The sequence below is a fragment of the Nannobrachium achirus genome (assembly GCF_963921795.1).
Source record: "Nannobrachium achirus genome assembly, chromosome: 21".
NCBI lineage: Eukaryota > Metazoa > Chordata > Actinopteri > Myctophiformes > Myctophidae > Nannobrachium > Nannobrachium achirus.
The window spans coordinates 21,534,049-21,606,137 of record NC_137828.1 but is presented as its reverse complement, the minus strand read 5'-3'; the positions used below and the strand labels follow the sequence as shown (position 1 = coordinate 21,606,137).

Genomic DNA, 72,089 nt, shown 5'->3' with positions numbered 1-72,089 from the left:
CCTTTATAGGAATATCTCTGGACTCGGCCACCATGTCCGCTCGCCTCTCCCCGGAGAGGGTGGACAGGTTTCTGGCTTGTCTCGGCTCCTTCCGACTGAACCAGGTGGTCAGGTACAAGGAGTGCATGAAGTTGACTGGGCTGATGGCTTCAGCAGTGCAACTTCTGCGTCTGGGCAGGTTTCATATGAGACCTTTCCAGCGGTGGTCACTGGCGCTCAGGATTCCTTCCCTGCAAGGGTACAGGAAGGTGACAGTCAGCCAGGTCTGCATGGACGCTCTGGTCCCATGGAGGGACCAGGCGTTGTTGACAAGTGGGGTCTCCATGGGCGAAGTGGTGTCACGCAAGGTGATCACCACAGACGCCAGCCGCTCGGGGTGGGGCGCCACCCACGAGGGGCGCTCAGCCAGGGGTCTTTGGACCCAGGCCATGTTGGAGTACCACATCAACTATCTGGAATTAATGGCGATCTACTTGGCGCTCAAGCATTTCGAACCATTTCTCCGGGGTTGCCATGTCCTGGTCAGGACGGACAACACGGCGGCCCTGTATTATCTCAACAAACAGGGCGGCCTCTCCTCGCGGACGCTGGATCAGCTGGCGCGCGAGATGACCCTCTGGTGCTTGCCTCGGTTGAGGTCCATCAGAGCCTCCCATGTCCCGGGCCTTCAGAACGGCGGCGCCGATCTGTTGTCCAGGGGGGAGCCTCGTTACGAGGATTGGTCTCTCCACCCTGCGGTGGTGAGGCAGATTTTCTCCAGGTTCGGTCGACCGCGAGTCGATCTCTTTGCCTCCCAGGAGAACGCGAAGTGCCCCCTTTACTTTTCAGTGAGGGGACCTTCTCCTCTGGGGATGGACGCGTTTGCTTACGAATGGCCACAAGGTCTTCTCTACGCGTTTCCACCCCTGGAACTGATTCTTCCCACTCTGGAGAGGATCAGATGTTCCGACCAGGAGGTTCTTCTGGTGACACCATCCAGGGGAGTGTGGAGGTCTCTGATCACCCCACTGCTCTCTCAACCCCCTTGGCGGCTTCCCTTGCTCAGGGATCTGCTGCGCCAGGCAGGGGACGAGATCTTCCATCCAGACCCACGGGGCCTAGACCTGTGGGTTTGGCCCGTGAGAGGGAGAACCTGCTTGCAGCAGGCTTCTCACCGATGGTTGTAGCCACTATTCAGAGTGCTAGAGCCCCCTCTACTAGGGCTGTGTATGATGGAAGGTGGAATGCCTTTTTGGACTGGTGTGAGCTACAGGAGCCACCTGTGGTGGCTCATATAGCTTCGGCCCAGAAGGTGTTAGATTTCCTGCAGGACCGCCTGGACCTTGGTCTGGCGTTCTCTACACTGAGGGGTTATTTAGCGGCTATTGATGCCTGCCACCTGGGGGTGGCAGGCAAAGGCCTTTCTAAAATCCCTGAGGTGGTCCAGTTCATGCATGGTGTGGACCATTTGAGACCTGTGACCAGAGCCTTGTTTCCTGTTTGGGATCTACAAGTGGTTCTTGAGGGCCTTTGCAAGGCACCCTTTGAACCGATTGGGAGGACCTCTTTGAAACATTTAAGTTTCAAAACAGCTCTTTTGCTTGCCTTGTCTACGGCTAAGCGTGTGAGCGACCTTCATGCGCTCTCTGTGAGCCCTGATTGTATGAGGTTTCTCAATAATGACTCCAAGGTTCTTCTTAAACCTCATTTGAGTTTTATTCCTAAGAACCGAGTGGTCCCGAAGGAACCTGTTGTTTTGACGGCTTTCCATCCTCCTCCGTTTGCATCAGAGGAGGATAGGCGTCTTCATTGTCTTTGTCCAGTTAGGGCCCTGAAGGCCTACTGTGATAGGACGGTGGACAGCAGGTCTACTTCTCAGCTTTTCGTGGTCATGAATGCCCGTCAACGGAAAGCGGTGTCCAAACCCACTCTGTCGAGATGGCTTGTGGATGCTATTAGGTTGGCTTACACCCGGTCTGGGTCTGAAGTGCCGGAAGCACTTAAGGCCCACAGTACTAGGGGTGTGTCTACCTCTTGGGCTTTGTCCAAAGGTGTCTCCATTGAGGAGATTTGTGCAGCGGCGAATTGGTCTTCGCCGTCCACCTTTGCGACCTACTATCACTTGGACGTTGCGCCTTCTGCTATGGCGCATACGGTTCTGGGTGCTGCTGCCCTTCCTACTATGTAGTGGGGCGGCTCTATCCCCTTCCTGAGATAGCATGCTGCTGTCTCTAGGATACGTGGGGGGACCCTGAGTTTTTCCCTTATATTATTGCAATTTTATAAGGTGGACCTGTGTCTGCCCTTAGTGCATAAGGCAGGCCTCGGTCTGTCAGGGTCTTTTTCTGTCTGAACACGCCCAGGCCCTGTGGGTCTGGGTCGGATCAGTCCTGAAAGGGGTCACGTCGGTTGACAGGACCTCCTTTCCGGGTGTGGTCGGTGTGCACGACAGTCTTGTCGGTTCATGACTTCTCGGGGAGTATATGAGTCCCATAGGGGGACCTTGTCTGGAGGTATGACAATAAACGTATAGGTTCCGAACGGAACCATGTTTATTTAATACCGGAGGACAAGGTCCCCCGAATAAAGCCCCTCGGTTCGCTAGTTGCGGGCGCAGAGGTGCGGCTTTAGAGGAAGTTATGATAGCCCGCAGGGCTTTTATACACTCGGGGGCGGCGCCCTCGTTTGTGATTGACAGCCCTACCGACAAATGATATTTCTCGTACGGGAGCTTATGAGTTTTACTCTGTTGCAGCGCCAGATGGCGCTGGTTGTCCCATATAGTGTGGTATGCTATGTCCAAAATACAGCTCCTGTAGGATTTTTGTGCCAAAATTGATTTTTCTGCAGATTTTGGTTCTATAGGGTCCAAACTATCAGAAAATGACGGGGGTCAAATTTTCCGACCCCTCCCTCATTTCCTGGGGGCGGGTCACTGCAGTTTTGGCCCTATTCGGCTATGTATTCCCAATTTCCCATAGTATTTTTTGCTAAAATTGATTTGTTTGCTGTTTTGGCTTCTATAGGGACCAAACTATCAGAAAATGATGGGGGTCACATTTTCAGACCCCTCCCTCATTTCCTGGGGGCGGGTCACTTCAGTTTTGGCCCTATTCGGCTATGTATTCCCAATTTCCCATAGTATTTTTTGCTAAAATTGATTTGTTTGCTGTTTTGGCTTCTATAGGGACCAAACTATCAGAAAATTACGGGGGTCACATTTTCAGACCCCTCCCTCATTTCCTGGGGCCGGGTCACTTCAGTTTTGGCCCTATTCAGCTATGCATTCCCAATTTCCCATAGGATTTTTTTGCAAAAATTGTTTTGTTTGCTGTTTTGGCTTCCATAGGGAACAAACTATCAGAAAATAACGGGGTTGACATTTTCAGACCCCGCCCTCATTTCCTGGGGGCGGGTCACAGTTTTGGCCCTATTCAGCTATGCATTCCAATTTCCCATAGGATTTGTTTTTGCTAAAATTGTTTTGTTTGCTGTTTAGGCTTCTATGGGGACCAAACTATCAGAAAATGACAGGGTTCAAATTTTCATACCCCTCCCCCATTTCCTGAGGCGGGGAGGGGGGGTTTCAGTTTTGGCCCTATTCGGCTCTATATTCCCATATATTTTTTTTTCTTCTTTTCTGTTTTGGCTTCTTTAGGGACCAAACTGTCAGAAAATGAGGGGGTCCACATTTTGCATGCAATTGAAGATGCCAGGGCAGAGCCCCTGTAGGAAGATCTTCCATGTGTCCCATAGCATGATCTGACGGAGGACGATTATTCTATCAAAGTTCTTATTGTTGATGCCATGGGTTTGCTTCAGAACATGAAAAAGACAAAAAGCTGTCAGATCTTCAGGATGCATTCAACAAACGCATCATAACGATGATGGCTGGCTATGTTGAGGGTCAAGTTGTCTTTGATAGGTAATATTAGGTATATGGATCAGTCGAAAAACACAAAGTCTTCATCCAGGGATGAAGCTCAATCAAGGAACTCCTGACTGTGTGATCAACCAAGGAGAAGTTGACATGTGTTAGGCCAGGGACTGCTTGAGTATTTCTCAAGGGACAGTTCTTTCAAGCTCGTTGTCATATATGATACCTTCATCAAGGGACATGATTTTGAGGAGGTGCACACATTGAAGAGGCTGCTGACACCAATCTCCAATTGCCCTGAGCTTCCACCAATTGAAGAGAATTGGTGGAATTCAGAGAGTGGAGGGTATGTTCCAGTCAGGTGTCTTGCCCTCCCTGCTCCAAAGGCAATACTTGAGCTCATCACATGTAATGTGGGTGCAAAGCAGGTTGCAAGGGACAGTCAGTCTCTGCAAGTGCTATGGCACTGGACTGGAGACTTTGCCAACAGTATAAAGGCCCATTCTCACTGGGCCAGATTAACAGATAAATAAATATCTTTCTCCATTCAAGTGGATGGTAAGACACAGATAAAAAAAAACATCTGTGACATATATTTTCTTTTATCTGTATCTTACCATCCACTTGAATGGAGAAAGATATTTTTGTATCTGTTTATCTGGCCCAGTGGGAATGAGCCTTAAGGGAGGACATAGATAACAGTGATCATGAATAGATCCTGTATTTGACTAGAATAATAACCGGTCAGAAGTATAAATGCTACCCCTCCTCACTTGGACTGTTCCTACCTAAACTATTGAATATCCTCAGAATATACTGTGAAGTTGTGTATAAAGTACTGTAAAGTACTCCCCCCAGGATATGAGGGAGGGGTCTGAAAATTGAAACCCTGTCATTTTGTGATAGTTTGGTCCCTATAGAAGCCACATAGGTGAATAGGGAAGTGACCCCCCCCCCCCCCCTAGGAAATGAGGGAGGGGTCTGAAAATGTCTACCCCGTCATTTTCTGATAGTTTGGTCCCTATAGAAGCCAAAACAACAAAAGATAAAATATGTTTTAGCAAAACAATCCTATGGGAGATTGGGAAAACATAGCCGAATAGGGCCAAAACTGAAGTGACCCGCCCCCAGGAAATGAGGGAGGGGTCTGAAAATTTGACCCCCATTATTTTCTGATAGTTTGGTCCCTATAGAAGCCAAAACAGCAAACAAATCATTTTTTTGCAGAAAACTCCTCTGGGAAATTGGGAAAACATAGCTGAATAGGGCCAAAACTGAAGTGACCCTCCTCCATGAAATGAGGGAGGGGTCTGAAAATTTAACCCCCATCATTTTCTGATAGTTTGGTCCCTATAGAAGCCAAAACAGCAAAAGAAATCTATTTGGCAAAAGAATCCTTTGGGAAATTGGGGAAACAAGGCCGAATAGGGCCAAAACTGAAGTGACCCGCCCCCAAGGAAATGAGGGAGGGGTCTGAAAATTTTACCCCCGTCATTTTCTGATAGTTTGGTCCCTATAGAAGCCAAAACAGCAAAAAAAGCCATTTGGGCAAAAAAATCCTATGGGAAATTGGGAAAACAAGGCCGAAAAGGGCCAAAACTGAAGTGACCCGCCCCCAGGAAATGAGGGAGGGGTCTGAAAATTTGACCCCCGTCATTTTCTGATAGTTTGGTCCCTATAGAAGCCAAAACAGCAAAAAAATCAATTTTGGCAAAAAATTCCTACAGGAATACATAGCATACCGCACTAATAGGGGGACCTTGTCCTCCGGTATTAAATAAACATGGTTCCGTTCGGAACCTATACGTTTACTGATGAAAAGTGATGAGTCATCACTTTTCACCGTTTTGTGGGAATTTCTTGGGCCATTTATAGCCCAAGGATTTTTTTTGTGCAAAACAAATGCTTGCAATGGATTCAGCATCATGACAAACCCCTAGTTAGACCCCTCACATCCTACTTAAAGCAGATTCTTTTTCTGGGTATTTCCCTCCTGTATATAAAGTCGATGGGAGCCCAACTTGATTTGGCCGCTGTGGCGACCCCAAAGGTCGCCGACTCGGGCGCCCTAGCTAAATCATTAGAGCATGCCCTGGGCTACATCTGTGCAAAATGTGGCACTTTTAGACTAATATAGCGCAAAATATCCCTAACACCCCCGACTAAAAGGAAACAAAGGAAGGAACCAAAGAAGGCAGCCACTGCATACTCAAAGCTGTGCAATAATCAGATCTGTATTGCATTGCAAGCTTTCGGTCATAGACCTTCTTCAGGCATAAAGCAAACAGTGAGTGTGACACTATTTGAGGGTTCAGGATAACAAATTAAAAATCAGATTAGTGCACAGCTTTTAGTGTGTGGGGGCTGCCTTTCATTGTTTATTAGGTCAGGAGGTAAGCGAATGGAAAAACAACATCATTTGGTGGCCTGTAGTTTCAGGGGTGTCGCACCAAATTCTGGGCCCTGGGTACAAGGATTCACTCACATGTTGTGCTTTAACTATTGGTTTTTTTTAAAAAACCTGTGTTTCTATAGGTGCTTTTCCACTGCAAGGTGGAACCAGAACTTTCAGGAACCAGAACCTATTTTTTTGGTTCTGGTTTTGTTTCCATTGCGAACGGCCCGGTTCCAGACGAGGTTCCTGGAACCTCCTGGAACCTTTTTTCGGTCCTGCTCCTGAGGTAGAACTAAACTTGAGTTCTGGGAACCTATGGGCGGGGCTAGCAGCGCTCCTGCTCTTGATTGGTTGAGCCGAGCCGCTCGAGCGGAGACTACACAACACAGAGGAGAACTGGGAGAAATCCCAAATCTCTCACAACACAACACCGTCATTTTTAAAATCCTATTCCGAGTCCGACAGACAGAAACACACAAACAGTATGGACGCGACGCCAGTCTACACTTCTACATTCATTCGCACGACTCGCAAGGCAGCCCGCAGACGAGCTCAGGACATGACTGTTTCCTTGTGTCACTACACAGTGTGTGTGCGCGCGCGCGTGCGAGAGAGAGACGCTGTTTGCATTGCATCACATTGCATTAATTATTTAATAATCTTTACGAGTGTGATATGCGCTCACTCCGTTCAATGAAAATAGTACTAAAATAAAGGGATTGCAAAGCTCAACGTGGACCACGCGGTGGAAACAGCGGCTCGCGCTGTCGTGTACACACACTGTGGACACACACGCACGCACACACCGGTGCTTCTCCCTAGAGCACAGGCAGCGTACCGAGCAACCCCTCAGTACAGTTATAATAGCAGCTTGTTTGAACGTTCTATTGTTATATATTTTTTTATCCAGACGTATTTCTTACTACAGCTGAGCTGTAATTTTAGACTTTAGATTCCCGAATGTGCTGCTGTTCAAATGACCAGCTGTTTTGTCTCAGCCAAATCAGGCTACCAGTGGGGCTTCCCAGTTGGGTCTGGTTATATGGAAACAAAAGCAGAACTTGGTTCTGGAACTTCACAGGTTCTTGAAAGTTCTTGGTTCTGGAAAGTTCTGGTTCTGGTTCTGGCTTGGCCCTGCAGTGGAAATGCGCCTTAGTGAGTGGTGCTCAAACCTTTTCATGTTAAGTATTTGGCAAATGTATTATTTGGCCATGGACTCCCATCTCAAAATATTTAGTTCCAGGGACCCCCCAGAAGCAAAATTGTAGCAATCTGAGTTCCCAGAAGTTCTTTTTCTCGCCACTAAAATTGTAGTTACAAATATTCGCTTAAAAAATACATATATTCAAAGATTTGCACACATTTTCTCGACTTTTCAAAAAGAGATCTACAAGCTCATAGTGTGAGCTTGTATATCTGCTATTTTTCAATAGCTAAAGTATAAAATAATTAAGGCCCCCTCCACCTTGGGCCCTGGTAACTCAGTCCCACTTTCCCCCCCTTGTGACGCCCCTGTGTAGTTTCATGACTCATGATGCTATAAAGCAGTGGGTCTGAAAATGGATTTCAGGGACTCTGCGTTCCTTTTATTTATTGCTATCTCTGACAGCATACAAATGGACCCTAACTGTCGGGTATGGCAGTGGTTTGAGAAGCACAGCCATAAAGCATGTTGGTTCAGAGGAACACGTCGTGGAAGAAGGGAGGAACAGTGGTTGGACTTCAAAGGGAGGCCAAAATGCAGATCAGTGCCCACAAGGAGGGTGCCGGTCTCTGGAGTCTCTCGCACATGGCATGTTTCCTGCGGGCCAAACAGCTGTCAGTGTCATTGTGACCACTGTCCAGGGAGACATGTGATGACAATGTTTTTTTGGGGGGGGACCATGATTCATTATTTCCACCGGGAGGGGACTTACATTGAACCAGAACAACAAGATGGCGCAGAGACAAGGCAACTTGTTTTGGTCCCCTCACAAACATTGTCGTTTTTTTTTTTTACTTACTACTATAAAGGACCACAATGGAAAGAAGCTCTCAAGCGTCATCGGATTGTATCCTTTTGAAGGACTTGTAGGCCTACTAGTCAATGTGACTATTGACTATGTCAATAAAGATGTCAATCTTTACATCTTTAGTCTTTTGTTTTTTCAATCTATAGTAGTCACAGATCACTCACCAAAGGAGTATATCAAAGAAAGCTATTGTAATTGTTCACAATGAGACATATTCTCTGACATATTTTGATCAACAAGATTACTAATCCATGCTGCAAACTGGTTTAAAATGTTGCTGTCAATTATCATCAATTTATTTTCATATGTTTGGTTAGTGTGTGTGTGTTTGTGTGTTTATGCCTGTGTGTCTGTGTTTATGCCCGTAACGAATCAGAGAGGGTCCGTTTATGCCCGTAGGCAATCAGAGAGGGGGAACAGGTGGTGTCTCCATGATTGGTCAAGCCTCACATGACATCACGTGATAATAATGCATCATACTATCAAGGTATATTATTTGCCTATAGGCCTGTATAGCCTTATATATGATATATAAGGCTACTTACAGGTATTTATCCAGTTTATAAATAGGTGATCTCTAGACATATCCCTTAGGATAGCATGCCCATATTCATACAGTAGGCCTATATTCATTCATTCAAGATGTATTTATTTTCGAAATATAGTCGAGTATAGTAGAATACAAAAGCACTTTAACATCAACAACATCACTGTTGAAAAACAAACAAAACAAAAACTTGACATCTTGGAATTGAGAAATAGTAAAAGGCATACATGTGGCATATAGAAGTTATAATAGAAACTAAAAACAATTACATATTGTGGTGACAGGTTTGGTCACCAGAGATCTAAAAGGATATAAAATAAAATAAAGACATCAAAATCAGACATTGCTATTGCTCTCATGGATTATCATATTTAGGAAAAAAGGTTTCATTCTCAATACTTGTGAATCAATCACTTGTTTCACTACCTGTGAAAAGCTGTTAAAATGATTGGAACTCACTGAATGAGGCACAGCATGCATGCTGTTTCTTATTGATTTAGGGTGGAGACCACAATCCACAATGATTAAAATCCACAGCAAATTGAGCCTAAATCCTTCCAGAACATCAACAAATGCTCAACAAAGCTCAGCAGTGATGAATCATTATGTGGTTCTCCACAGCATAGGATAAAGCTCCGTTTCTGGATGAAGGAATCTCCCCAAATGTGTTGCTTTATAAATCTAAGGCCTTGGAGTCGTTGGGGTAAATCACAGCTGGAATAATTAGTTACATTCATAGCCAGAGCGACACACTATCAAAAAGGGATAGTCACTTTGCAAAAACAACAATGGGGCTGAATGGGGCTACATAAGTTGGCCTCCTGGTGGCGCTATAAAAGGCAAATGTGAAAAATGCAGGGCAAAGGATTTTCGTTAGCCTCTAGGGAGTGTGCATACAACGTTTTCCTCTGATCGGTGGAGTTAATGGTAAAAATACAAATTGGACACACGGACGGATGGACAGGGGCGAAAACATACTCACCTAGCGGAGACAAATGGTGAAAATAGCCGGGGAAAAAACAGCTCACAATTCATAGCATCGCGGCACATTGTGAGCTTACAGATCTGCTATTTTCACTACTTTAGTGCAACACTGATGTATGATGAAGTAGCCTTGGCACCAGGCATTCATTCAAGAAAATATTAAATAATGCTATACAAGGTTTCTGCCCGACAACAATGATAATCAATGAGGACCAAATCTATAGAAAATGATTCACCAGGTGAAACCAGCTTATCTATTTTAAATGGGTTCGGACTTGTAACCCAAGGGTGCAAAATGAGAGAAGGAGGTCTTTCCCAGTACGTCACAGCTAGGGTTTCAGTGAGTTCTCAACAATAAAGGACGTTAGATGGGGTGTTCCACAACAATCATCCAAACCTTATAGCACTTTCCCTACAATTAAAATCAACACATAGGCCTAAGATTATTATATATTGTGGTGGACTAATTTCTTGATGGTGGAGGCACGTGGGTTAAATGAATGATGCCACAACAAGGATTTGTCCAGAACTCTGTTTACGTGGCGAAACAACGTAAACAGAGTGAATGTTAACTATTGAAAAATAGTAGATATACAAGCTCACAGCACGGCACCGAGTGCCGCGCTGCAAGCTTGTAGATCTGCTATTTTTGTGAAATTGTGAAATTGTGAAAATGTGTGCAAGAAACCCATGTTTCCATGTCAGTGATGCTCAAACCTTTTCATGTGAAGGACCCCCAAAATGATATGAATTTGGCCACGGACCCCCATCTCAAAATATTTAGTTCCAGGGACCCCCCAAGAAGCAAGATTTGAGTAACAAATGTTCGCTTAAAAAATACATATTCAAAGATTTGCACATATTTTCACGACTTTTCAAAAATAGCAGATCTACAAGCTCGCAGCGCGGCACTCGGTGCCGCGCTGTGAGCTTGTATATCTGCTATTTTTCAATAGCTAAAGTTACTAGGGCCCCTCCACCTTGGGCCCTAGTAACTCAGTCCCACTTTCCTACCCCTTGTGACGCCCCTGCACCCCGCCACTCCGACATGTCTCCTTTCCGCCATGTCTCCATTCCGACACTAACCCTATCTCTAACCCTTACCCTAAACCAGGGGTGTCCAACTCATTTTGGGGTGAGGGCCGGATTGGATGAAAGGCGACTTGATGAGGGCCGCAACCAGTCGCGGATCGGATGGCAACACATGTTCGCTCTGTTTTTTTCTTCCTGTCGTCTCAGCCACTGCTATAGCTAGCAGTATAGCAGCATATCATTTTACAAATTGTGTTCATTATTAAGTAAAATAGCTACTTTCGTTATTGGTATTACAGTTGCAGTTAGGTACGAGAGATGCTATTTGTTTAAAGGAGTAGTTCATCCCCAAAATGACTTTTTTTGTCTTTGATTACTCACGCCATGGAGACTTGAGTTCAATAATATATTTTTATTTTATTTGTCGCATTACTAAGACAAAAATGTGATAATAGTACACTTCCCCCCATTGATTCCGGATGGGGACCCAAATGCATTTGGGTCCCCATCCGGAATCAATAGGCATGCATTTATTGTAATCAAATTTCTGTTTTAGGAATGAGTCTACATTGGCTCCATGGCATTTTGGGGGTGAACTACTCCTTTAAGAAGTGCCAATAAGAATAAACCATTTGATAATAGAATAATTCAATTCCTGATAGTCTCTGCTATAATTTGTAAATGGCTAAAAATATATATTATTGATGCAGGACAATAATTATTTTTATTGTATTTTATAATAAAAAGAATAAAAGTAATGAACAATAATGGCATATTCAGAAAATATCTGAATAATAAAACTTTTACATTTTATTATTATTATATTTTTTAAATAAGTTATTTTCTTAACAACATTAATTTCCATGTCTAATATGTGTAATCTTTGAGTACAGTTCGAATATTGTAGGTATGTTCAGGTATTATTCATAACCAGACCCCCCACCCCATTCCTAGCAATGCTGTCATCTTCAGAGAGAGAGAGAGCTGGTCACTTAACATTCCAATCAATCAACTCAATCACTGCCAGCTGGTGGGAGAAACAGGAATGGGCTAGAGACTTACTTTTTTTCCTAAATGCTCAGAAATCAAATGTATGCTCTACAAGCCTGGGCCGGATTGAATCACCTCCGGGCCGTATGTTTGACATCCCTGCCCTAAACTTAACCTCTATGGAAGTGTCGCCACTCCGACAATAAGAAGTCAATTTCGGAGTGGCGACATGTCGGAATGGAGAGCGACACCCACCTGAGAGCCAATACGAACGCATTAGCTGAGTAATCACACCATAGGCTCATTATAGTGTCGGGGAAATAAACTGGGTGACACTTTCTTCCCGCATTACAATATATAAAATACCGAGCCAACTCAGTTCCAGCTTTCTAAGTATAGAGGTTTTAATGGTTACATCTTCATCTTTGCTATGTTTTAGTGTAGCCCTGTTCCTAAGTAAAGACTAAAATGGGAATCACGAAATGTGTGCCGCTGCCTTGATTTATGTGCATCAGATGATGAATACCACTTCATGAATCTATCATGTGTGAATAATTTGCATAGCATTTGTTTAACACCATAAAAGATGTGAACTGAAGGTCATTGTGCAAGTGCAACAAGAAGGGGGAAGCATTATTCTTGTAAAAATTGTAAAAAAAAATGAGCAGACCTACAAGCTGACAATGCTTGTAGATCTGATATATTTGGCAACGGTAATCATGCGAGTGAGCGAGTGCCAGGAACAGAGACGATTAAACTGTCCTAGTTAAATGTTGTGTTCTAAGTTTTCGTTAAACATCCCAGGTCCTCTGGGAGGGCATTTCAGCGGTTGGCGCCGTAGTGTTGAAATGAGCATATGTTTCAGTTCTAGTTGTTGTTTCTGCCAAAGTACCACCTGGAGAGCAATCACACACAGTGAAGGCCCTGTCTAATCCATGTCATATTAGGGTTAGATACTGTAATAAAAAGATGAAACGCCTTGTTTGTCTTTAACTTATCTTTCAGGGGAATTTCAGTTAAAAACCTTCCTTTGAACGCACCCACGATCTTTGGCTCAGCTTATGCATCCAATAGTTTTTAACAGCAGCCATTTTGACAGGTAGAAACGGCTGACAAGTAATGTTAATAATAGCACTTGTGTTTCATTTAGGTGTCTCTAATGGACAGCTTGCTAAGCTCAGTCCCGCATGGGTTGTGGTCTTTATGGACGTATAATGTATAGGGCTAGCCCTGGATCTCGTCTGATGGGCCTGGATCCGCCTGGATCTCAAAAAAGCAGGGGAACGTCGCTATGGGGGAAGGGGGGGGCTTAGCAAACGGTTCATAGACAGGGGCGTCACAAGGGGGGGAAAAGTGGGACTGAGTAACTATAGGGCCCAATACTTTAGCTATTGAAAAATAGCAGATATACAAGCTCACAGCGCGGCACCGACAGCTGCGCTGCGAGCTTGTAGATCTGCTATTTTTGAAAAGTCATGAAAATGTGTGCAAATCTTTTTTAAGAAAAACATTTGTAACTCAAATTTTGCTTCTGGGGAGATCCCTGGAATTAAATATTTTGAGATGGGGGTCCATGGCCAAATAAATACATAATCATTTTGGGTGTCCTTGACATGAAAAAGTTTGAGCACCGCTGACATTGAAACATATAGATTTTTCAAAAAAACCTTAAAGGATTTGAAGTATTCAAAGACTTGCACAAATGTTCACAATTCTTCAATAGTTAAAGCACAAAATAATGCTAATAATGTATTCCCAGTTCCCCCTATGAAGAACATTCATGCAGTGAATCCTTGTACCCAGGGCCCAGAATTTGGTGCGACACCCCTGGTAGTTGGGGGTCCCAGGGATATTTTGGTTCAGATTCTCGCAAATTCGCCAAATTTGGCACAGATGTTGTCCATAACATACTTAATCATTTTAAGATGGGTGCCAAGATGGGCACCCCATGGTACTGCCGTATTGCGCAATCCAATTGGGCTCCCATTCCCATTGTGAATTTTGCACAGATGTAGCTCAGGGCATGCTCTAATGATTTAGCTAGGGCGCCCGAGTCTGCGACATTCGGGGTCGCCACAGCGGCCAAATCAAGTTGGGCTCCCATCGACTTTAGTGATGAAAAGTGATGAGTCATCACTTTTCAGAGTTTTTTGGGTGCTGTGGCGACCCCGAATGTCGCAGACTCGGGCGCCCTAGCTAAATCATTAGAGCATGCCCTGAGCTACATCTGTGCAAAATTTTGAACTTTTAGACTGATTAGCACGAGAAAAAAAAACCCTAAGGCCTCCGACTAACATGAATACTCACCCATACGTGTATTGTTTTCTGAGATCATTTCTAGCCCACGGAAAGTTTTTGGTGCAAAACAAATGCCTGCAATGGATTCAGCATCATGACAAACCCCTAGTTAGACCCCTCAGATCCTCCTTAAATACCCAGAAAAAAAATCTTTTTCTGGGTATTTTCCTCCTGTATAGAAAGTCAATGGGAGCCCAATTGGATTGCGCAATACGGCAGTACCATGGGGTGCCCATCTTGGCACCCATCTTAAAATGATTAAGTATGTTATGGACAACATCTGTGCCAAATTTGGCGAATTTGCGAGAATCTGAACCAAAAGGTCCTTTTATTTCCCTGGGCTCCCCGACTATGGGTAGTTGTTGTTTCTGCCAAGTACCACCTGGAGAGCAATCACACACAGTGAACGGTTTATAGCATCCTCATTTCCTTCTCTTCCTTCTCCCTCCTTTTTCTTTTGTCTCCTTTACGTAGATCCTGGTGCCGAGGACGCATGGAGGTGGAGCGATGCAAGGGTTAGGGAGAGGAGACGTCCATTCCTCTGAAGTGTCACGTGAAGCCATGTCTGTTTTTTAATTGTGTATCGGCAGCCAGTGTATATCGTGAGTGTTCTATTCAAATCAGTGCCAACAGTAGACCCCACCCAAAACACATCACATATTCCTGATGCGAGTAGATCCAACACACACACACACACACACACACACACACACACACACACACACACACACACACACACACACACACACACACACACACACACACACACACACACACACACTTCAATTCTTGGCCAGTGATGTATATCGGACCAGTTACCCATTATATGGAGACCCCTGCATGATAGTCAACAATGTTATGTCAAAACATGCCCATATATGGGCATTACCAAATATGGGCATTCCCAGATATGTCCTTAATATTGATGACATTGGGACAGGGATCTCTATATATGGGCGTAAAACGTATGTTAATTAGTAAAGCCAAGCAGGGCTTTGGCGAGTTAGGGCCTGGGTTTGATGCCTGGGGATCTCCATGTATGGGAATAAGGGGGTACCGATATATTTTATGCCCATACATGGAGATCCCTATCTGAAGCAGCCACACAGATATGGGCCATGTCTTGGCCATCTGGCCAGTGATATATATATCGATGACATCAGGAATCTTCATATATGGGCATAAAAGGGATTCTGGGGAATACCCATGTATGGACTTTTACATAGGTGATGTCACCTGTGATGTGTCAAGGGAACCAACCCATAGACTGTAAAAATGTGTACACACAGACAAGCTGTGACATTTTCATGGTAAACTGCAACAAACAATAAAAAAAAATATATGTATATACACACACACACACACACACACACACACACACACACACACACACACACACACACACACACACACACACACACACACACACACACACACACACGATTGATTGATGTACAGTAGATATATGGATTACTATTGCAAGGAGGAGGGATAAGTGGAGGGAAATAATTAGTTTTTACAATGTGTTTGTGTGAGAGGAGGGTCCGGTCTAGACTCCAGATCCTTGCTCCAGGGAAGTCGAGTGAGAAGAACACGATTGTTTTGTTTTCCTTGGGATTAGGCTATTAGTTCAACATGCACTGTCAGACCTGAAAGGCTGTTAAAGTGCACCGATAAAGGTGAAGTGAGATACTGACTGAAGAGAAGAGAGAGTCTACAGAAAGATTACATAATATTGACAGATTTCAATCTGGTCACAAGCTGTTAAGTCAAGTTTCCACGTGTTTCAACCAAACTACTTCATTTATATGTGGTCGAATAGGTGGGAGGTAAGGGGGGGCGGATACCCTTCTTCCTCTTAAGTTTGTGTTGGCGGAGAATAAGAAGAGGACAGGTTCTTGGAGGAAAAACTGACAGAAGACAACATGCAGATCACGGCTGTGCTTTTTTTCACTCTCCAAGTGGCTCTTGTCAATTCAGTCCTAAATCCAACCACACAAGACAGACCTGCAGGTGAGTGTTTGTTTATTATTATTAGGCTATACATTAGCTTACTGATGTCATTTGATCAGTTTAAAGGGATAGTTCGCCCCAAGAAAGACTTTTTTTCTATCGATTACTCACTCTCTCACTGGAGTTTTTGTCGCATTCCTAAGCCAATAATCTGGTGACCAGCAGTGGTCAGACATAAAGTGTGTTCCCTATGGAGACACAAAGAGTCTCCTTGAATTATTATCTTAGGAATGCGACAAAAAATGTAAATATATATACTTTAATTCAAGTCTCCATATAGGGTGAGTAATCAATATTAAAAAAAAGTCATTTTGGAGGTGAGCTATCCCTTTAAGTCATAATTTCATTTCAGTTATTTTATTTGAGTTTTCTTTTTCCAAGCTTATAAGGCGAGATCTGTCAGTAAAGTAGACCTTTTGTTTGTGTAAAGAAGGGGGGGGGGCTTTTATTGATTATATCATGAAGCAATCATGAACACCTCTGCTGAGCAGAGGTGGAAGGGTTTTAGCCGTTGATGTATGTTTTGTAATAATAATCTAAATCTACAAAGTAACTAGTAACTACATTTTTCAAATAAATGTAGTGGAGTAAAAGTGCATAGTTTGGATCCGAGATGTAGTGGAGTAGAAGTAAAAGTATTAGAAATTGGAAATACTCAAGTACAATCAATCAATCAATCATCAATCAACTTTATTTAGAAGACACAGGGTCCATTAAAAACGAGACACATAAAAACACATAAAATAAAATAAAAATAAAAACTGTACAGAATCATAAATAAAACATCATCTATACACAAGACAATCATACCAGTGTTCCCAGAAAGGAGACTGGTACCTGGTAGTACTGAGGCAGGGGTTGATCAACAACCCAATAATAGAGTTTTGCGACTCATTCAAACGACACATAAATCTATACATTAAATTCCTCCGAAGAGCTTGAAAAGTGCTTATACCCAGGTTACAGAACAGCTCACTAGCACTGCTCCACCTAGGTTTTCTCAGAAGTATACGTAAACAGTCATTATAGGCAACCTGAAGTTTATGCATGCTTGTCTTCTTGAACTTAACCCACAGGGGGGCGGTATACAAAGGAGTACAATATGCTCTAAAGAGGTTAGCTTTCACATTAACAGAGCAGAAATGAAATTTCCTCCCCAACATGTTAGCTTGAGCATATAATGCTCGTCGCTGCCTATACAGATCATCATCATCCGTCAACTGGTCATTTATGACATGTCCCAAATACTTGGCTTTGCTACATACAGGTAACACTTGGCCTGCCAGGTAGAAAGATGGAAAGGAAAGATTTTTATCATCCCTCGTCCTACAGGTCATGACAACACTCTTCTTAGCGTTATATTTGACATCAAAAGATAAACCATACGCTGTACAAACATCGAGCAACTGTTGAAACCCAGCACTACTGGGAGATATTACTGCCAGGTCATCCGCGTACATAAAATGATTAATTAGGGTGTCCCCAATCTTACAACCTGTTTTACACTTATTTAAAGACACAGAGAGATCGTTCATATATAAATTGAACAGGGCTGGCGAAATTAATCCCCCCTGGCGGACGCCATTGCTAACAGAGAAGGGAGCAGAGACCCCACTACCCCATCTGACCTGCATACTCTGGTTAGCATACCAGTATGACAAGATGCGAATTATGCTATCAGGAACACCCTTTTCTTTAAGCTTTAAAAACAGTTTATGATGATTGACTCTGTCAAAGGCCCGAGACGCGTCAACCAACCCCACTAGAACAGAGGAATTCTGACTTTTATATTTTTCAATGACTTCTTTCAGAGCATACACACAGAGATCAGTACCATGTTTTGCCTTAAACCCATACTGATTGTCAGTAGTATCAAAAAAAGAAGAAAGTCGATCTAATAAAACTCTTTCAAGGACCTTGGACATTACACTAGCAAGAGCAATTAATCATGTGCTTAGCAAACAATGAGTGTTTATCAGCAAGGTCAGCGTTCATGTCACCCACTACATAGACACTGGTATTTTGATTATCCAAGATAAAAGAGTTAATAAAAGCTAACCTATTAAGGTATTCATCCTCATTCTGTAGACTTTCATAAGGTGTATAGACATTAAGAATAGTGAACACTTTGTTGTTGACTCTACACTCAACTGCTATACACCAGTCTGTGTCAAGTCTAATGACCTTAATCATAGAGTCCATCTTTTTGTGCCACATTATAGCTACCCCTCCGGGTATCCTACCCCTCACAATACCCATAGTGAGGTCAGTAGTGGACTCCCCAGCACCATGAAACTCATCATTAAAACAGTTTAACTGCCCCAAGTCCTGTTTAGGAAGGAACGTTTCCTGAAGACAGAGAATGTCACAGACTTGCAGCAGTTTGTCCACTGGTGCGCGCCTGGCTACGTCTCCTGCACTGTTCCCAATTACCTCAAAATTGTACTTAAGTACAGTACCTAAGTAAATATACTTAATTACTTTACACCACTGCTGCTGAGCAACAGCAGAGTGCAGGATTTCTGTGCACAAAGTTTTGTTCGTGGTTGCTTCATTTGTCACTGTCCAACACACCTGCATCTGAACAAAGTGGGTGTACAAATATTTTCTTTGCATTGATTATATCACTGATTCCCAAAAGTTTTCATGTCAAGGACTTCCAAATTAACACTTATTAGCCTGCGGAACCCCATTTAAAAATATATGTCCTCATATTAGAGAAGATCTTAATTTCAAGGACCCCCAGTTTGACATGCATTAGGCTATGGACCCCCATTTAATGGCATTTCTATCTCTGAGACCCTATAACTTATGTTGTAAAATCAACCAAATGGACTCTAAACAGGTCCATTTGGTTTCATTTGTACACTCTCTGTAGTCTGTGGCCCCAGGGGAATAAAAGGACCGTTTGGTTCAGATTCTCGCAAATTCGCCAAATTTGGCACAGATGTTGTCCATAACATACTTAATCATTTTAAGATGGGTGCCAAGATGGGCACCCCATGGTACTGCCATAATTGAGCAATGCAATTGGTGTCCCATTAACTTTACATTACAGGGAAAAAAAGCAAAAAAAGAATCTGCTTTAAGTAGCATATAACTGGTCAAACTAGGGGGTTTTCATGATTCTGAATCCATTGCAAACATCCGTTTTGCATAAAAAAACATTCATTGGGCTAAAACGGCCACCACGAAAGTGTTAAAAGTGATTACTAGTCACTTTTCATCACTAAACCATAGTCTTGTAGGGCAGTTTTTTTAGTCCAAGGAATGTTTTTTGTGCAAAACGGATGCTTGCAATGGATTCAGAATCATGAAAACCACCTAGTTTGACCAGTTATATGCTACTTAAAGCAGATTATTTTTTTGCTTTTTTTTCCCTGTAATGTAAAGTTAATGGGACACCAATTGCATTGCTCAATTATGGCAGTACCATGGGGTGCCCATCTTGGCACCCATCTTAAAATGATTAAGTATGTTATGGACAACATCTGTGCCAAATTCGGTGAATTTGCGAGAATCTGAACCAAAATATCCCTGTGGCCACAGACTACTGAGTTACATACACATAACGTCCATGTAGACCAGGTGGAAATGATATGTGCCAGATGTCTTGGATTCTTAAAAAAAAGCCAGGCCACAGGGCAATTCTAGAAAGGTCATTTACAGGGAGCAGCCCAGTCTCCTTTCACAGTTTTTACAAGGTGTCAGAGTATCTGACACCTTGTAAAAACGGTTTGCTCCAAATTGTCTTAACTTCTTACACATCGTGTTTTATAGCGATATTCAGAGGCATGTGTTTGAGGTCAGATGTCGCACCAAATTGAAAGCAGACATGATCTTCTCAAGCTTTGGTCCTCCAAAGAGATGATTAATCAAAATGTATTTCTTCAAATTTAGACTTACTAAAGAAAACAAATCACTCTAATTTTCCTTGAACCTCTTGGTTTGAGAGCTTGACCAAGCTTCTGTAAGTCAAGTTACACTCAGCACAGAATAGACTAATTAGAGTAATAGCAGGTTTGGTCTCAAGAGAGGGGGGTTAGTTGACTCCTAATTTGAGGATATTCAAACATTTTCCTTAAAAAGGTTCCAGGGTAATACTGTAGGAAGTATATTTGAATTGTATCATTGTATTCCTCTTGGTAAGGGTTGTTTTGTTTTTATTTGTTTCAAGTGTAATGTTTACATTATTTTTGATGTATTGTACATGACTGCCACACATGTGTTCTCACTGTTCTGACATGTTCTAAATATATGAGAAATACAATGGAAGTCAGATATCAATATAAATAGCAATGCCACAATGTAGAAATACTATTGTTACAAGTAAAGTCTTGGGATCAAAATATACTTACTCAAAGTAAAAGTACAAGAACTAGCTTTAGTGTTAAAGAAAGAAGATAAGCTTTGGGTTTTACCAAAGATGCCAAACATTAAAATGATCCATTTAATAGCAATACCTCCCTTTTAAAATATATATTATCAGACTATAAATCATATTCATGACGTCATGGCGGGCAAACAAAGTTTACATACATTATGTCCAACTGTTCAGACTGACACATCGATGCATCTTCAGAAATCACATTGAATCACATTTGAAACCACCTAGCAATGTGGTTGAAATATGATTCACAAACATCAGTTCTCAATGTTCAAAAATAGGGCTTAACATCAAACTTTTACTTCCCATATCCTTACAGACTCCACATTGTTCCCCACAGAGCCTGTGCTGCAAGGGAGACAACGAACACAGCTATTCGCTAGAAGAAAAGTGCATGGGATTACGAGGCAACATGTGACTGTAAGTTGCGCAAGCACGCAAGTATGCCCAATTTGCCCATTTCCTTTTTGAGCCCAGTAACTATAGCGAGTGCTATAGCTACCAACTGAGTTACCCGGACACTTCACATTTATCCCTTCCCTGTAGAAATAGAGACCACATTGGCAGGGGCGTCACAAGGGGGGGAAAGTGGGACTGAGTTACTAGGGCCCAAGGTGGAGGGGCCTGGAATTATTTTAGACTTTAGCTATTGAAAAATAGCAGATATGAGCTTGTAGATCTGCTATTTTTGAAAAGTCGTGAATATGTGTGCAACATATTTGAATATATGTATTTTTTAACATTTATAACTCAAATTATGCTTCTGGGCGGTCCCTGGAACTAAATATTTTGAGATGGGGGTCCCTGACCAAATACATCTTTTGGGGGTCTTTCACATGAAAAGGTTTGAGCACTACTAGCCTCGGAAACCTAGGCTTCTTTTGGCGATCGGAAGAAAAAGAAGCCTGGGCGATCGCGTTATGATCACTGTTGGAGGAAGTGTAGAATTGTCCTAACCAATCAGAGTGCAGAGAGCGTCGCACCGAATGTGTTGACGTCATGACGCAGCAGCGTTCTCTGCGCTGAGCAGAGGAGCAGAGGGGGGTGGGGGGAGGAGAACACATGCTATTTATTGGCCAGAGACTCGTGGAGAGATTCGCCGCACCCGCCCATCTGCCTACACAAACTGGTCCGCGTTAGGTTAGAGTGGAGCACCACTGACATAGAAACAGAAGGATTTGAAATATTCAAAGACGTTTCGTGATTTTTCAAAAATAGCAGATCTACAAGCTCGCAGCGCGGCACTCGGTGCTTTAACTATTTTTCAATAGTTAAAGCACAAAATAATGCGTAAAAGCGTTCCCAGTCTAAATGGGTTCTCCCCCTATGAAGAACATTCATGGGGGGCCCGCTGTGACTCCTTGTACCCAGGGCCCAGAATTTGGTGTGACACCCCTGCACATTGGAAGCAAGCCACATCTATTATTACATTCCTCCTATTGCCGCATCCCACTTCCAAGCCCGTTCACGCCCCCTTTACATCCACTCCAACTCATAGGTAGGGCGTAGGGCAGGGCTACTCAACTTAGGAAGGCTCAGGGGCCACTCAGCAAAATACCAAGAGTCCAAAGGGCCAACCTAAAAATGACGGTCCTATTTTGGACGTTTACAATGATTTTGTAACAGGCTTCATGACAAGCTTAATAATTAAGTAAACACACAGAAAACAGCCACATTTCCATCTATATAAGCCAGTCCAAACCTCATGGAATGAAGACATTATCGAATTTGATCAAATTAGGCTTTATTCACAAAATGTGAAGTAAAAATTAACAGAACTGGTTCAATCGTTTTGTAACCGCCCCTGTGTCTGGGTATGCAAGGCTAGTGAACTTTGGCAATGTAAAGGTATGTTTTTCACTCAAACCCCAGCATCCCTATTCTTGGGGGACATTCACCAAAAATAGCCGATCTACAAGCTCACCACAAGATGCATTGGAGCTTGTAGATCGGCTAGTTTTGGTCAATCTCCTTCAATGAGCAGTTAGTTGTGTTTAAATTACAAAGCACAAAGCATCAAACTGTTTTACAAGTACAGTACAACTGGCTGAGTTGAACTTTACTTGAGTTATTTTTCCATAAAACAACAACTCTTAACCAAAAATAGCCGATCTACAAGCTCACAATGCATCTTGTGGTGAGCTTGTAGATCGGCTATTTTTGGTGAATGTCCCCCAAGAATAGGGATGCTGGGGTTTGAGTGATCATTGAATAATAAGTATAAACGTCTATTTATTTTAAATCCGTCCTATTAATGAAAAGGAGCGTTATTGGCATGAGAAAACTTCCCCATTTGGGGTACAAGCATAGTTCCCTGGCTGCTACGATCTGTTGGAATGTGTGTGCACTGTATGTCGGTGCTGACTGGCGGAGCCGCGGAGGCAGAGACAAGCACAAGCACAGACAAGGACTACGTCTTCACTAGCCTAAAACATGACGGTCGCGAGCGTTCATATCGCACGACCGTCATGCGTCTCCACTCCAGTGAGCCCGACTGTGGTTGTCTGCTGCAAAATATCCGCAGATTTGTCTGTCTGACCGTCTCGTTGTACAAATAGATCTAGTGTAGCCGCCGCGTAGCCGCCAGCATCTCCGCACTACTGTGTTCAGGCTGTGTTCTGTGCATTGACTGCAATCGCTTCCTGACTACGGAGTCCACCGAGGCTCAAACATCACCGCATTTTGCGTTGCGCGTTAACTTTGACAGGCTTAGAAAAATCATATTTTTATTGGTATTGCCATGACGGGCCGCACAGACAGGCCGCGGGTTGAGTAGCGCTGGCGTAGGGAATAAATAAAACCGCCCATAACTCTATCATTGGCCCCACGTTGCCATGGTGACCGGTGATTGGCTCGTATTCCCAGCTATGGGACCGGCGGATCCAATTTCAACCGAGGGGGGCGTAGCCAGAACACACACACACACACACACACACACACACACACACACACACACACACACACAAATAGCTAATAGTTAGCTCACAACTTTCCACTTTTCTCTTTCACCTCAATCGCAGTAACATCCGTATACACCACGTCATCGCATCACCAATACGTTTTATTTTTTATTTTTTTCAAAACTTTTTTTTTTCCAAATTTTTTTTTCTCAAAAAAAATTTTTTCTCAAATTTTTTTTTTCTCAAATTTTTTTTTTCTCAAAAGATTTTTTTTTCTCAAATTTTTTTTTTCTCAAAACATTTTTTTTTCTCAATTTTTTTTTTCTCAAAAATTTTTTTTTTCTCAAAAATCTTTTTTTTTCTCAAAAATCTTTTTTTCTCAATTTTTTTTTCTCAACATTTTTTTTTCTCAAATTTTTTTTTTCTCAAACATTTTTTTTTTCTCAAAAAAAATTTTTTTCCTCAAAAAAAAATTTTCTTCTAAAAAAAACACCGATAGATGCAACGCGGCGACCTAGAGGGGAGGCCGGCGTAGCCGGCCGACCTTCTAGTGATTGTAAATCGTTGGAGCAGGTTTGACTCTTGGAACGTATCCAAAGCATTGTAAACATCTGATTCCGTAGCTCACTAAATCTGTCTCTCAGACGTCAGAAAGATGATGAGGTGTTTTGTTTTTGTTCGACATCACAAATCACTGTTGATATCGTCTCACTTTGTCTCATGTTGCCTCCTTCTCCGTCTCTTTTCTCTTTAGAAGCCCAAAGCGGCCCCTGAACCCCCAAAGTTGCCCCCTCCCAAGGTGATGCCCATCAGTCTGAGATGCTCCATGCTCGGGGACAGCTGTGTGCACCACAACCGTTGCTGTGGCCCATGTCAGACCTGCCACTGTCGCTTCTTCAACGCCATCTGCTACTGCCGGAAAACAAACTCGAAATGCAGGAAGAAAACATAAAGAATACATAAACACACCCGACCATACCCGAACCCAACCGACATTAGGGTAGGGTAGGGCCTAAAATGTATGCTAATTAGTCGGGCCGGGTAGGGCCTCGAGCTCAATGAAAAAAGAAAATATATTTTTTTATTATTGTATTACTTTTACTCTGTGACAGAGTTCTCAAATTCTTCCCAAACCCGACCATACCCAACCCGACCCAACGTTTTCGGGCCGGTTAGGGCCTAAAATGTATGCTTACTAGTAGGGCTGGGCTGGGCCTTGGGCTGGCCCAGGTAGGACCCAGTTAGGGCCGGGCCTTCATTTTCATGCCCGTTGAGAACTCTAGCAAAGTTACACAGGATACACAAGACACCTTTTTGCAGCTGGTTTCAACATGCATTTATTATCCAGATAGTGCAGGTGCAATTCAGATGGATTATATTACATCTAGCCTAATTTTGTGTGTGTAGCCTACAGTCTTACTTCTGATTACTTGGTGTCCTATGTTTCAACCATACTCTTTATCCATGTTTTGTTACAGATTTGTATGATTAAAGAAATACATTGTTAATAGTACAGTAAATTCAGTGTAAACACTGAAATCAGATGTGTTTTATGTTTTCTTCATGTCCTTTACATCCCCCAGGAAAATGTTGACTGCCCAGTAATCTGTAATGCTCTTATTGCGACCATATAGGTCGCATGTTTAGCATAAAAACCTGCATGTCCGTCTGTCAGATCGCTGATGTCATCAATTCACGTCCTTGTCCCTTTTATGCACATATATGGAGTTCTCTGATGTCATCGATAAGCCAATACTTCCTTGTTGGATTTGCATGCACAACTGTTTGGGAGAAGGGAGTAGTACTGTAGTAGACCAGTCAATGGTTCTCAAAGTGGGGTCCTTGAAGGGGTCCCCAGCTAAGTGATTTGTGTACAAATGTACATTTTGTACACTCTCTGAGTTATTGGGGTCCATAGCCTAATGCTTAGCACACTGGGGGTCCTTCAAATGAAAACTCTTTGAGAACAACTGTAGTAGACAACCCTGTCTCTTCTCTGATACACTAGACCAGGGGTCTTCAACATTTTTCAGGCCAAGGACCCCTTAGCTGAGAGAGCGATGAGACTTCATAGACTTCATGTTTACAGCACTATCATCAGCGTTGTCATTAATGTTTTTTGTTCATGTTTGTTTACACATTATCTTTATATTAGCTAATATATCTTGGATTAATGTAAATGCATATTTTTCAGACAATTACACTGTCAATAATATATAGTAAACTTTACCTTTGACTCTGTACTCTTCTTCCCCTCTACACCAAACCTCTTTGTCGAAAATAGCTCCCACGAGTGTTTAATGTAAAAAAGAAAAAGTAGTAACTCTGAGGACCCCCTGTTGGAGACCCCTGCACTAGACTCTTACAGCTTGGTCTGTTCAGCGGGGAGCGGAACTTGGAGTGATAGCGCGTGTCTCTGCATAATGTTACTGGCTGGCGAATCCATACTGTATGTATTGGAGGAGACATTGTGGTTGTCGCTAGCTGTCTACACCCACCCCAGGAGGGGAGGACAGAGGAGGTTAGCAGGGACTGAGCTACAATTTATTGTTTCGAGTGGAAATTTCATAATGATTCAAGTGGGGAGAACATTTTAAAATAACAAAGAAATAAAATAAAGGAAAACATGACAAAAACAAAGTATTTGGATTTGATTTACCTGATGTATCCGTGCAAATGAACAAAATACAATGACATTAAATGGACACTTCCTGGTTATTTAAGATTTATGTTGCATATAGCAGTGCACTGAAATCATGACGAATTACAATAGTAGGCCTACATAATTATCAACCAGAATGCGCACAATCCACAACTCTCTACTGGGTACTTTGTGGCACAGCCACATGATTTCACCTCGGTCTGGTAGTCATTTGGATGGCTGTTGTTGAATTAAAGTATGGTATGATCGTAATTTGAATTACCTCTTTACCTACCAGTATATAATTACTATAATCAATTATAACTTTAAAGCCCACTGACATTGATATTTCTGATTTATGAATGAATTATCAATTTTAGTTTGAAAGAATGATCAAGAGTTTTGTTTTATCTTTGTTTTTGTGTGTTATTTTTCTGTTGTCTATATGATGTTTTTGTCTCCACCAGAACGACGGCATGGGCGAGACTATGTGTCTGTCTGTCCGTCCGTCTGTGAACAGCTAATCTTCAGCACCGGCGTGAAACTGCACGCAAACTCTCTGGAAGCCAGAGTAGAACCAGTTGCCCAAATCTTTTACTTTAGCCTGATTTTTCATATTGGCTGAGATTGGCTTCCAAAGTTTTCTGGAGTGGTCCGTTTTGAACAAAATGCCTCAAATCATGAACACAGCGTGCGATTGCCATGAAACTGTGAATATAAATAATATTTGAGACCCGAGCAGCGAAAAACAAAATAGCCACCAGAATTGTCCCCCAGAAAGGGCGATTAGGAAAGAGCTATTGTATGTTGGTTATAGCACTGAATTACTATCACATTATACTAAGATCCCCAGACCGATCAACCATGGGAACTCCAGTCCATTGTCTGTTTTGCAATTCAAAAAGGGATAAACCACTCAAATTCCTCATCTTTCTTTTGAGCGGTGCAAATCGCTCCTACATTTCACTTTGTGTGTATTAGCACTCATACACATAAAGTAGCCTAACTGACATGACATCGCGGACAGAACGGCCCATACAAGGAGATATGCACGTGTGTCGCGAAGTGAGCACCGCTCACAGTCACTTCGCACAGGTGCGATTTCATTTCCGTTCATCCATCCATCTTCAACCGCTTATCCGGAATTGGGTCGCGGGGGTAACAGTTCCAACTGAGTTTCCAGATAGAGTTCCCTATCCTGAGCAACTTCCTCAACTCCCTCCAGGAGCATACCGAGGTGTTCCCAGGCCAGTGTGGAAAGCACCCATATTCCTTGTTTTCTTGTTGTTTAGGAAAACAAAAATGTTCTTCCGGGGCTGTCAGGCATTGTGAGTTTTCAGCCGACAGGACACAAGAATGCTGTGGGGAGAAATAGCATTTGTATATGACACACTTTTGGGCATGGCTTCAGCCCGATCCGACCTCATTGACTTTCATTATTTTCTGGTATCTATCAATTATCTAGGAACAAGGTGTGTGTTTTTCTCAATTGCGTTTGCTGATTGGTTGAAACACATAAGGAAATCCCCAAACTCTCCAACGCTGGTAGACTTGGTACATCATAGATGACTCGTCGTTGACTTCAATACAATAAGTTAAAAAAAAGAAAGGTCTAGGGGTCTTCTACTTCTTCTTTCGAGTTCAACAGGGGGTCCGGGACCTCTAGGGGGTCCTCCAAATCTTTGTGTGATAGAAACTTTTTTTCTTCTTTTTGTATATTAACCACTTGAACCCTAGTGTCCTTATTCTGAGAACTTTAGCCAAAAATAGCCGATCTACAAGCGCACACCGTCTCGCGCTGCGAGCTATGGTGTAGAGGGGAAAAGGAGCAGACTAAGTACAGAGTGAAAGGTCAAGGGTTGCAGGGTTAAGTATTGATGGTTCAAGTGATTAGATATCTGAAAACAAAAACTGACATATCCAAAATACACTGATGATTGTGCTGTCAAACAATGAAACTATAAGATTGTGGGCGTCCCTGCTTCATCTCTTCCTCAACTACAGGGGTCCTTGGCCTGAAAACGTTGAAGACCCCTGGTCTACTTACCTGACTTTCGCCAGATGGTGGCAGCATTGCGTTGCATTGCTTTACCATCTGGGCTCGGTCCGCCAGCGTTGATAACACTCGTAAAGTCCCGGGCCGGACCAATCAGCGGCAGCTATGGGCGGGCTCTGAGCGGCTCAGAGCCAATAGAGTGACGTTGCCTGAGTGCATGACGTTGCCTGTCTGCAACGTCATGCAGACAGGCCAATATGAGTGGTTGGAGTTGGCACTCCCAGACTGTGATAGAAACGGCCACATCCAATCACCTGCTACAGAAATTCAAAAAATGGCCCGCCCCTTACATAGAGTCTGGCCGAGAGATCCCAGATGTAAGGCAGAGCGTTACGCACTGCTGCAACTATCTGGCGAAAGTCAGGTTATGGTCTACTGGGTTGCACAGGACATGTGGTGCTGATCAGTGCAGCAGTTTGTGACACACAGCTTCCTATCTCCTTGTGGTTCCTCCAAACCCTGATGCAGTGCGTGTCCCTGAGCTGTTGTTGTTGGAGGGCTGATCAGCGGGTACGGGTCCAGGTCTGCCCTCTGTGACGTGGTTGTCGCCGTGGGGTTGTTGTCTCCTGTGGCTTCCAAACAGGTATCCAAGTATCCCTCCTGTCCCCAGGCCTGTCCAGAAGCTCCCTCCTCCTCCTCCTGTTCCGGTGGAAGCACAGCCTCCTGGGTAATGTTGTTGGTTGCTGTAGTAGTCATTGTGGAAGCCATAGCCTGGATTTCCACCATGGCCTGGATTGTATGGAGGAGGGCGAGGAGGGCGAGTGGGCTCTCCAATGAGGAAGATCTGATAGATGGCACAGGCTATGATGAGCAGCAGCACAGCCATTCCTAGCAGACTGACTAGTGACTGAAAGGCCGGGGCCCCTTGGGCCGCCCTGCGGTGGCCCTCCTCCGTCAGCTCCAGCTTGTACTCCAACCCACAGGAACCCGTCAGGACGTAGGGGTCCTTGGGATGGCTGTAGCCCTCGCAGCTCACCTCTATTTGACCAAAGCGGTACCGATTGTCCATGTCTGCCTTACATTGCCACTGGACGTCGACTCCGTCCCACCCTTTGTTAGTGCACTGGACCACTTGGAGGACAAAGGCCCCGCAGCCTGCGGAGCCGCCGACACATCTGAGCTGGGGAACGGGGCTGGAACGGCGGCCTGTGGTCCAGCGATCCTTGTAAAGTGTCAAGGCGCTGACATCGCGCAGCAACACACTGGCTCCTGGAGATTCATTCCCACCCTTTGAGGCAACAGTTGAAACCACAAAGAGAAGCTGAACAAGCAATATGATAAATCTCTTCATTTCTAGTGAATTATTATCCCTTTACAAACAACATTCACCACTGACAAGATGAACGCAAGACTTCAGAAGTTAAAGGACAATTATATAGTTGGGGTGATGTTGTCGTGATGTCATTCCATGCATGATGTCACCTGTGTGTGTGTCCCTTCATGGCTGTATATGGAGATCCCTGACGTCATAAATATAGTATCATGATGTCATAGTGCTGGTGTCATAGACTGGCCTCAAAGTATTCAATATACAATATGATTTGCTCAACCCCCCCCCTTAAAAAAAGATACATCATAGATGACTGATGTCATAGAGTGGCCACATGAGGTTTATTCACATGGGAACCAGACTATAGTACTTCTTGCAGCGGAATACCTCCCACAATTTTGGTGGCACACACTTGGGCCATACAGTATGTCAAACACGCATGCGTGCTATTTTGCTAAGAGATAATAAGTTATAATAGTATATAACGTATATATACACCTATAATTGATATACATTTATTCGTGAATTAATTGTCTCCATTGACTTTAATTAAAAATAGATAGATCCATATGGATTTGATGTCTGACATCATAGACCACATGAGACTGACAGAGTATGTCCATATATAGACCACATGAGAATGTCCATATATGAGCATTTCAAGATATGGGCTTGGTGACATCAGGGGCCTCCATATATGGGCCTTCAAATATTAGTGGATTCATTTCCCCCATTGACTTGAAAAGGGACCACGGCAACCACACTCTTTCTAGTTAGTGTGGTTGCTGTAGGCAACCAGAACGATTCGATACCGATCACCACATTTTAAAACGATACGATACAAAGCCAAAACGGTACGATATTTTGCTTTTGCAAAGGATATAGTAGATCATTGTTGTTTTCAGTTAACCCTTTTTGTTCACCTAAAGTAAACCTGTTTTAAGTTTTATACTTTTTTTGTAATCCCAAAAGTACACAGGTGCAATGCATTATCGTTAATTGTGGCACATTTACTAACATGCCAAGTTTAGCTGCACTTGAACAACCGTTCCAGGCTGCCATATCCATGCAGCCCAAGAAACCGTAGAAACTCAGGTTTTTCGTGCACACCCTGAGGACTCCCATCTTTGCCATACCCTAACTGTTGCTGAACTGACGGCACTGCCCTTTCTGATTTTCAGGATTGGTCATGCTGTCATGATGTCACGATGTCACTTGACATCACGATATCTAACAGTTGGACAGAATTCATTTCCCAGGGGATTCCTCGCGACTCGCGTCAGTGCAACTCAGCAACTACACTTGCAATTTCCCAGAATTGCACCTTTCTATAACATTATTCAACTAGAAATACTGTTCAGAAACAGAGTGTGGGCTAGCATGTAACACCATGTATGGGCATAAAGATCTACCCTTTGGCTGCACCTCATTGGCTAAGGGCCCTCATATTAAATAAAGCGTAGCATAAGTTTATGCAGGGCATGGGAGTCAAGTTGCTGCTCAGCTGTAGTCAGATGTCAGTCAGCTCTGTTCTCATACCTCATTAACATATCTGCTGGTCATTATGTCACATGACTGCCATACTCCAATCAGAGCTCTCAATCAGTAGGGAAGGCTCCTTTAAATAGAGCTGGCTTTCTCTACCAATGCTTGGTTCCGGAGCTTCGGAATCATTTGCTGCTTGCTTCCTCCTCCACCCCAGCCTCCACCTTTGCATGATCAGTCTGGCTAAGCTCAAATACTTGTGATTGTCTGATTAAGTTACATGTCAATGTGGTTAAGCAAGTACTGTGATCTTGACTAAGTTCATGTCATGTTGTTAAGCTCATACTGTGATTTTGTCTAAGTTCATGTCAATGTTGTTAAGCTCAATACTGTGATTTGACTATGTTACATGTCATGGTTATTGCTATTTGCTATTCTATCCCTATGGGGGGGTATTGCTGCGTTCCCTGATTTTGCTTAGCATGCTCAGAAATGCCTGCACAAAATTCAGGGAGCATCTCCGATCGCGGAGCCCTTCAAACGCCAAGTTTAACTGTATTCCATTTATGCAATAAATGGTTAAATATCCTTGCCAATATCTTGCCGAGTCTATCTGTTCATTATGTTATTAATTGTTATATTCTTGACGTGAATGTTCCTGCCTAAAATACTACTCAAAGGGACTGGTTGACTAGGATTAGGACCCGCCGCAGTGGTGTCCGGTGAGAACTTAACCGAATGTCAAAACCCTCATGCGAGATATCTGGGTTGTAAGGCCAGAAATCCCAACTCGTACAGAAGGCTATGGGTCTCTCTCCGGGAGACTAGCTTATGAGCTGATGTGTTGTGTCAGAGTCGAGATCCTGCTTGCATCCCTCTGTCCTTCTTCGGACGGATTTGTTGCTCGGCCGCCTTCAGGCCCTTTCTACCAAGCCAAGGGGTCAATTGCCCCAGCTTCCTCCTGCCAAGAGCGATCCCAGCATGACTCACACCATCCTTCCTTGACAATTTTGACATCTTGTTACTGCAGTAGGCCCAACATCCAGCTCGAGAACTTGACTGATAGATAAATAATGAAGATACGTGCTCTCGCCTTTCAGCGAGCCCACAATTATTCCTTTTCATTGTTTTTGAGCGGTGCAGATTGATAGGGTTTTAGAGTCAGGTCCACCTTATGTCATAGATATCAGATAACATGACGGGTTATCGGGTCTGCTTTCTTTTTGACAGCTTTAAGCCAAATTGATGATACATCGCCGTTATATTCTGATGTATCTTTGACTGTAGAAGTGAACTAAAGTAACAGCTGTCATAATGATATATTTAAATTTCACGGCCCATTGCACCCCAAGTGCCTGACATCACTCTTTTAACCCAGTTTTGTTTGCATTATGCTGCGGCAACCACCTTTTATTGCTGGAATCTACGTGACCTTATGTTTTAAAATTCCCTATGTGCAAAATACTCGTGACATTTGTCTTGACTTTCCATAAACCTTGGATGCACTTTTGGGGCCTTTTGGGGACAGGGTGTTACTCAATTTAGCTTATAAATCTAAGTTCACATAATGCTGTTTTCCAATATAGCTTATGAATTTTAGGTTCAAATAAGGCTTTTTCTCATCAAAACCCACTCCTACATTTCACCTTGTGTGTTAAATAGTACGGATCTCCCGTGCTCATACAAAGTAGCCTTAACTCACGTCACGGACAGAACGGTAGAACGGCTCATACAAGGAGATATGCATGTGCAGGCATTGATGTAGGCTATACGGTATGTGCGTTGGCTCTCGCCAACGTGCCTGGCACTTTGGCTGACTGGTCAGCGTGCATACCTGGCAGATCGGGGTCCCGGGTTTGCCTCCCGGCCGTGACGCTACATTGGTGGCAGCGGTGCAGAGGGGAAGTATTCATCCCCGGCGGCGGTGCAGACCTGTCCGGCTAGTAGTCGACGACTGTTCCCCCCTGAGTTGCGTTTGAACCCCCCGGTTTCAAAGTCGATCTTAGATCCTGGCCGGCGCGCGTGGTCGCGCTTCCAGGTAGAGGGGACGACTGTAGGCTATATGGTATGTGCGTTGGCTCTCGCCAACGTGCCTGGCACTTTGGCTGACTGGTCAGCGTGCATACCTGGCAGATCGGGGTCCCGGGGCGGGTTCGCCTCCCGGCCGTGACGCTACATTGACACTAAGGCTTGCCCACCTGCCCCCGGCAGGTAAATAAAACCTTTGGGGCAGGTGAACTTTGCTTTCAGGTTGCCCAACCAGGCAAGTGCTCATTTGAGAGGGGACACAACCGCCTATAAACACAACACCAGATATCTGTCTAAACACCTGAACATGGCCAGCGCGCTCTGTCTGCTGGTCTGCTGAATGTAAAATAAGAGCACGGATTACCTATAATGTGCTGTTTTTACTGTTGCTACACTTAAAAATGTAAAATGGCAAGTGTGAAACCATAGACATATTCAATCATAGCTATGTAGGTATTTGGATTTGGAAGTATTGAGTTTCAGTAGCCTGTGACATCGCACAGCCCCAGAAAGTAAAGAAATATGTTAAATTGAGCTGTAATTAAAATCTTACCTATCACTTTATAATGGACTTTTCGGGCAAGTGGGCATGACCTTTGGGCAAGTAGAACATGACCTGTACTTGCCCGACGGGCAAGTGCCCCTGAGACCTTAGTGTCAACCCCTGATGTGTGTCTGCACCGCTCAATTTGCTCAAGGTGCAATTTAAAAAAAAAATATATTTTCCAGATATTCTTTGGTCTTTTTCCCTTTATTGATAGCACAGTATCTGTAGTCAGGAAACAGGAAGAGAGAGACAGGGAGTGGAGTGACACGCGGCAAAGGCCGGTGGGATCGGAGGCCTGAACCCGCAACACGGCACCATGCAGAGCCCATGTGGCACGCGCCCGGACCGCCAGGCCAACAGGCGCCACCCATTACAGCGAACAGCGTGGCATCGAAGAGACAAGCCATCAGAAGAGCATTTGTGGACCCATGTACTGTACTGTATGTCCCACAAATTGTTGTCTCTCTGTTAGTCCAAATGTCTTATACACTAGTATGTCAAGGAAGAAGTCACTCATGAATATTTCTTATTATCTTAACATTGGTGAAAGAAAAGGTTTGGCATTTAGTAGACACTATAGATATACTACTACAATATCATTAACCACTGACTTTGGCCCTCTATTCTTAGTAAAACAGACCTGATTTGCACTGTACTTGATGAGTTATTTTCCCACCTACTCCAACTCTCTTCACCAAAAATAGCAGATCTACAAGCTCACAACGTGTCACGTTGTGACGTGTTGTGAGCTTCTAGATCTGCTATCTTTGGTGAACCCTCCCCCCAGAATAGGGATGCTGGGGTTCAAGTGGTTAAACAACATGCTATGTCTGACTGAAACAGGGTGTTTATTCCACAGTTTTTAATTTGGACAATTAGTCCAGTGTGTTTCAGGAAGGCTCGGAGAGATTCTTGGCTGATCTAAGCGAGCCGTGAAGGGTTATAGGGTTGGATCATGTCTTGAAGGTAATGAATGGGGTGCCCAAATCTTGTTGGCCAACATCATTGTTTTGTACTGGGTGAGGCCTGGTAGCAACTGGAAGCCAATGAAGGGAATGGAACAGCCTTACTGCAGCGTTCCTGGGACAGAGAGCCATACCGTTGTCTCTGATGGTAACATGTCCTTAGGTCGAACCCTAACCCTAACCTCAGTAAAACTATGCCTAAACCTAACCTCAGTTCGACTTATGGGGCAGTCCCCGTCTCTGATTGCAACCGAGGTCAGAAAACAATGACTGCTGCTGCTCTGCCTGTGTCTGGCTATTGATATGCGCTATGCGCTTTTCAGAGAAAAATAAATGGGGAAAAAAAAGTTGTTATCGTAGTCTGAAAAGTTGCAACAGCGAGATCTTAATCACTTAAACTCTATATATTCTAGAATAGGCCTAGTCACTTTTCTGCTTTCGCTATGAAATGACTATGGCAGCCAGATGTGTAAAAAAAGAACATGTGCACACACAAAGCTCAAGCTGAAGGCACCGCTTGTGGAACCGGGGTATCTGCAGATGTGGGTGAGCTTTTTGCCTCCACTCCACCCAAATATTTATTTATATACAAAAAAACAAAACTGGTGGCTAGTGTTGCTGGAAATCCGGGTTTCTGGGATGATTGTCTTATGTACCGAAATGAACCCAACGTTTTATTTTTGTAATACATTTTTTTATTACATTAGTTAGACTTAGTCCTCATCAGCTAACAGGAGGCTTGAGCAGGCCTGAGGTCTCTGAGTTCCTGAAGCTGCTGCAGTCGAGGCAGGGGCAGCGGTTGCTGCTAAACAACTAAATTACTTAACGCCAGGGTCTTCAACAGGGGGTCCTCAGAGTTACTACAAGGGGTACTCCAAATCTTTGTGTGATAGAAACGTTTTTCTCCCTTTTTATATTAACCACTTGAACCCCTACCTAGCATCCATATTCTGAACCAAAAATAGCAGATCTACAAGCTCAAAACACCTTGCAGTAGATCGGCTATTTCCGGCAAAGAGGTTTGGTGTAGAGGGGGAAAAGAGCAGACTAACAACAGAGTGAAAGTGGTTAAATATCTGTAAACACAAATTGATATGAAATACACTGATGATTGTGTTTTCAAACGATGAAACTAAATTATGTGGAAACTATGGAAAGGCTGTGGGGGTCCCTGCTTCATCTCTCTCTCTCTCAACTAAGGGGTCCTTGGCCTGAAAACATTGAAGACCCCTGACTTAACGTGATAACAATGATTCCTGAGATTCCCTCCATGTTGACAGGGGTCATAACCCCTCCCCCTCTAACCCTGTTCCGCCGCCTCTTTGTACCGCTGGTGCAACGCGAGGACATCGTCCTGGGAGATAACGGTCCAGCCCTTGCTGTGGACGTGGTACAGGTTGACCTTCCCGCCGCTGTACGCGTCACGATACGTGGCCTGGTAGATGGCGCGGCGGCCCAGCTCGCAGGCCTCCTCCACGGTGAGCTCTTCGCGGATGCCGCTGTCCAGCACGCTGTAGGCGTGCATGGAGCCCGAGCCCACCGAAAACAGGTCGCCACACAGTCGGTTCCCCTCCGAGTCCACGTAGTACAATCCTGGCCCCCTCTTGTCCCAGCCACAAACCATGGTACCCATGCTGAGGCCCATGCCTTTGTATTGGTAGACCATGTTGGCCAGTAGCTTGGAGGCCGCCGCCACTGAGATGCGCTCCTTGTTGCGAAGCTCGTATTTGCGGCACTCGCGAGCCAGGTTGCGCTCCCAGAAGCTGCAGTCGGCGGCACCTCCGGCCATGGTGCCCAGGAGGTAGGGGTTGATCTCGATCACCTTTTTCACCGTCTGAGAGGCGATGTAGGAGCCAGCTGAAGCCCTGGAGTCCACGGCTATGATAACACCATGCTCGTCGCCATGCTTGAACTTGAATGCCAGAGTGGTGGTCCCATGGAGAAACTGTATGTTCTTTTCGACTCCCTCATCCGACAACTTGAGTGAAGGTTTCACTGCAAAGCTAAGGTCTTCTCCGAGTGCAGCTCTAACTCCGATCTTTTCCAGTCCATTGTCAAATCCAAACAGTTTATTGTCAGAGAAATCCGCATAATCAGTCTTCAACACACTCTCGAGCGCCATCTTGGAAGGTGTGGACGCTATGCCAAGCAATGATCTGTATATATATACAGATAAATACTTACATGGCGTGACATCATCAGCCGTGATAAATACTTACATGGCCGTGCCCATATGCATTTCCATAGTCACACCCTTAGCTTATAGCTTAAATTGACTCCCATCACTTTCTGTGGCTGGTCAGCATAACTATTCCCAACAAAATAGAGCTCAAAACCACTGATCGGCTGAGAGATGCATGCAGGGACTGTTTAAATCACTATTTAAATCATTTTTTTACCAGCTTGCAAAACTCGTCAAGAGATAGACAGACGATGACGTCAGAATCTACAGCAAATTGCAGGGAATTTTATGACATCAGAATTTTGAGATATTATAATAATAATACTATCATACCATTTATATTTACTAACTAGAGGCTCGGCCGGCCGAGCGTCTAGTCGGGGACCGGCCTACTCAGGAATGATGTAAATAGGGAATGAATGCCCCGCCCTTTAATGCAAACCTCATTATACCTGTTGTCATAGGACCCGTTTTGACCATCTGTTTGCCTGTGTCCATTTATGCCCATACATGGAGATATCTGTATCTGTCTGTCTGCGTCCATTTTATGCCCAAATATGGAGATTTCTGTATCTGTCTGTCTGTGTCCCTTGTATGCCCGTGTATGGAGATCTCTGTATCTGTCTGTCTGTGTCCCTTTATGCCCATTATGGAGATCTGGCACTGCACTCCGCGCCGGGGAACGCACGTGCCGAATTTGAAGCCAGTGGGGCGAATGGTTCTCGAGATACGCGGGGCACATACGTATATACATACACACACACACACACACACACACACACACACACACACACACACAGATTTCTCACATTTATTGTAAGATATGATTATAATATGCCTAAATGGCAAGACAACATTCAGATCCCATGCAGTGAAACTGCTCCACAAGGCACTTAGTCCACAAGGCGCAAGCTGGTATACAAGGACTGTGTAATTTATTTTTGTGTCATTTCTTTTTTCTTTTAATTCTTAATTTTTATCCCACGATTTTGTAACCCATTTTCACCCAGGGCCAATTGCCTATGTAATCCTGGGATCTGATCTCCCTCTGCCGCACCTAGGGAGACGAAGGACAAACCTCATGCTTCCTTCAATGCATGGGTAGTCCAAGTTGCTTCTTTTCACCTGACAGGGGGGATTTCCCTGGGATGGACGTAGCACGATTCCAACCAGTTCCTTTCCCCTCCATCAGGCGCCCCGGCTGGCCAGGGGGAGGCATTATTGAGACCAGGAATACTGCATGTTTTTGTGAGGGTATCAACCCTAGGAGACACGGGGAGAACATGCAAACTCCACACAGAGCGGCCCTATCGCCAACCCCACCTAGGGTGTGGGTGCTGATGATGCGGAGGGAGGAACACGCCCCCAGCACCACAGCATCCCCTGGCGGGAATCGAACCCAGGACCTTCTAGCTGTGAGGCGAAGCCCTAACCACTGCACCATCGTACCCCGGACTATGTCATTTCTTGTTTTTGAGCGGTGCAAACCGCTCCTATAGACCGCTTTTTTTTACCAAAATGATGATGTCACTAATGATGATAACATGAGTTAGCTAGACCAATGAAACACTTTGATTCTGTTGCTTTGTCCATGATGTCATAGTCACAGAGGCACCCGATTGGTTCACCCTGATTTAGAACGCGTTTAGGCCGGAGAAAATATGTCATAAAAACAATGTCATAGACACGGAGGCACCCGATTGGTTCACCCTTTAGGCCATTGAATTTGAATTTCAAAATTGTATTAGATGAATATCATTGATAAGCTATAAAATAACCACACTTTTAGACAGACTGTGGATAATTTCACAGGTTATAAATGACAGGCAGCTAATACAAGTTTAAAATACAAATGAACAGACTTTGAAAAACTAAAATATTCATCTTCTGGCCTCTTCTCGCCTCTCTGGAGATCGACTCTCTGTAGCTCTACTTATTTTGGAAAAGATAAGTATCCACACGCTTCCCCTCTGCTCCAAGGCTCCACCATGGTCACCTTGTCCTTTGGTTTCCTCTCCCAGTAACTACCACAGATATAAAGAGCTAGGTGCCTCGTTCGCCTCTATAGTTAATTGGAGCGATGTGCAAAAGTTCTAGTTCGGACTGGAAAAACTAAGGGAACGCTGTCAGTCAAAATACTATATACCATCTATTGTGATGTAGACATGACATCATGTACATGATTGAATAGAATTGGTGATGATGTATATTGTGAATGTTAACCTAGTGATTGTGAATACTAAACTGCTAGTGTTGAAATTGGCTAATTTATTGTTAGAACAGCTAGCTATTGATTGATCATGGCCACACACACACACACACACACACACATTAACCATATTTATATGTAATGTGTGTAATAATAAAGATATTATTTAATATCTTCAATTTAAAAGGGAAAAGCATTTATGATTATTTAAAGAAAAGGCTTGAAAATCGTCCACAATTTATCATACTCCCTAAATATATTTGCACCGCTCACTTCGCACGGGTGCGATTTTTTTTTACTTTTTAGAACTTACATTTTGTACTGGAAGTCAAGGGAGGTCAGACTGTCCTGAATCCTTGCTCAATTATGGAGATGCCTGACGTCCTACAGTAGTACTGACATCATCCTGCATGTAGTACAGGGGTCTTCAATGTTTTCAGGCCAAGGACCCCTTAGTTGAGAGAGAGATGAAGCAGGGACCCCCACAACCTTATCATAGATTCCATTTAGTTTCATTGTTTGACAGCACAATCATCAGTGTATTTTGTCAATTTGTGTTTTCAGATATTTAACCACTTGAACCATCAATACTTAATACACTTGACTTGACCTTTCACTCTGTACTCAGTCTGCTGTTTTTCCCCTCTACACCAAAGCTCTTTGCCAAAAATAGCCGATCTACAAGCTCACAACGCCTCACAGCGTGAGGCGTTGTGAGATCTGCTATTTTTGGCTAAAGTTCTCAGGATATGGACGCTAGGGTTCAAGTGGTTAATATAAAAAAGGAGAAAAAAAAAGTTCTATCGCTCATAGATTTGGAGGACCCCTGTAGTAACTCTGAGGACCCCCTAGGGGTCCCGGACCCCCTGTTGTAGTATACTGATGTAATTGATGACATGATAGACTGTCTGCATGACTGAGATCCACAGGGAAGGCATGCCGTTATTAGACCCTGTCCTGTACCAGCCTCGCATACCCAGACCAATCTGCCATTGCAAAGAAAAACCGCCCGTGGCAGATTAGGTCTGGCCCCGCTCAGTTATTCAAATATTTCACGGCTCACAAGTCGTGAGGAACCATTAACCAGGGGCCCAGTATATGCAAATGTATAGCGGGCTTTAGGTTGTGAGAAACCAACCAGGGCCCAGTATGCAAATGTAGGTTGGGCATATCACCTTTGCGCTACTCTGATTGTTTGTAGGATTGAATCTTTTTGTAACCACGTCCTTTGGGAGAAAAAAAAAATAACACTGACACCAACCAGGGCTCAGTATGCAAATGTAGGTTGGGTGTATCACCTTTGGTTGTAGGTCTAACCAATACAGTCTGTTTGAATCTTGTTGTAAGCCATGCCTTATTGGGAAGAAAAAAATAATAACACAGAGAAGAACCAGACTAATATCCACGCAGTGATATTGTCCGGCTATGCAATTTCGTTTTATTCTTTTATTTAAAAAAAAAGTAGTTTCTTTTTTAAATATTTTTTTGGCTTTTAAGCCTTTATTGATAGGTCGTTGGGATGGGGATTCAAACCTTTGACACGCTATTAGGCTGGCATTGCAGCCTAGGGTGACCGGACTGCCACGCCGGCAGCCTAGGCCTTTTTCCTCCATTGTATTCATCATAGATGAATGACATCACAGGCTGGCCACATAGAAGTCCAAGATCCACATAGGAGCCATGTGGTGTTTTTAGGTGTTTTTTCTGTCTCAATGGAGTGTGTCCTTTGGGTTTTTGTAGTATCTCTGTAGGACTAGTACTACAATTCCCTTGAGTAGAACTACTGATTGAAACTTTTGACACAGGTGTGACACATCCATTAATCAAGTGATATGGTCATTGTCAATGCTGATCTTATGCCTGAAGGTCTGTGACCGAAAGCTTGCACTTTGCCTAAACAAAGAACTTGAAATGTTGATTAATTACATTTTAGGGTAGGAGTCACTATGTTGGGTCATCCATCTTGCTTCCTTCACCACCTCTCTTCTAGGCCTCCATATTGGCTCAAGTCTGGACAAAAGCACTTTGCCGCCTTCATTCCTGCATGTAAATATCTGTATAAGTACTGCAAATCATCCCTCTCACACGCCTTTGAGATGTTATCATGGTCCTCTGAAAATCTCAAAGAACTGCAAAAGCAGAGCATAGGGGAGTGGGGATTAGACATACGATTGTATGATGTGTCTACATTGAATGATTCCCTGCAGATCCACACAGGCACACACAGAATTTAGAGGGAGAATTCAATTTTTTTTTATTATTATTATTGTAATAATTTTTATCCTACGATTTTGTAACCCATTTTTTCACTCAGTGCCAATTTCCTAAGCTGTAGTCCTGCTTTCTGCTCTCCCTCTGCCACGCCTGGGGAGCCTACCTAGGGTCTGGGCACTGACGACGCGGAGGAGGAAACACACCCCCAGCGCCCACAGCGTGCCCCGGCGGGAATCGAACCTAGGACCTTCAAGCTGTGAGGCGACAGCGCCAACAACTGCGCCACCGTGCCCCTCACAAAAGGGTATTTCAACTGTAGCAGTGCCCAATTTCCCTGGAAAACAAATGTTTTCCACAAATCCTCTTTGCCTCCAGGAGCGTGGGCAGGGGAGATAGATAGGGTGTGTGGTCTTTGTTAATCTTTCTTCTTACTCTTTTCTCCTTCTGCTTTGTCCGTGATGGCTGCAGGGGCGGTGGTAGCAGTCTCTCCCTGTGCTCTGTTGTCCTTGGAAGGGTCTACTCCACTGGTGCCAAACTCGTTGATCCTGTTGGGATCGACCCCGTAGATCCACCACTGGTACACGTAGACAAAGAACACCACGTCGTCTCTGAGGCATCCTATCCTGTACATCATGGGAGTCTTGATGACAAAGGCAAAGAGGTCATCGATGAAAGTGTTGAGTGCCTTGTAGGTGAGCATCCTCCATGGGAGGTGAGCCACCGACTTCATCTTGTAGTTGATGAACAGCTGCGGTGTCAATGTAATGAAACCAAAGGTCAACATGAAGCTATAGAGCATATCGAGTACCCATGAGTACCAGCCTCTCTGCTCTACATAGAGCAAAGTGTAGACCCCATAGCAGCAGAACAGAGGGTACAGCAACCACGACAGGTACTTGAAGGCCATGTCATCATAGGTCTTTGTCGGGGACTGAGCATACGTGGACTTGTCTTTGAACACCAGCCGTGGAACTATCCCCGCGATCTTGTTCTCCCTGTCCAGCTTCACGTCCATGACCTTGGTGATCTTCCAGGCATCTATGAGGAGGCCGATGAAGACGCTGACCTGGACCATGACGTTGGTCTCGTTGTCCAGGATGTAGAGCAGCACCACCAGCGACTGGAACACACCCACCACGATGGAGCGCACCGACAGGCCTTCCAGAGACTGGCGGCTGTTCCAGAACTGGATGTCGTTCTTGAAGGCCAGGAACTCAAAGAAGCTGTGTGCGATGGAGACGACAACGGTCAGTCCCAGGAGGTAGGCGTTGGTCTCCAACAGGGCCACCTTGATGGAGTCCTGCTCCTCGTCTGACTGTTCGGATAGTTCCATGCCGACGACGCTCCACGACGAGCGGCTGGTCATACCATCGTACAGCTGCCAGCGCCACATGGCCACGGGGCAGTAGGTGAGGCGCAGCGGCAGAGACGTCAAGGTGCCGTTGATGGGATAGTGGTCCTTCTGGAGGTTCCAGAAATCATTGAAGTACACGATGGGGTAGTACTTTCCGGTCTCTTCCTCAAACCTGATATGTCGGTCAAGCGGTGGTGGGACAGCTCCCTTCTTCCACTGTTTTTCGTCGTCCACCATGTTGATGGTGAGGTTGGGGTGCCAGTGAGAGATGGTCTCGACAGGACCGTGGCTCTCCGCCCGCTTCATCATTTCGGGATCCGCTTCCGTCTCTCCTGTGAGCAGATTCTTGGTCTTCAGAATTTTCTTTTGCCGCTTGTATTTGTTCATCATTCTTGATGCGTGCACGGTTGCCCGTCCATCATACAAGCCCTCCTGTTCGGGGTCCGGTTGGAATCCACCTTTGGTGAAATAGACGTGCATGTAAAGAGAGCCGTTGTTCTGCATTGTCTCTGGCATGTCAATCTCCCGGTAGCGTTCATAGCAGCCGTCCCCGTTCTTCCCGGAGTCCCAGTCTCCATAGACCAGGTCTCTTTGCAACCAGAAGAGGGACTCTTTGTTGTTGAAGTCAGAGAAGACCTCGTCCGGGGACATATAGACATACATGTCCATGAGGGTGCCCGGGTCGAAGAGATTGAGGCTGGGAGGCCCTGGGGCTACCGCCGGGGTGGATGGAGTGGATGATCGTTTGAGGAGCAAGTTAAACATTGCCCATATGAGTACGATAGTTTTGATGACCTGCCATGCAGTGGTTGCTTGCTGCTGCTGCTGCTGTTGTCCGTTTCCAGCATCGCCCTGCACAGCTAGGCCATCGGCTGCTGCTGCAACACTTCCATTTACCTCACCGTTTCTCACAATGGCTTGGGTTGGTTTCCTTCCCTGTGGTTCCATCTTGCTCGTCTCTCAGTAGCCCACACAGGCTCGTTGACTTGTACGGTGCATTTATACTGTATGTCAGGACATGTGGACGTAATGCATGCATCACAAACAAATGACACGTTCTGCCCAAATATGGAGTTCCACATGTCATCAAAATTAGCCCAAATATGGGATTCTGATATGGCTTCAGGCTGGCCTCTAAACACTCTGAATTCAATGGACACATCGGTGTCCATAGACCCAGAGTCCTTCATTCACAAACAGCACAGCAATGAGTTTGTTTTTGAAAAGATCATGAAAAATGTTGGCATAGAGTATCCACATCCTAACTGCATTCGTCACTGTGTCACAGTCTGCGTGAAACACAGCTTTTCAAAGTTGAACTTTAATGGATAATATGATATCACTGTGTAATGTGAAGGTAGAAAGGTCAGATTTCCATAGTTTGCATGGCTGGCTTTAGTTTCTTTTATCTTGGAATCCCCATCGATGATGTTATTGGTAGGCAGGTTTCTGAACTGTCCATAGCCCACCAATGAGACACAGAGTGAGTAGATCGAATTTGTTCCATATTATGTGCATTAGTGAGATATTATCAAAATTCTTAATAATTGTATAAATATACAGTACATAGGTAGATCTGACTGATACCACTGTGTGTTATTATGAAATAAATTGTTATATGGATCTCTAAGGGAGTTGGGTCTATTGATTCCTTTATCCATTTTCAAGCGAATGTCAAGTCCATTTTTGAGCGGTGCAATTGCAAACCGCTCCTACATTTCACTCTGCCTGTATTAGTACGGCATGTATTAGTACAGATCTCCATGTATGGAGATCCGTGCTCAGGGGCGTCACAAGGGGGGGAAAGTGGGACTGAGTTACTAGGGCCCACGGTGGAGGGGCCTTAAAGGACAACTTTAGTTTTTTACAACAAGGGTTCATATTTTATAGATTGTAATTAAATAATATAAAAGATGAGTGTTAAAATTATTTCATTTTCTTCTTTCTATTGTTTTAGAGATTCTTATTTCAGTGGTTGGAGGCATGCGTACAAGTGGCTAAATATGTCATTTTACACAGAATAAGCCCATTCCCAAAGAAACCTTTCATGGTTGGATGTGACTTATGGGGGCTAGAAGTGTTACAGTAAATTGCAATAAAGAAACTGCTGGCTTATTGTGTCTAAAAAGACATATTTAGCCACTTGTACGCATGCCCCCATGCGTACGCATGCCCCACATTTTAGCATGGTAAACGCGATAAAACATTAGAACAAAGCAAATGAAAACATTTTAACACTCACTTTTTCTTTTCTCTAATTACAATCTAAAATATGAACCCTTGTTGTAAAAAAACAAAGTTGTCCTGTAATTATTTCATACTTTAGCTATTGAAAAATAGCAGATATACAAGCTCATAGCACAGCACCGAGTGCTGCGCTGCGAGCTTGTAGATCTGCTATTCGTGAAAATGTGTGTAAATCTTTGAATATATGTATTTCTTTGCTTCTGGGGGGTCCCTGGAACTAAATATTTTGAGATGGGGGTCCGTGGCCAAATACATATCATTTTGGGGTCCTTCACATGAAAAAAAAGTTTGAGCACCACTGACATAGAAACAACTAACCCTAACCCTTAAAAGGATTTGAAATATTCAAAGACTTGTACAAATGTTCATGATTTTTCTAAAAAATATCTGCTATTTCTCAATAGTTAAAGCACAAAATAACACTTAATAATGCATTCCAAGTCTAAATGGGTTAAACGCCCTCCCCCTATGAAGAACATTCATGGGGGGCCTGCAGTGAATCCTTGTACCCAGGGCCCAGAATTTGGTGAGACACCCCTGTCTCCTTGTATGGAGATCCATGCTCCTCTTACACATAATGTAACTGACGTCACGTACAGAACGGCCCATACAAGGAGATATGCACGTGTGTGTCGTGTTTACACCGCTCACTTCGCACCGGTGCGATTTTATACATCCAAACAAATATGTGGTTCACATCCAAAAGGTCAACATCCAAACTAACGATAACAAGGGGTTCGTTATCCTTAGATGTAACAGACAAAAATGTGAGATAATTTAGTGAGGCAGACGTGAGAAGATGTTTCAGTCACAACATACATGACTAGATCTGGGGTTTGCGGTTCAAGGTCAGAAACGGTCAGAGATGGACTTCTTTCTAGGTTCAAGAGCCCCATGTGCCTGAAGAACTGGCGTCTGGTCTTTAAAGAGTAGTTCACAGCCAAAATGACTTTTTTCTCTATTGATTACTCACGCCATGGAGACTTGAGTTCAATAACATTTACCCAAATGGGTCCCCATCCGGAATCAGTGGGGGTAAATTTACTATAATCACATTTTTGTCTTAGGAATGCTTAAGCTTAAGGTCAGGAAGGCAGTAGCGTGGAGGGCCCTGAACGGCATGTCAAGAGCTTGGTGCTCGAATCTCCCCCGACACATAAAGCTGAGCCTATTCCACGCCACTGTGGAGTCTGTCCTCCTGTATGGCTGCGAAAGCTGGACCCTGACACCCACCCTGCAGAAGTCCCTGGATGGGTGCTACACTACCAATAGTACTAGTGGTTATCAAAAATGTTTAATTTTTTTCAAGGACCCCCATACCACTGATTTGTACACTCATTGTTACAGACCTGTTGTGGTCATTCAGGACTCTCTCTTTATGTTTTTGGTAATATTATCGTCTGTATGTAAAGTAGTTTTTACAAAAATATCCACCACAATGGCCCCTGTATAATAGGAATAGTTATTTTTGACTACAAGAACTAAGTTCACAGGTTATGAATGAGTTTCCATAGGATACGGCTTGGCTATCAGAACCTAATGAGCCCTTCTCCGGGGTGGTACTATGAATACCAGTCACTTCGCCAAAAATCCAACTTGCCAAATCAACTTGCTAGGACACCTCGCCAATGAGCAGGGTTGTCAACATTGGACTGTCAGTCCAGGAGAATCCAGGAGATTTATTTTTAGGGGGTGCACGGAACTCCCCAACAGGGGTCTGGTGGTCCTCCCCCAAAACTTCTTAACAGATATATATTTTCCTGTGTTCTGTTGAATTCTGTGCATGTTTGATACTTTTATCAGGCTTGATTTACTAGCATGGGTACAATTTCAGCCTTAAAATGCCAAATGTAGGTGTACAAATTTGATGATGGAAGCAAAGTAAGACATCCTTAATAAGAGTTAAGATCTGTTTATTTGACAGGGACCGTGCTCATTAATGGACATGTCAGTTTTCACTTCAATGTAAATGAGCCAGAGTTAGCCCGCCGCGTGCTAATAATGACTTATCATCTGGGGGTCCTCCCCCAGAAAATATTTAACATAGATGTAATTGCCAATCATCCTGGCGAATCCAGGAGCATTGACAAGCCTGCCCAATGAGCCTGGAAAATTTGGCGAGTTGGATTTTTGGCGAAGTGACCGGTTACCGGTACGATCCCAGAGTTCTGGGAACCCGATACTCGAAACTTAAGGAAAATTAATTTCTGCTAAAATAGCAAAAAGAAAAAAAGAAAAAAAAGAAAAATCTTTGCAAACTGAAAACACTATGTTGTTATATACCATCAACTCTTAACACATTTGATGGAAGTAATGCTGACATAATTTGGTGGTGGTGATTACAAGCTGTGTAATGAGTCTGACAATTTTATTATGCTAAAAGCTTCCATGCTGACTCTACCTTGTAACAACACCAAACACCATAGGTTTTTTTCTTTTTTTTTTTTACATTTTATTTAAAAAGACTTAGAAATCTCAAACATAGTGCCAACATGCTTTTAGAAATGAAAGAATGCAGAATCTCTTGGTAAGACCAGAAACAATAATGATTCAACACTGTAATGACAGTAATTCAGTAACACTTTTATCCCCCGCTCCCTTCCAAAAGGGCTCGCCAGCCTCCCAGACGACACTGCACTAAGCATGAGAACAGTTCTTAGCTACTTTGTGAGACGTTCATTCTCAAAGTTCCTCTTTCTTCTGTGACAGCTTCGTGGTGTGCTTTTCCAAGAACGTGCTAAATGCCTCTATCGTTCTGTCGCCGCCCTCAAATTTGATCGGGCTCTGCTTGCCGTTGCTGGGCGCAAAGTATATGGTGGGGAAGCCCTCGGATTTGTAGGCGTCGTGCGGAATGTCGTTCGCCGTGGCGTCCATCTTGGCGATGACAATGTTTTTCTCAGCTTTGTACTTCTTGCCCAGAGCCAGGTAGTCTGGCTCTAGCTTCTTACAGTGGCCACACCAGGGGGCGTAGAACTCGATCAGGACGTCCTTCTTGGTGTCCATGACTATGTCATTGAAGGTCTTACCTACCACCACCTTCACTGGTCCCTTGTTGCTCTTAGGCACAGGCTGGGACTTGATGATGGGACCGAGTTTGCCTGTGGCAAGGAGAGACAGAGACATGTACAGTATATATTTAGGTGAATAGTGAGAATAATAAGGAGAGGTGATGCAAACTGGCATTTGTTTACCCAAGAGAAACTTGTTTATCTTGTGTTTCAGTCTCAAAAAGATGTTGCATTACTTATCCACTATCCACTATCTACTTAGTTGACCGGGCTCCCCCAGTGGTCTATACTTGTACTTGGGACCAGGGCAGGAATTTCAGGGAGGCCATGAGTTTGGCCTTGTGCCCCTCCTAAAAATGGCATGTCCTGAGGCCACAGTGCCCTTAATGCCCCAGCTGACTGTACCACTTTCTCCTCTGTCTCTTTCTTGTCAATATGTAGACACCAGTGTCTCTTTCTTGTCATGTAAACACCATGTCACAGTGTATTTTGTTGAGTCCCCATTTTTAAACCAATCCGGCCCTGCACAAATCCTTTGATTTGTGCAGGGCTGAACACCCATTTATTTATTTCACAGCAGATATTCTACATATTAAATTGAACCCTTAAATTCAGTTAATTATTTCAATGGACTAAAATCTTGTTTTATTTGATGGCCTTCCTGCTCTGGCACTTGGCCTTTGTGCCCTCAAAAAATGGACAACACCAAAGGCCAAGCGGCCTTGTCCCTAAAATGATGAAATTACAGGCCTGCTTGGGACCCTCCTTTTCCCCCCTCTACACTAAATCTCGTCACCAGAAATAGCCCATCTACAAGCTTTTACGGTTATGAACTTGGAGATTGGCCATTTTGGCTGAATGTTTGCCTATTATGACATTCCCAGAATAGAGACACTAGGGTTCATGATGTGGAGTCCCTTTTTTGACCATGTTATTATAGGTGACATTTTTCATTAACAGATCTACAAGCTCACAGCGCTCCACGATGTCACGCGGCGCAATCGTGTAGATCAGCCATTTTCGCTATTCATCGTACGAAAAAGAATTATCAGGCTTAAGTGGTTAAAACATGCATTTTGGTCCTACTGTCCATATCTGAAATGTGTGTAGTTTTTAGTTTAAAACAAGACTTCTAGAACACACCTTTCTTGAAGGCCATAACAAAGTCCCTGAGCACGTCGGAGTCGACTTCCTCGGGTTCCATGGCATACTTCTTCCCTTCCTGTCCAAGAATCCCCACGTTGACGTCCTCGCCGCTGTCACCCAGCCCCAGGCTCTTCAGCTCGTCTGCGTAGTCTTCCTCGTCAGCGATGGCAAACGTGTATTCTGGGAAGTCGTTGGCCACCTCTAGCACCTTGGCCCTCCAGTACTGAGTCGCTATGAATTCAACATGAGAATATGATTGAATTGATATGATATGATATGATAAATTATGATATAGTGCTTTATTGTCAGTTCACACTGAAATTTGTCTTGCGACACAGCAGCCATGTATGCAAAACATAATACAAACATTTGACACAAGGGAACAAAAACAAGACAGGTTTACATACATAAGGATAATATAGACAAGAGCAATGTCCACCGCTAAGCCGACCTATGGCCAAACTCCTGATTAAGCCTTAAAGTCGACTGATGGACAAAGGACCTTTTTAGTCTGACCTTATTGTATTCTGGAACACTGTATCTCCTTCCTGAAGGCAGCAACATATATTCTCTATGCAACACATGGCTACTATTAGAGGTAATATTTCTTGCCAACCTTAGAATGCTGTTATCATACGTAGTCGTATTATATAGCCTCTGAAGTGAACGATCTTTGAACAAATGTTCAGTTGTTGCAGCAGTTGTGGCTTTAGGGGTGCAGACAAGCATCCATACCAGGTGGTACTACAGTACTGAAGAACACTCATAATGACAGAAGTCAAGTGGAAAAGCATAAGAAGAATCTGTCTACTAGCACCAAATGATCGTAAACAGCGAAGGAAGTAGATTCTTTGCTTTGTTTTCTTACACACAGATTCAATCTGATCTTTCCATGACAAAAGATGGTCTATTACTACTCCGAGGCATGTATACGAACATACCTGGTTGATCTGTTCACCATGAATAGTAATGGGAGATCTGTGTGTATCTGGTGCACCAAAAACAATCTCTTCTGTCTTATATTAATTCATTATACTGTAATGGCCTTGTACACTCGTTATACACGTTGGGTCCAGGGACCACCAGACCTTTCTGGTCTGTAACACGGAGAGTGTCTAACTCTCAGATTTAAAGGATTATACGTTTTTTAAATAAGCTCAGTGACATTGCGAGTATATGCCCTAAGATTGGGAGTTCAGGGTTTGATCCCCAGCCATGCCATAGCAAAGACTCAAAATGGGACCCAATGCCTCACTGTTTGGCACTCAGCATCAAGGGTTGGAAAGGTACTGTAGATTACGGTCCCAGAGATAAATGTATATCAAATGGAGCTATATGGCATATCAAACTGGGGGTCCTTGAAATTCAAAAGGTTGAGAATCACTGTCCGTCAGTCCGTCTGTCTGTCACGTCACGTCACGTCACGTCACGTCACGTCACACTTTTGCCCTACTCATATCTCCGCCACCGTTGCCCCTATCCATTCTAAACTTTGCACACACACTCCTTGACTGCTCCTACAAATTTTGCCCTAAAATCACGCAAATGGTTACACACTACACAGTGGCCCTCATGTATCAATGGAGTGTAAAAAACTGTGTATTTTTCCCCCCAAATGTTGCATAGGCCAACGTTCAAGTGGCATTTACGAACACGTCCTAAATAGACACACCTGGCGTACATTTGATCTCAGCGTTGATAAATGCGCAGGCTGAAATTTAACACGCCCTTAATTGTTCTCGAAACGCCCAGATTTTCACTCCCATGTCCGCGTCCCACACAGACCACGGACAGATGCAAGCACACACCACCAAGCCCAGCAGCATTTTGGTTCACTGTGGAACCATTATTACCATTTATTTTGTATAGTAAGCTTGCAGCCTACATGAGTGACACCACACCAGTCATTGTCACGAATGGAATGTATTAATTTAACCCAATATCGGCTACGGCGCAGTGCGCGTTTGAGTGGTTACAAAAAAATAAATAAAGCAAAATCATATATTCCCCATATACCACGGGCTGCCGTGCATGCGTTGCGATGTTACTGAGAGATACTGACAAGGAGGCAGTCATAATCTGAAGGTTTGGAGCGTCCAGTTTTATCCTTAATACATAACTCCATATAGGACACACTTGTATAATAAGTTGGATACCTCACGGTCCATGAAAAGAAGCAGTGCCGCGCCGCTCCGCTTCCGACTCCTCAAAATGCTTGAGTCTCGCATAAGCAGTCGTATCCTGACCTATATGCTTCTTCTGAGCCAGATCGGCAATTTTATCTGAATGACTGTTAAAGCACTTGTGTTAGTTGCTTCCATATCGCTAGATTTTAATTGCTTGTCATTGTAACTTGGAAATAAAATCGGCGTGCATGTTCATGATAGCCTATATATGCTTTTATAAAAGGTTATATTTTCACAGGGATTATTTGTTAAATATACATTTTGGAGTGGATACATGAGTCAGATAGTTAGACAATGCTGCTCCGCATGTCTACAATGGAATACGAGGTGTAAGATGAATCCTACACCACCTCAGAACCTGACGTGAGATTTGATCCTACCCTACGCCAACGTCAAAGTCACGTTGAAATGATAAATGCCGACACTTGCCTAAATTTGATCTGCACCACGTTGATAAATGAGGGCCAGTATGTCTACAATCATGTCATCAACATGGATCTGTCCCATTTAGCGCCACCATCAGGCCGATCTTACTGGTGTTCAAATTATAACATACCGTATACTGTACAGTATATAGAATAGGGTTTTGTGAAACCTGCAGTACTAATTTAGTAGCGCCCTCAAAATAATGATGGTCGACAAAATGGCAACTGTGCGAATATGGTGGCGAACGGAAAAGCATATTTTTAAGGTTCAACTCACCTTTCTTGAAGTCAAAGCTGAAGTCCACGCCATAGTACACGACCACCAGCGGTCTCTTGGTGTATCGCTTTTCATCGTTGCTCTGCCTCCTGTGGCCCACCAGAGGTAGGATGTTCTTCTGGAAGAAGTCCTGCACCTCTGACACCGCTGTGGACTCCTGCATAGACCAGGGGTTAGCAAACTTTTTTGTCTCAGGGCACCCCATAAATATTTGTTTTAATCCGAGGCACCCCTACATTATAATTTTCACTTCCAGCACCTTATATTTATAGCATATCGTCGTTGTCGGGTGGAAACCGTTCGTTTTGTATTTATCATCTATTTTCAATCATGCATATCTGGAGATATCTGGAGATATGCCTGAAGAAGATATGCCTGAAGAAGGTCGTTGACCGAAACGTTGCATTATTATTAAATAAAAAGGAGTGTTTTGGCTAAGTGTAAGATGGTGTGCGGGTCATATGTGCTACTGGTGCATGATTGAAAGTATACATTGAACCCTGCCTACGCACCCGTCTCTAAGCCTATCAGGTGTGCATAAGACCTCGTTGCCTAGTATTTATCATCTATAAAATGTACTAAACTAGTGAAAACAGCAGATCTACAAGCTTGTAGATCGGCTGTTTTCACTAGTTTTGTGCGACGGTCTTGTAACTTGGAAATACAAGGTTTCTGCCCGACAGTGATGATATTTTAGTGATTATGTTGCGAGGAAAACGTTGAGATAATAGCCATTTTGGTTAGAACAGACTGAAAATAACTTTGTACTTCCAAGTTTAAAATTATACTAAATATTTTTTCAAGTGTCCAAATAAATTCAAAATATTATCAATTTATGCCGTCGCGGCACCCCAGGGTGCCCCGTCACCCACTTTGAAAACCCCTGGCATAGACCACAAAAGAAAGAAAAACTAGGTTGGAATTCCCCCCTCAAATACAGTATGCCATGTCAAGGTTTTGACTCCCGAAATACAATATCACGATATTTTCCACAATCTTATCATGATTATTTTTCTTGTTGGTTTTTGTGGCTATTTTTCAAATTACTTAACAGTACAACTACAAGCCAGGTAACAAAAAGGTTCCTTTTGGGAGGTCTAAATTGACCCTTCAAGTATGTAACTCTGACAGTATACAAATGGACTCTTACAGGTCCCATTTGGTTTCATTTGTATTCTGTCAGAGTATACAAATGGACTCTTACGGGTCCATTTGGTTTCATTTGTATTCTGTCAGAGTTAAGGGGAGACCTTGACATTGTAAAGTTTGAAAACTACTGATTTAGACCAAAATGCAGATTTAAATGAATTCGGCAATGAATCTCTGTATTAACAATTCAACAGGATTTTTTTGTAAGGCTCACTCATTGTATCACGATATATAAGATATCTCTGAAAAGGCATATCGTGGAGACATTGTATTGTCTCAACGATAATTATCACCATATCACCCACCCCTATCTATAGGTCTCCTTTCTATTTTACACTTGTGTAGAAACTGACAACGGACAGCTCAACATGCTAGCGATGAGCCAAAAACAAACCTCGACAGTAAACGTGTGGGACGCCGGCTCATATTTGGAGCGGAACTTTTCAGGCTGGACCATGACGACCTGCCCAGGCGAGGCCTTCAGCATCTTGGCCACGTCAGAGCTGAAGGTGTGGAGGAACTGGAAGTCCTCTCGCAGGTTGTTACCTGCCAGACAGAGACAACGAACAACACTAAGGACAATACCGGAAGGTATGTCAACACCAGACCGCAACACCACACCACCCCCCTGGTGGTGGTAATATACGAGACGCAGTGAGGAATTAGTCTGAGCAACGCCAGGCAAATGTCAACTGAGTCATAGAGTTTTGCTCACAGGCTTCCATGTAGATCTCGTAGGCTTCGTCCTGCTCGCTGGAGAACACGCCCACTATGACAGCGTCGTCGCCGTCCTTCATCATCTCCTGCACCTGCTTGACCGCCTGGACTGGCTTGGAGGGAGGGCCGGCCTGCTCGCTCATGTACTCCACGATACCTGCAGTTTACAGTTTAGGCATTTAGCAGACGCTCTTAATCCAGAGCGACTTACAATAAGCAAGGTAATACAACAATTCATCAACATCAATACATCAATTGCATAGAAATATCAATCTAGAAAAAATAATGAAGGTATACCAAGCACCTAATCAGTTTATATAAAACCTAAGAATGCTATCTATCTTTCATGTATGGTCATTGAGGGTAAGTGCTATGGGCTTATGTGGAGTCTGAAGAGGTATATATATACACACCAGGGAATTAATAAAAAGGGAATTGCAAAAGGATCATTTAAGGACTATAATCTATATTCTTGCCCTGTCATAGTTTGTATAGGGTGTGCCAAATGTAGTTCTAAGAGCGGCCATTTCTTGGGTAAACACAGCCTTACACAGGTGTTCTGATTAGACTATAGCATTAGTTCTATGCAATCAAACAATTGAAACACCTGCGTTTTGACCCAAGAAATGGCCGCTAAGGACTACAATGACGTAGCCGCTGGCACACACTATAGCTTTAGTTTGTAGTCTTTATACCTATATTTTGTTTGAATAACAGCCACATAAAAATTGTATTAACCAATCTGTATGAGGGGTATGTTCATAAAACAACATGACTGCAGTGGTTGGTGGTGGTCAACCTGCTAGTCTATTGAGTATTGAGACATTAACATCCTGTGGTCAGGTGGGACACCTACTGGTTGCCATGAGGTACTGCATGAAGGGAAAATGACTTGCATTCCATAATAGTTCAACATTAACAGGACCATATTATGAACATTACTGAGGACCATTTACATGAAGATGGGTTGAAAAAGGGCGATGTGGTCCTTCAGGTACAATGAAACAGCCATCTCTAATACCCTACAGAGGGAGACCTACCAAACTTCTCTCTGGGCCCGTTGTAGTCGAACATCTTGCCCCTCCTGAAGATCTTGAGCGTGGGGTAGCCGGAGACCTCGAAGCGCGTGGCGACCTCGCCCTCCACAGTGGCGTCCACCTTGGCCAGGGGGATGGGCGGAGAGCGCTTGCTCAGCTCCTGCGCCGCATTCTCGTACTCTGGAGCCAGCTTCTTGCAGTGTCCACACCTGGTACGAGGATTCACAAGTTACACAGCGTTAGGGGTGGGCGATATGGAAAAATACAATATCACAATATTTTTCTAACAGACCATTTAGACCAGTGGTCCTCGAAGTGGGGTCCAGGGACTCTCTGGGTTACTTTTTGGAGGTCTAAATTGACCCTTACAAGTATGTAACTCTGTCAGTATACTAATGAAACTAAATGGACCCTTACGGGTCCATTTAGTTTCATTTGTATACTGTCAGAGTTAAGGGGAGACCTTGGCATTTTAAAGTTTGAGAACTACTGATTTAGACCAAAATGCAGCTTTAAATGAATTCTGCAATGAATCTCTGTGTTAACAAATCAACAGGATATTTTATATGGATTCCTCATTGTATCACGATACATACAATATCTCTGAAAAGGAATATCGTGGAGACATTGTATCGTCTCAACGATATTTATCACCATGTCACCCACCCCTACATAGAGTTAGGTCAGTGGTTCTGTATCTTTTCAGACCTGTTTAAAACTAAACTAAACTTAAAAAGAAAAAAGCAAACAACAAGACCATTACTGCATTAAAAGCAATAAAGAATAAAATAAAATAAATTGTCAAAACATTGTACAAATCTTTGAATAATATAAGAAAGAGGAAAATATTGTGAAAATAGCCGATCTACAAGCTGGCGTTGGCATTGTGAGTGTGTAGCTCTGCTATTTGTAGATCTGCTATTTTCACAATATTTATCTATGGAACCGAGTTAAAACTAAATGCTCAACTTCTACAATTCCCAAAGTACTTATCAGGGTGGAGGGTTATCAGGGGAGGTTATCAGGGTCACCAGTTAAAATATGGAAAAAAAAGGAGTTAATTAAGGTGATTAGGGATTGATTATTCTGTATTAGCTGTACTGTGAAGCCCATTGTGATTTGTTCCTGATGTCCGGCAGACAAGGACTATTATTTACTGATTCTCTCTAGCAAATTGGCAACTTTAAAAGGCCCGGGTAGCTCAGTCGGTAGAGCTCTCGCCTTTGCACCGCAAGGTCATAGGTTCGATTCCGGGCACCGCCAACTCAGCGTATGAGTAGCACGGCTTGGCAAGTCGTGCGGCAAGTACTGGGAGCTGATGGTAGGTGTGGCGCTCCACCTCAGCAGTCCATCTCCCAGGGGTCTAGCGCATTATAACGGGGACAGACTCCCGCGTGTTACCGGCTGATACCGACAATAAGCCACTCCCGACCTACTTGTTGTTAAAAGCAGATCTATAAAGTTACTAATTAGGCATGGAGCAACAATCGATATTGTGATAGATATGGCTTGCAGCTTTAAGCCATTTAGATCGGGAACGCAAATCTGTGTTAGATTTTAACCACTTTAACCATTATTTTATGCACAGAGTGCCACGCTGCGAGCTTGTAGATCTGCTATTTATGTTTTAATCGTGAACATTTGTGCAAGTCTTTGAATATTTTTGACCAGTGGTTCTCGAACTCTTTCATGTCAAGGCCTCCAAAATTACATGCATTTGGCCACGGACCACCGATCTCAAAATATGTTGTTCCAGGGCAGGGACCACCCAGAAGCAAATATTTGAATTACAAATGTTCACTTTTAAAAAAGATATATTCAAAGACTTGCAAAATACGGCTATCTACAAGCTCGGAGCACGCTGTGAGCTTGTATATCTGCTATTTTTCATAATTCCAGGCCTAAATGGTCATTGCATTTCATTCCGTAGCTAGGGCTGTCACAATTATTACATAATCGTCTAATCGTGATTATTTGACATAATCGTGATTATTTTTCATAATCGTCATAATCGTTTCCATGTAAAAAATAGTGGAAATACGCGTTGTGAGCTTGTAGATCGGCTATTTCCACTATCAATTTTCTTTTTTAAGTATAAAGTTGTCAAATATGTCAGTAATTTCTTTGTATATTTAGGTTATGTGTCATATCTACCATATGCAACTTCAAAGCCTAAAAGCCAAACAGAAATGTAATTATCAACGACAAACACGCAATTAAATCGTTAATCGCCAATTATTTGAGTGACAATTAATCGTCATGGTAAAATGTCATATGGTGACAGCCCTATCCGTAGCACTGCTGCTAATTGTAGAGCCGTTGGAGAGTGTTTGAATAGAGGGGGACTGACCATGGGGCGTAGAACTCCACCAGGATGATGTCAGCGTTGTTGACGGTCTCATCAAAGTTGTCCTTGGTTAGAACCAGCGTGGCCTCAGGAGGGGGCTTCCAGTCTGGATGAGCCACCTCTTTGACCCGAGCCACAATGGCTGCAACAGACAGGCAGTTGTCACATTAACAATGGTTAATGTGGGAAACTAGATGGACACAAGAGCCATAATGGCTGCAACAGACAGGCAGTTCTCACATTAACACTGGTGATAAAGAGAAACTAGATGGACACAAGACTAGATGGACTTTAATACCTCTAGAGGCCGAAATTGTGAAAATAGCCGATCTACATGCTCACAACGCCTCGCAAGCATGTAGATCGGTTTTAGCCAATGTTTGACCAGCTTTTATTTGTTGATGACATTTGATGCAGTAAAGGACTTTTTGTTCTCCCATTCTTTCTTTCTGTCCTTCATAAACACAGACCATCTATTTTTAGATTTCATGTTTGTTTACATTTTCTCCAAAGTCAATCTGTTATCAGAATAACTGACTCAATGTTGTCTAAAGACCACACGACATGGTTAATAAGTCACAGGAATTTAGCATAACTAGGGGACAAGGCTTTTGAAATCAATCTGTGGTTTACATTTTAAAGGACAACTTTGTTTTTTTACAACAAGGGTTCATATTTTAGATTGAAATTAGAGAAAAGAAAAGATGAATGTTAAAATGTTTTAGATTTTAGTGGGTGGGGGCATGCGTACATGTGGCTAAATGTGTCTTTTTAGACACAATAAGCCGGAGATTTATTACGATTTACAGTAACACTACTAGCTCCCATAAGTCAGATCTGCCCATGAAAATTTGCAGTGCATCTTGGTAATGGGCTTTTTGTGTCTAAACATACATATTTAGCCACTTGTACGCATACCCCCAAACACTGAAAACAACATCATTAAAATGGCTAAAACAATAGAAAGCAGTACATGAAAACATTTTAACACTCATCTTATCTTTTCTCTAATTACAATCTAAAATATGAACCAAAGTTGTCCTTTAGCGATAACATAACGGTAGGATAAAGAGAACTAGAATTGACAGAGTCAATTTTGACAAGTGTGCCTGCAGTGCAGTTCGCTAAATGCGCGACCTCGTGCAGCGGTTCGGACCGTGAGACCATCCGCCGAGTCGTCTGCGTTTCGTTGTGAGAGGGTCGTTCCCCGTGAAAAACGCGTTTTGGCCCAAAAGGGTTACGTTTCGCGCGCTTGTGACGCCCCCTACGGGTTTAAGTGGAAATGCTTTACGGGATACGTAGAGTATGCCACCCCCGACCTTTGGGTGAAATTCGGTGTTGACCCGACCTTTTGTTTGTTAGTTATGGCTATTGTTTGCGAAACGGGCCCCTCCCGTTATCAGAGGTACAGTAGGACGTTCTTAGGGGATTGTCGTTGTAATAGTGAACAGAACTATTATGGTGTTTTTTCAGTTAAATCTCAAAGTCCAGAGATTTTGACTAAGTCCCATGTTTTTGTAGTGACTTTAAAGCTATATTACTCCACCTTCTAAATAATGTGTTTTTGTTGTGACTTTAAAGCTATATTACTCCACTTTTGTACAGTAAAATCTTACAAAGATGTTATCAGAGGTAGAGTAAGACATTCTTAATGGATTCCCATTGTAATATTGAACAGAACTATTATGGTGTTTTTTGAGTTAAAGCTCAAAGTCCAGAGATTTTGGCTAAGTAATATGTTTACGTTTCGCATGTTTGTGACGCCCCCTAGGGGTCGAAGTGGAAATGCTTTTGGGGATCTGTTGAGTATGCCACCCGCAACCTGTGGTTGAAATTTAGTGTCGACTCAACCTTTTGTTTGTGAGTTAGGGCAATTTTTTGCCAAACGGGCCCCTCCCGCTAACTTTGGAAGCGCGTTACGAACGAACGGTATGGACTATCGAAATATCCTTTGACTATGTTTATCGCGTGGCTTCATAGATCATGTGTACCGGTTTTTGAGACATTTGAAGAAAATATGTAGGAAAAGGAGCAAAAAGTGTGTTTTGGAGAAAATTCAAGATGGCGGAAAATCTACCCATACGCAAATGGGCGTGGCCTATATGGGGAGATGCGTCATGACCCAAGGAATCCAGGGAAAAAATAATTTTCATTTTCCGACCTACGGTTCAACAGTTACAGGCCAAAACGTAAACTGGGCTGTTATAGCACCACCATGAGGCCAAATGACACTATTATTTTTCATTTAATCCTTGAAATCATTATGAACCTCCTCACCAAGTCTTGAAACTGTAGCCCCTATGGTTTGCGAGAGAAAAATAAATGAATGTGAGTTTTGCGATTCCCATTATAAGTCAATGGGGAGAAATTAATGCACTAATAAATTAATATCAATTAAACTATAGAACCTTTCTCTTAGCAACTTAATAGCACACGATTCCCGCGTAAGCCGGTCGATTTGACATATGCCGCGAGTGTGTGGTGCAAAAACTGTGGGAGGAGTAGCGTGCCAAACTTTTGGGGAATTGCATGGACAGACTTAAATAAATATATAAATATGAGCAAGAACAATAAGTGTCCCCATGCTATGCATAGGCACACTTAATAACCATGCAGTCATATTCAGTGAGTTGAATATGATGTACAGCCGTGCTACCGAGACAGATCTGTCTTGGTTGCATTGAATGCATCCTGTGTTGCAGAAAGTAACATTTTGCAGACTTTACCATCCTCGCACCAATAACCACAAAGTGTTCCTTCCACACACACACACACACACACACACACACACACACACACACACACACACACACACACACACACACACACACACACACACACACACACACACACACACACACACACACACACACACACACACACACACACACACACACACACACACACACACACACACACACACACACACACACACACACACACACACACCTTCCTTGTAGTTTGCATTTCAACTCGCTAAATGGTGTTCAGGCAGGAACTGCACTGCCCTTGAGATTGGCCTCCTTGTGAACCTACTTCACATAAATGTATACTGTGAAGTTGAATATACTACTAACCTGTTGCACATAGAACATACTGTGAAGATGTTTACAAAAAAGTTAAGTACAGTAGCCGATCTACAAGCTCACAAGCCGATCTACAAGCTCACAACACGTTGCATCGTTGTGAGCTTGTAGATCTGCTATTTCCACTATTTTTGAAAATGTTTGAAAATATATGAACTTGTCAACATGGAAACGATTATCACGATTATGACAAAATAATTGCGATTATGTCAAATAATTGCGATTAGATGATTATGTAATAATTTGACAGGCCTAGGCAGCTCCCCTACCCTTCTCTGTCCTGTCTCCATCATAGTCCACCGGCTCTCCCTTCTTCAGGATCTTGATGGTGGGATATCCCTGGATCTCAAACCTCTTCCCCAGATCACTGGCCTTGGTGACGTCCACCTTGGCCACAGGTATGGCTGGGTCGTTCTCCTTCAGAATCGCAGCGATCTTCTCATACTCGGGGGCAAACTGCTTGCAGTGACCACACCTAGGAGGGAAGGGAACAGAAGAGAAAACATGTGTGTTAACAAATGTCAGGGATCACGCTGGAAGAGAACACTGATTTGCTTCAATGGCCCTGGAGGTAGAGCTGCAGCCGCCTTGGAATCAGAAGGTTCCTGGCTTTGTGTTGAAGTGTGGACGACTTCACACACTTTTCAACCAATCTTCATACAATTTGTCCTCCTCACTAATGTTCATGATAAAATAGCATCATTGTTTTCTACTTGGTCTCTGGTGTTTCAGAGGAGGGCTGTGGGCAGGTCAGAAACCCATCGTCTTGTGACATCATCGATGGAGAATCCAAGCGAATAGAAAATGCAGGCTTTCAATTCTTAAAACGTTGCAATGTTAAAGTGGAAGCCATTGTTCTCGCAATAATAAAAATCTAAATATTTTTTCAAGAATATTGTTTAAAAATAAATGTCAAACGATGATGTCACAACTTGGACCGAGTATTTTTTATTTATTTTTTGCCATTTTATTATGAACATTACTTGATTATATGAAAATAGGTTGAAAAGTGGCAAAGTCGTCCTTTAAGCAAGACACTGAACCTCCTAACTGCTCCCGATGAGCAGGCTCGTGTTTTGCATTTGCATCTAAATAAATTGAATAAAAAAAGCATGAGATGCCATAACACCCCAAATCATCACTGATTGCGGAAACTTCTGTACTATAAATCCTTGTTTTGAGTGGTTGCGTCTAAATTATAACCAAAAAAAATTACAGAAAATAATGAACTTTTCCACAATATATATGTTTTTTTTTAGATTGATCTGTAAATGCACAATTTAGCAGTTTAATATAGAACTTAAGAAATAAATCAATTATAAAACAACAAAAGAGATGATGAACCATTTGTGATAGTCCAGTGCTACCGATTAAAGATAGAAAGTGGAGGCAATGAGGATTACGGACAAATACTGTAAATCTAAATCCTATTATTTTATAGAATATTGCAATTTAAACTGATTCACAAAATGTTCTTTGTTGTTTAAAGAAAGGTGTTTTCGTAAAAAGTAATTAATAACATTAAAAAAAAAACTAACCAAAATAAAATCACTGTTTAACTTCATTTCCCCTCTCACTCATTGCAGTCTCAGTGATTTAGTAGTAGTTCAAATTTGGATTTGGTTTTTTTTTACCTCGTAAGTCATCATACTTTGGTTATTAAAACTAGACCAGGTCAACCTGGTTGTGCCAGACCCCCTGTCTGTCATCATCATTTATGACATCATGCCTTTTGTAGGCATGTCATCATCATGTCATCATCATATATACCCTTTATATAGAAAACCCGGACCGACAGACATTTGCTTATGTAGGCCTACCCATTTCATGGGTCTGGCAAAAATAGAAGTTCTACAAGCTGTGTTGCGAGCTTGTTGATTTTTCAAAGAATTTCGGGTTGCCAGGGGGAAAGTGATTCCATTCTCAGCCCCAATAAAAACAGATTCACAGACCAAAAGAGCATAAACTCAAACAGACAAAGGTTTTAAGCCAGGGGTCTTCAACAGGGGGTCTGGGACCCCTAGGGGGTCCTCAGAGTTACTACAGGGGGTCCTCCAAATCTTTTTATATTAACAACTTGAACCCTAGTGTCCATATTCTGAGAACTTTAGCCGATCTACAAGCTCACAACGCCTCGAAGCGCGAGGCGTTGTGAGCTTGTAGATCGGCTATTTTCGGCAAAGAGGTTTGGTGTAGAGGGGGAAAAAAGAGCAGACTAAGTACAGAGTAAAAGGTCAGGTTTATTAGGTAATGACGGCTCAAGTGGTTAATCTGAAAACACAAATTGACATGGATCTAAAATACACTGATGATTGTGCTGTCAAAAGATGAAACTATATGGCATCTATTAACAGGTTGTGGGAGTCCCTGCTTCATCTCTCTCTCAACTAAGGGGTCCTTGGCCTGAAAACATTGAAGAAACCTGTTTTAATCCATTTTCTCAAGATAAAGGGAAGATGAACCAACTCACCAGGGAGCGTAGAACTCAACTAGCACTGTGTCCTTGCCCTCCATGAAAGTCTCAAAGTTGCCATCAGTAAAAACCAGCACTCCATTCTCCTCCTTCACCTCAGTACTATCTTCATCGTCACTATCGTCGCCGTCATCGTCAAAATCCTCTTCATCATCACTGTCGTCATCGGTTTCGTCACCTTCCTCTGCAAATCCTGACACACGACAGGGGGGGGGTCCCCAAGTTATTTTGGGGGGTCCCCAGATGATTAGCTTAATGTGACACATTGTTTTCTCAATCAACAGTAAACAAACCAACATAACGTTTAAGTGTATAGAGAGTTTTATGCACATTTCTAAAGAGACAATTTAAGGACTTTTTAATACCTCTAAAATGAAAAATTAAACATTGGCCAAATTGCCAAATATTAGGGGCTGAAATTGTGAAAATAGCAGATCTACATGCTCAAAACGCCTCGCAACGTGAGGCGTTGTGACTGATTGATTGATTGATTGAAGACTTTATTAGAAGTTTGCATAGGAAAAGGTACAGTTTCATGACGGTACAGTTCACTGGTACAAGGTCTACTAAAAGGAGATCCATGAAAAGACCAAGCAGTACTATGCAGTAGATATGTAAATAAAATAAAATGAAAGAACAATAAAAAAGGAAAACAGTAAGTCTAAACAAACAGAAAGTATATACAAAGAAGGGGCAGGGGAGGGTAGGGCTGGGCTAGGTTTGTTTCTTTACCAGTTGCGAACGGCTGCTGCCTGTAAGTGGTTTTTCAGGGCAATTTTAAAGGATGCTAGTGATCCACACTCCTTTATGGCCTTCGGTAAGGCTTTCCACATTTTGGTGGTATAGCAGAAGAACGAGTTTGACCCTTTGTTGGTTTTGACTCTGGGTTGAAAGTGATCTGTGGCGCTGTGAAGCATGTAGATCTGCTAATTTCACAATAGAACCGTTAAAACATGATTATTTTGGGGTTCGCGGGCTGAAAAGGTTGACAACCACTGCTGTAGTAAATGTAGGGAAATGGCCACGGATGGTCAGAATGCTGCAAACCACACTAGAGAGCACACAAGAATGTCTCTTTTGATCAGTTTCACAACATCTATACCTACAGATGTAACCAAATGGACTTGTTCCTCGCCCATTTGCACTCTCTTGAATAATTACATGTAACTGTTTTAGCAATCAAACATGGTCTCAGAGTTAATTTAAGTCATTACAGTAGCCCTCCTAACAGTAAGTGTGCACTGTGCACATGAACATCAATGTGGGCCACAGCACTGTTAAGCCCGTATCAGAGTCTACGGTGGAGACCTATCCACCGCAAATTTGAGGTGGAAAGCTTTCCACCTCAAGTCAGAAAATAAGTGCAGGCCATCATAGTCACGGCCCACGGTGAAGTCCTTTACCCCGGTCTAGACCGGTTCAGGTCGACCAATCAGTGAACGGGGTGTAGAGCCTGCCTGTCTGATAGTAAAAACAGAGAGATGTGTTGGGACTCACGGTGGAAAGCTCTCCACCGTGAGAAATGATGTAACGTTGTAGTTTCATGACTCAAAAAGACTCGAAAAGACTACACCGCGGTGTAAAGCCTTCCACCGCGGACCCGACTATGATACGGGCTTTAGTTATTGCCTGGTTAGCATGTTAACAAGCAGTGGTGGAAAAAGTACTATTTTTTTTTACTTACAGTAAGTAAAAATATCAATACGGCAATGTAGAAAATAATACTCTGTTACAATACATATGAAAATGGCAGATCTACAAGCTCACAATGCGTCGCATCGCTAGGCATTGTGAGCTTGTAGATAGGCTATTTTCAAGTGGCCAAAATTTATATAGGGGCTGAAGTGGTTAATGTATGTTTTGTAATAATAATCTACAAATTAAATAACTAAAGTTGTCAAATAATTGGAGTAAAAGTACAATATTTGCCTCTGAGATGTAGTGGAGTAGAAGTAAAAGTACTGGAAATTGGAAATACTCCAGTAAACTCTTTACACCAAGAGTCTTCAACTGGGGGTCCTCAGAGTTACTAGGGGGTCCTCCAAATCATAGAAACCTTTTTTCTCCTTTCATTATATTAACCACTTGAACCCTAGTGTCCATATTCGGAGAACTTTTGCAAAAAATAGCAGATCTACGAGCTTGTAGATCGGCTATTTTTGTCAAAGAGGTTTGGTGTAGGGGGGAAAAAGAGCAGATTAAGTACAGAGTGAAAGGTCAACTTTATTAAGTATTGACAGTTGACAGTTCAAGTGGTTTAATATATGAAAACACAAATTGACATGAATCCAAAATACACTGATTGTGCTGTCAAACAATTAAACTATATGGAATCTATGAAAAGGTTGTGGGGGTCCCTGCTTCATCTCTCTCTAAGGGGTCCTTGGCCTGAAAACGTTGAAGACCCCTGGTTTACACCACTGCTAACATGACTAGCATAATAGCAAAATAGCAGGCTTGGTGTGTGCACTTAGGGAGAGGTTTGAGACACACAGACACACACACCAACAACATGCATGCTGCTATTATAGCAGCATCCTTTCAATATGCATGTGCATACATACACTGATGATTGATTAAACAATAGACTCACCATCTTCACATCTGATGAGAGCTGCAAAATGCACCACACCAAGCAGCACAATGAGCAGCAGTGTAACCTTCTTCATGATGATGATAGCAGCTTCAATGATCTTAATACTGAATACTACTAATCAAAGATCATCAACAGTGTCATTTAAATACTGATCAATCAGTGCAGAATACTGTATGTGTGTGTGTGTGTGTGAGTGAGTGGTGTTCGTGTGTTTAAAGAGAGATCACTTCAGTTCAGGAAGGATTCATAAGGAAGGGGACCTCCCTGGGACGTTCGCGAACGAATTGAGACTTTTGAACGGCTCTTTGAATATGAACGGTGGGATCCGGTTCGCAGTATAGGGAGCCGTTCCTTAAATGAACAATGGTGGAAAAAGTACAAAATATTCTTCACAAAGTTTGTGTCAAAGTATCAATACCGCAATGAAGAAATACTCTGCCACTCAAGTCGAAGTTTGGAATTAAAATGCACTTGAGTAAAAGTACAAAAGTATTGGTATCATAAAATGTACTTAAAGTACCGATAGTAGAAAGCACTTATAATGCAGAATGTCACATTTCACAAGTTTTCCAATGAATACAATGTAGGGGGGGGGGGGGCAAAAAAAGTTTTCAAATGGCAGAAATGGATATAAAAATCTACAAACTAACTAAAGACAGGCCTGTCAACTCTCCTGGATTTCCCAGGAGTCTCCTGGATTTTGAACCCCTCTCCTGGGAGTCTCCTGGATTGGCAAATCTCCTGGATTTCTCCTGGATTTTGTATCAAACTCCCAAAATTCACCAGAACACAGGAAATTACATCTACTATGTTAAAATCTTTCTGGGGGAGGACCCCCAGACCCCCCGCTTTAGGGGTGGGGGCAATGCATGCAAGAAAGATCATACAGATATTCACTTAAGTAATGACTTAAAGATGAGAAACCATTATTAAAGATGTCCTTTTGCTTCAGTCATCAAATCTGTACAACAACATTTGGCATTTTAAGGCTGAAATTGTACCCATGCTAGTAAAGTAAGCCTGATAAATGTATCAAACATGCACAAAATTCAACAGAACACAGGAAAAAATATCTATTAATACGTTTTGGGGAGAGGACCCCCCAGACCCCGGTTGGGGAGTTCCGCGCGCCCCCCAAAAATAAATCTCCTGGATTCTGACAGTCCAATGTTGACAACCCTGACTAAAGATGATCCAGTCTTTTGAACGGCTCTTTGAAAGGAACGGATGCCAGAGATCCGGCTCACTTCAAAGAGCCATAATTCCCATCCCTCCTGTCTGCAACTTGTCTGACTTGCCACCGTCCGATTGGTCCTCGTCGCCGTCCGTCGTCCAATCACGGCTCGCCACTCAATTCCTGGTGCTCGTACGTTGGAGCGTGCCATTGGACGGTTCTGTTCACTTCCTGTTTATGTCATTTATTTTTGGACCTCTGCCCATAGAGGTAAACATGCCTCTGCCAAAACAGGTGAGATTAAAAAGTTTCACATTTCCACAAAAACAACAGTGTATGTAGGCTATATTGGCCCTGACAGGATAACATATTCATTACTTTAAAAGTAACCTCCCGTACCTTGTTTGTAAGACATGTTCTTGGTAAGACCCAGTTATAATAAGTAATTACCCTGTCTGTCATAGGCCTACTTGGAAACCTTAAAACATTCAATTGTACAAACACTAAAGCTATGAAAACCAGAAGAATTTGTGATGAATATATTGCCTAAATGTATAATTACACCTCTCTGTGTGTGTGTGTGTGTGTGTGTGTGTGTGTGTGTGTGTGTGTGTGTGTGTGTGTGTGTGTGTGTGTGTGTGTGTGTGTGTGTGTGTGTGTGCGTGCGTGCTTTGCTTAACCTAATCATTCTGGTGACTCAAATTCTTTCTGCCCCCCAAAATGTTTCTTCTTTATTTTAATCTTTTTCTTCAAAACTCCAAAACATTTTTTTAAATAGCAGATCTGCATGCTTCAGCTTATCAGGACTTGAATGATTGAAGACTTTATTAGAAGTTTGCATAGAAAAAAGTACAGTTTCATGACGGTACAGTTCACTGGTACAAGGTCAACTAAAAGGAGATCCTAGGAAAGCACTTGGCTTATTTAAAGTTTTAAAGTAAAAGCAACAATAACACACAATGTAGAAATACACACATTAAAAATATACTTAAAAAACGTTTGTAAATTTTATCGTCTAATCAGGCTTTTGTGACCACCCTGGATAGATTTTAAGTTGCTTGATTCAGTATTTAGAATATTCAATATTCATGTTAACAGACACGCCCCCCACTGAGCAATGGGGCTTTTAAGCCGTGACATCATTTTGTAGGCAGAGGAGAATCTGCCCCCAGAGCATTTTCTGTCCCTCGCTATTTCAAAAAACAACGACTAAAGTATAATTCTAACACTTTCCTTTCAACAACAAAGAGAAGAAAAATGTGTAAATAGTAAAAATAGTAAAAAGATTCACGGAAACTGGGGGCAGAAATTCTCCTCTGCCTACAAAATGATGTCATACTTAACAGCCCCTATGTCGTCCATTAGACGTTGGTCTAAAATTGGTCTAATAGAGGTATAGATTTGAAAGTTTTTTAGACGTCTAAGCTTAGACTAGACGTTGCCCCTTCCTATACAAACCCATTGGAACTTCAAACTCCATTTAGATTCATTGAAAACACCCGTTTTTTCCCTCTTTTTTTCTGGTGACTCATACTACCCTCCTAATATGTGAGCTGGCCGTGTTTTTTCGAACTGTCGAAACTTTTTTAAATGTATTTTTAATATTTATTTGGGAAAATGAAAAGAATGTTATACAATAATAAAAAAAAAGAGTATAAATAAATGAAAAAACAACATTTGTTCGCAATGTTTCCAGCAGATCAGGCCTCTCATTCTGTGGACCCTAATGACCAAACTAATAGATAATACAGAAATAAAAAGTACGGCATGACATCACAGGTTCAACCCTATTCCTTGAGCTTTTGGGCCTGTGGGTCCCTGACTATGTTGACTTGCCCTGTCCTGTCCCAGTGGTCCTGAGCCTTCATGGTACAATGCATGTCCTGCAACAATACAGTTGACTTGCAGAAGGAGTGACATTAAATGTCTCACTCTCCCATAGAAACACTTCAACTAAACACATAATGATTATCTCCTTCTGAATGTAAATATTGACTCCCTTTTACTATGAACAGACACACCTGCAGACTCAGACAGAGAGAGAGAGAGAGATATGGGTGGAGGCCATAGTTTGCAGGTACTGAGAAAAGGGTCTTTGTGCTGGTGTAGGTCAGTGCTCAGTGGTTCTCGACCTTTTCAGGCCGCGACCCCCAAAATAGTCATATTTTAACTGGGGGACCCCCCCCCACTAGGGATGGGACTATATGAAAATGTCATATCGCGATTATTGTGAGAAAATAAATCGTGATTTACGATATTATCGCGATAATCAAAATCCATTATCCTGGGGCGAAACATTTGCCAAAACATCGCCGATCTACAAGCTCACAACGCGTCGCAACACAACGCGTTGTGACCTTGACACCTTGTAGATTGTAGATCATTTGATAGAGTGAAAAAAAAGACTATCAAGTACGTATATTATAAGTACCTTTTACCAATTATAGAGGGTTTAAGTGGTACCGGATATGCAGCTTGGCAAATAAAAGGTGAATTGATCCCAGTGCATGACGGAAGATGATATCACGATAAATTAAGTCTCCACGATAGGATTATTGTTTTTTTTTTCATCACGATAATATTGCTTATCGTCCCATCCCTACCCCCCACCCTGACGCACTAAGACTTGAGGCATTACATGTTGTATAACAGTTAGTTCTATTGTGAAAATAGCACATATACATGAGTATATCACCATAGCATGCACGCAGGCAAGCAGGCGCATGTGCACATGCGCCTGCTTGCTTGCACATGTTTCGAAAATATTTTATAAAAAAGATTAAGCGTCATATGTGTTTCTATTCAAAAATGACCACAACAAGCGTAAGATAATGATAAAATAATCATTTTGGCCATTGTCAAGCTGACTTTGTTTATATCCCTCTTCTATTCTTTTATATGGATTGATAAGGGATGTAAACAAAGTCAGTGTGACAATGGCCAAAATGGTTATTTTACCATTATTTTATGCTTTTTGGTGGTCATTTTTGAATAGAAACACATATATGAAGCAATAATAGCAATAATACAATATTTTCGAAACATTATTTTTATTTTAGCGTCCGCTTTTCAAGAAAATATAGCTCCTTTAAGAAAGGTAATAGTCTTTCTGGCAAGAGTAAACTGTATTTAAATTGGTGGTTAAGTGGTTTACCAGTCTCTCCAGTTTTGCCTTCTTGAGGATTACACTTCTACCACTAGGAGTCAGCAAAGCACAATTTGGAACAGGAAGAGCTAAACCAGGACTAAGGCATGGACTCAATTTATGACTGAGACTCTGGGCCCTAAAATGTTGCTCTTAATCCCAGTTTATATTCCTTAATAAAGTGATAAAGGCACCATCTTATACGCTATTGGTATTATGCAAGTGACATTACACAACACTTGAATCATCCTGATTTATCCTATAATCTTTCATTGCCTTTCAAACAAAACCCTTTACTATAGAGTATAGAGAATGTGGAAGTATTGGAATCGGTTCAATATTCTGTGTGGAGGTTGTTAGATATTAATAAATAAAATGAATATGGATCTATAAATCCATAACCAGAACTAGAAATACTGTTCCTACGAAACAGTGTGGGCTTGCAAGTAACACCATATATGGGCACAAAGATCTAGCCTCGTAAACCAGTCCTGCCTTCATAGATTCGAACAGAAGATGGGAGGAGTCAGTTTACTAGGCTAACAAAGATCTACCCTTTGGATGCTCCTCATTGGCTAAGGGCCCTGCCTTTGTACCGTCTGTAATTCTTTTTAGGAGAATAACCTTGGTCTATGAAGTTTTGGTATAACATACTTGTCATTTATATCAGGTTGCACTTGTTGGTGGTGATGTCACCAAGAATGCTGCTCCTCATTGACTAAGGGCCCTGCCTTTGTACTGTTGAAGTAGATCAAAGTGGATCAAAAACTACATATTCTTACTTATGGTAATATGCATCCACATAAGTAATTTGTTGTTACACGCTCCATTTTGTTGCGTTTGGGATTACAATGCAAGCAAAGTACTAGGCCTAAGTAGGCCTACATTTATGGTCTGGTTATGTCCATACATGTACAAGATGGTACATCCAAGTCATTGTAACGCCTTACGCTAACGTACACACTCATATGATGGGTACATACAGGTTAGGTAAGCATGAACCAGCACATCTTTATGTACAGTAAGTGTGACTGGACAAATAGCTGTGGTCATTCTCACCTTTGAGCATATTCGTGGCTCTTTTCAATGTAATGATTGACAGACATGACCAATATAAGTAACACTGAAAATGTATGGTGAGGGTGTGGGTACCACCAGCGAGCCTGCTGGTGGGGGCTCAGTCTCTGCTGCTGTCATGTCTCTGTGCCTAATACAACTGATGGAAGAACCTGATTACCTGCCTGCGCCTCTCGTCTCTCCTCTCTCCAGCACAAAGCTAAGAACTATGCACAGCAACTTCGTACTTATGAATTCAGTCTAATATTTGTGTCAGGAACTCTCCAAAGTAGTGTTTTCAATACACTACACTGTCTGTATCATTATTATTATTATATTTATTTTTTTGAGGAGAATAAACTTGACCTATAAAGATTGTTCTAAAACGGCTAGTTCCATTCCTTGATTCTGATTGGCTGGGTGCTATGGTATACCTGAGACTGTAACCGATACCTTGAATCAGTTTATATCAAAGCCAGGTGCGTTATTTCTTTCCACTGTGCCGTGGGGCTGAACTAGAGAAGCGAGCGTTTGATTTCCTCTCAAATCCTGCCGTGCGGGTGCTTCTAAGCACCGCCCGCATGCATAGGACAGTGACTGAATGGTTCCGGGCGGGGCTTGTAAAGGCAACAAGCGCCCTCTATTCTCCAGGCACCACTCGGCTGTTTAGCTTAGGTTGCTATGCTAGCGTTTTTGATGTGATACATAGCAGCTAAATCTGGATGAAAATAAACATGTGTATGGATCGAATATGGTTCTTAACATGAGACTGATCTAACACAAGTGTTGTTTCCCTATTTTTTTGGCAAAAAGAATGACGTGACTTTGTAAACACACACTGGCTTCCGTAAGTCCCGTTCCTGCTGGTAAACGCAAGGAAATGTCTCTTCCTGGTGGCGGAGAAGTGTACTTTTTTCTTTAAATAATGCAATGCTATGATTTTCATGTTGCAATATTGTGACCGTTTTAGAAAAGCAATAAGCCACGCGAGGCTTGTGGTTACCGGGGGAGTATACACCGGCTGAGAGGGTCGGAAACACTCGGCTGCGCCTCGTGTTTCCCAACGCCTCTCAGCCGGTGTATACTGCCCCGGTAACCACTCGCCTCTTGTGGCTTATTGCTTTAGTATAACATACTGGTCTCGCCTTTCAGCGAGCCCACAACAATGTATAAGATTTTTTCAAACATGTATTAACACTTTTCTAAATAAGTATTTCTAAAAGCAGGTAAGTACTGTGATTTTGACTGCAGCAACGTTACCTTATCATTGAGTAATATTTGACCAAGAAGAGTATACTGTACTGCGTTCGGTGTTTCTGTCTCGTCCTGTGTCTGTGTTTACTTTACCATAGCCAATCAGGGACCAGCATTCCTGGTGACGTCGCCATCAACAGCCAATGAAGGACCAGCATTCTTGGTGACATCACCATCACAAGTGCGACCTGATATAAATAACAAGGCCATACATGGCCTGCTTGTGTGCAAGATGCAAGTTGGCACCTCAACAGAGTGCATTTCTAGCCTATACCCTCTGTCTCAGGCAGGAAGCTGAGTGGATCACATTTCTTCTCATTTTTCTGTGCTGTTATTTTCTCACCTCTGTGGTTTTACCAAGGTGTTGAGGAGAACTAACCCAGACCTCCTCCACCTCTCTG

At 42.9% G+C, this 72,089-nt stretch overlaps 4 protein-coding genes across 4 annotated transcripts; all 4 read right to left on the bottom strand.

Annotated features, from left to right (window-relative positions):
- Positions 1–28,544: 28,544 nt before the first annotated feature.
- Positions 28,545–30,506, bottom strand: LOC308306640 (store-operated calcium entry-associated regulatory factor-like; the record flags this gene model as incomplete). Its single annotated transcript, XM_080751681.1, has 2 exons — positions 28,545–29,339; positions 30,492–30,506. The coding sequence occupies 2 exons, from the start codon at positions 30,504–30,506 to the stop codon at positions 28,545–28,547; spliced, it is 810 nt and encodes a 269-aa protein (XP_080607807.1).
- A 5,200-nt stretch (positions 30,507–35,706) lies between these two features.
- On the bottom strand, positions 35,707–36,528 carry LOC308306639 (proteasome subunit beta type-5-like; the record flags this gene model as incomplete). The annotated part of the gene is made up of 1 exon (XM_080751680.1): positions 35,707–36,528. The coding sequence occupies one exon, from the start codon at positions 36,526–36,528 to the stop codon at positions 35,707–35,709; it is 822 nt and encodes a 273-aa protein (XP_080607806.1).
- A 4,898-nt stretch (positions 36,529–41,426) lies between these two features.
- On the bottom strand, positions 41,427–43,313 carry LOC308306638 (putative lipid scramblase CLPTM1; the record flags this gene model as incomplete). The annotated part of the gene is made up of 1 exon (XM_080751679.1): positions 41,427–43,313. One exon carries the CDS (start codon positions 43,311–43,313, stop codon positions 41,427–41,429), a length of 1,887 nt encoding a protein of 628 aa, XP_080607805.1.
- Positions 43,314–46,697: 3,384 nt separating this feature from the next.
- On the bottom strand, positions 46,698–65,287 carry pdia4 (protein disulfide isomerase family A, member 4). The gene is made up of 10 exons (XM_080752056.1): positions 65,057–65,287; positions 62,461–62,656; positions 60,260–60,465; positions 56,908–57,046; positions 54,561–54,766; positions 53,519–53,677; positions 53,198–53,349; positions 51,655–51,811; positions 48,764–48,997; positions 46,698–47,710 (listed from the first exon to the last, which is right to left on the bottom strand). Exons 1-10 carry the CDS (start codon positions 65,130–65,132, stop codon positions 47,295–47,297), a joined length of 1,941 nt encoding a protein of 646 aa, XP_080608182.1. The 5' UTR covers positions 65,133–65,287; the 3' UTR covers positions 46,698–47,294.
- Positions 65,288–72,089: the final 6,802 nt, after the last annotated feature.

Coding starts and splice junctions, on each gene's coding strand:
- pdia4 (XM_080752056.1), bottom strand. CDS start 65,132: ATGAAGAAGGTTACACTGCTGCTCATTGTGCTGCTTGGTGTGGTGCAT. Junction 60,466..62,460: donor GTTGAGTTCTACGCTCCCTG/GTGAGTTGGTTC, acceptor CTTCCCTCCTAG/GTGTGGTCACTGCAAGCAGT. Junction 53,678..54,560: donor CGGGCCCAGAGAGAAGTTTG/GTAGGTCTCCCT, acceptor TGTAAACTGCAG/GTATCGTGGAGTACATGAGC.